The following is a 72,089-nucleotide window of genomic DNA, read 5'->3' as shown; positions in this document are numbered from 1 at the left end:
TCCACCTGACAGGATTGTTTCGTAGGCAAAATAAGAAGAGGAAGCACTATGTATGCTACCTGGAATTGTACAAAATAAAGGTGACATATAAATAAATAAACAAGAAATGAACTGAATCTGAACTTAGGTGATTGCACCCACTGAATCTAAAGGAGAAAGTTAGGGGCACTTTTGGCTTCATTGGTATTAATGGGTTTAATGTAGCTGATATAAATTGATACTGTTTATTTCTACAATTTATATCCAGATTTCCTTTTAGCCTGTGAATTTGCTACTTCACAAATGTGGAAATGTATCTTAAGTAAAAATTGCCATCTCCATGGAGAGTGCAGGAATTGTTATTCCTATTTTATGTGCTTTGAAATAACATAAAATGATGTAAAATTGAAGCATTGCTTGTTAGAAGTTGTTTGGTTTTTTGATAGAATGAATTGTTATAGGCTTCAGGTTTTCAGTCAAAAAAGAAACAGCAAATTGAGAAAGGAAAGCTGAAACTATTTTTTCTGTGACATGTAAGAAATAACAAGAACTGCGATAACCCAGAAAGTGACTTTTCTCCCCCTGTCTCTCTCTCTCTCAGCTTGCTTTACCTGCTTCACTGAGCCATTGATTAGCAGGTTCATGGCCTAGCCATGAAATCTGTGAGAGATTTATTAGAATACCTTCTGTCAGTGGAGTATTAAAAGCCAAAATGTATTATTATCTGCTTAATGGATTCTTCCCCTTGGCAATCAGGGATCAACTGGAATCCAATGACAGAAGCTTTAATGGAGAGTATTGGGGAAGGGGGAGTGTAATGTAAGAAAATGTAATTGATTCCGTGCTAGAGATAAAACAAGGCATTTTGCTTTCATTTGCTGTTGCCATATTGTCAGGAGAGAGGGTGGTATTGAAGATCTTGCTTGCCCTATCATTAAAAGAAGAGGGCAATATGTAATTACCTTTTAGAGGGCTTACAAAGGACTTATTGCTTCTTGTAAATGGTTTGCTACCTTTAGATAAAGAATCTTCCATCTCTCCAAGGAAATGCTTCTATATTTTAATTATAGCCATCCTTGAATTATTCAACAAATATGCATTGTAGTCATTACTGATACCAGAAATTGTTGCTCTTGTAATTAATGAAATTGGGTGAAAGCAAACAATCTTTTCTTATTATAAGGCCAAAATAATTTCTTGCCGATATATTTTGTCCCTTATATCTGGGGCTGGAGGTTTTAAAATATAAGACACCTTGTGTATTCATCTTATCCTACATTTTTTCTATTTTAAACTTTGGCTTGTTAAGTGGTTGTGTTACTAAGAAACAGGTTTAAAAAGCCATCAGCATCATCTCTTAAAAACTGGAATTGAATTTTTTTTTCCTTTCAAGAGCCAAAAGGCCTTTCCAGAGGAACTTAGTTTCATTTATGTTAAAGTAGTTTTGTCATGTCTGCATTTTCACAAAATACAAAGTGCAAGTAAACATTTGGAGTCTATAGCTGTGTTGGAACTCTTGCTGAGCCATTTCCAGAGTTCACTGTCATGAGTTCATTTTTTTTTTCCACAATGCACTTCAGTGGGCTGCCTTATAGCAAAACTCCCACATACTTTGTAGTAAATACTGTGAAGACGTTAGCATCAATTGTCTCTGTAATTGTTTGTGTGTGCATCTGCAAGTGTGTGACTGTGTGTGTATGTATTTAGTCTTCTGGTATACCCACTGAAATGAATATAACAGATCAAGAACAAATGAGAAAGAATATGCTTCCTGATTCAACATGAAAATTGACAGAATAATTAAAATTCAATTAATTGAAGATACAGCAGCAGAAACTGATTTGAATTACAATGAAGCATTCTTTATTTCTACACCAACATCTGAAAGCAATATCTGAGAAGTTTTATTCTGACAGGTCTGGACTGAGTTTTAGTTAAACAGAAATCTTCCAAATCAATAGAGACACTATGGTGAGATGTCTGGGAGACTAAACATACAATAACCTATACCACATGCCTTTGACATTATTGGCCACAGTTGTGGAGCAAAATGATAGCCAAGGTTGTCTTTTTTTCCTTGTTGGAACTAAATGCAGTTGTTGTTAGAAGAAGATGGTTGTGTCTTTTAAAATGGACACTAGATTCATCAGGGTCAGAAAAACCTTTGCAGTTTGTATCATAGGTGCAATGGCCAATTTTCTTAAGTTTTGCAGTGGGAAACTTCCCAGTGTTACTAATTGCATAGGATGGGTTGTTTCTCTGTAATTCTCTACAGAGTATTTGCTTTTTGGAATTGGGAAATAACAGCATTTGTGTGTGTATTGTCAAATGAAATACGTTAGAAGCCTGAAGAATAGACTTGGCATAGATGACCTGCATTGCACACGATAAGCTGTTTTGTCACATGGAGGTCCAGTGATCTATATCAATTCAATACCTTATCTATGGAACACTTCTACTGCACATCAGGGTACATCAAAGACTTTTCCCTAAACAAAGAATTTTGTGTTGAAATTGGAGTTTCTCTATGTGGCCATTATCCAGCAATATGCTTAAGAAGACTTATACTTTGGGGTTTTGCTTTAAAGGAGTTCTCCAGCTTTGAGGCGATCCTGGGTTTCTAAAAAAAAAATGCAAATGACTATTTTGCCTTCTCAAAATTCTGCTTTGTATTTGATCACCAGGGTAGCTATTCCACAATAGTCAAACTTCACCCTCTAGTGATAGCACTTATTTGAGCTATTCAAAATAAGACCTCAAAATTCCAGTTATTTTTACTGTCATAAAACACCACCACCATTAAGCCTTATTCAGCCTTTAATCAATACACTGTACCTGACGGTACTAGTACTGAGATAAAATTCTGTTACTTGACTGATTAGCTTCTATGTAGGATAAAGATTGGATCAGGATTTTTCTCCTGATCCTAGATTCTTTCAGAACAAAATATTGGAGGCAGATAGAACTCAGAGCATGCCCCACCTGCCTGATCTTGGAACTACACTTCTCAGAATTCAGAGAAGGATAGTTGGGCTTTAAGAAATTGAATATAGGAAATTAAGGGTTTTTAATTAAGGATTTGAGATATAGGAAAGCAGCTTCTAGTTCTATTGCAACTTTTTTTGGTTAAATATAAAAAATGATTTATCAGAAATATTGTACATGCAGAAGCACACAAACATAGGCATACACCTTACTTTTATCAATTTCTTATTGCCAGCTGTTTTCAGTCTTGAACTTTTCTAATAACACACTACCTCCACCACCATTCCCAGGACATCACCTTTGTGTTTGAAGTTCTTTCTTGAAAGGCTACCCACATTTTCCACCTGGTAGAAAATTGCTGTTCTCTGCATACCTTGTGACCTCTTACTTACAGAACATTGTGTTCACAAGATTACTCCAGGTTAGAAAATGAGAAGAAAGCATTTGGGCAGCAAAACATCTTTGCTTAAATGTGTCTCTTCTTGATGAACAAAAATGACATGGAGTCATGGAAGAAAAGAAAATGTAACCAGGCCCTGAAGCATGGTTGTCTTCAAGGGGACAGTAATGCACATATTGTACAGACTGAAAAAAAGAGAAAGGGGAATGATAGTGCTATAAACTTTCCCATTGATTTTAAGTGGGAGGTGAAAGTGATTTTGATTACACTTCTGAAAATACTAATTGTGAAACAGAAAAGCAATATCTATAAGAAACAAATACATCATTCAATCCTAGAGTGGGTGAAGCAGTGCCACAATCCTCCCCTTCCAAAAGATAGAGACATATTGTTCAGTAGGAGGGTTTTTTTTTCTTCTAAAATGAAAAACCTCAGGGACAAAATTAATAACATAACATGATTGAACCTTACATAGTGAGTGTTTTAGTACAAAAAATCAGCTTTGAAAGTAGTATGGAGGAATGTATGGAGGAGTGGCTTTAACCTTTTGTTTTGTTACTACCGTCCTAGTTGAAATAATCTCTTCAAGGGGTTCTTGTGTGTCCCTTTCCATCAAGGGCCAACTGCAATAAAGAGACCACAATCTCTACAAAAATACAGTTGGGACAAAAAAACCACAGCTCTCTGTTTTTCACTTCAGATCAATTTTTTAAATGTGACTTCTATAATTAAAAAAAAAACACCAAGCATCCCAGCCCTTGTGTAATACCATGATTATGGAATAAGGAATCATTAAACGTTCTGGAAGAGGTCAGTGATGAACCACTTCTATATTGTTGTCAATATAACTGAATGATTGTCTTTGTAGTCACAGAGAATCAAGCATGGACTCTACTCTTTATAACTGTATTGGGGACGAAGGAGGAGAATGAAAAGAAAAGGTCTTTTTTGTCAATTTCTTTAAGGAGTATCTCTGCCTGCAGTCATAAATGGGCTGTAAACTGCTACACTTGACCAAATTCAGACAGAAATTCAGAGAGTAAATCCAACTCCAATCAAATAAGACTGACATTTAGTTAATAGAGTAAATGGAGTAACAGATATAAAATAATACCTTGCTACTACTGGGACATAGGCAATACCTGTAATTCAGTAATTCAGACCATTACTATTGCATTTGACTGTATACCTGGACCCTAAGCTAACCAGGTATTTTCAAAATACCATCCCTGTAAATGGCACTGAATCCAAGATCTTGACCTGTCCACCAAAATATGACAACATGCCCATTTCCATTATGCAAGCTTCCGCTTTCTTCCAAAGAAATGCTGAAATATTTTAAAAATAAATTAGTGCAAGGTTTTGTGGAAACCACAAAGAAAAAGTTGATAGATAGATAGATAGATAGATAGATAGATAGATAGATAGATAGATAGATAGATAGATAGATAGGGGTGGGAGGGAGATATATAAGATGATAAAATAAGTTGTAAAGACTGACATACATGTAAGAAATTGATACCTGATGGTTCCTTATAATCCATCCTCTAATTACTCTCCCATCCTGTCCCCAACTGTTACAAAATTACTGGCCCATGTTGCTATCTCTCTGGCAAGAGAAAATTTAAGTCTGAATTGCTAGGCATGGTAGTTCTTCCTCTGAGTATTGAAAGTATTCAGTTTCTAATTCTTTGCCATGTCAAGAAAATTGAACCTGGTGTGATAACAAAGGAATGCAGTCAGTTTTGGAAATGCTTCAGGCCTTTCAACCCATGAATTGCAATTGAGTGTGCACTGATAAAATAATATCATAGAATAATTTTACAGACCAAAGCAAATTAGGGTATTGTGAAATTTGTACCAAGAAATAAGACAGGTAAATATCTTAAGCATACTCTGTCTCAGATCTCCAAATCTTTCTCTCTTTGTATATATATAAGATTGAGTAGAAAAAAATAAATTCTATAGGTAAAGATAAGAATGGAAGAAACAGAAAAGGAACGGGGGAAATGGAGAAGGACTAACCCTAGAAACAGCAGATTTTCTAGGAGCTCTTTGTCTATGGAAAAAACAATTGTGTTATACAGCTACATATGCAATACTATTAGCAGGGTTTTGTAACAGGTGGAAACTGATACTGTAGCTCAACTTTGTGAGGTAGTTCAGATGAGAAGCACATCCAGGAGTACTATCTTTATCTTAATTGTAAGAATGCATTAACAGAACCTTGCAAGTACAGTTCTCCCGTTAACTTTAAATCCATGAAATTAGGGAGGATCCCTTCTGAGATGCCATCCATTCCTTCTGTGGGCTCATCTGCCTCCTGGCTGTTTCTCCTGCCTCCCAAGGTCATTTCCACATAACATAACAATCCGGTAATTCTGATGTGTCCATGAGCACAGTGTTGTCATGTCATTTGTACAGGCAATTGTCTCAGCTCTCTGTAGTTCTTTTCACTGTTCCTTCAGTTTGAACTGAAGGAACCAATCCATGAATGGATTGAAGAAACAGTTCTACTTAGTTGAAGATCCTTAGCATTTGTCAACAGATGTAACCAAACTTCTTTAAGATAGTCCCTCAAAATGATTCAAACTTGATGTTAGATTTTTCCAAGGCCTTTTAGCATATAGAGAGGGCATCTACAGAAAAAATAATTTAATGGTGGATAGGACCACATGGTTTGAGGTCTTGTACAATTGAGCACATGGTGTGTGTGTGTGTGTTGGGCAATTCCTATTATGGCTTAATGGCTTTGTCCTGGTTTGGATCTTGAGTGAGAGCTAATCCTATCACCCTGAAGGCCTTTTGTCTTGTAGATAGGATGGCCCAGTCTTTCTGGGAATATTAACAAATAGGGGCTATTAACAAATCTTTCTGGGGGCTGCTTTCCAAGAGCATGTTTCTCCTTTTCTCATCCAAGGAGGTATAATATTCTGCCTTTCTATTGTAGGAAATATTTCCTACAATATTTCATTCTTCCACAAGAGGGGTGGATGCTAACTTTCTACAATGGTTTTTCTTATACAAAATTACGTTTCATTGCATGCCATTTTTTTTCATTATTAACCTAGTGCTGTGTTTCTCAACCTTGACCATTTTAAGATGGTTGGATCTCAACTCCCAGAATCCCCAAGGCAGCACCCTGGCTAAGAAATTCTAGAACTTGAAGTTCACTAGTTTTAAAGCTAAGACTGAGAAACACTGGTTTACTGTTTATCTTCTTAGATTGTGGTGATTTAGAAGATAGCATCTCCCTTCTCATTATTATTTCATTTTAAATAGCTCTGAATTCAATTCTTACAGGATGATGTGAAATAATATTTTTTTATGATACCTATAAAATGCTTCACTCTCTGTTTAAGTGTTTCCTATTATGTGTGGATCCAGACCTTGCTGTATATTGCAGATGGATTTTAAGACCTCTCAAGATAACAGAAACATGTATGCCAGGTCTGAGTTTGAAAAGGCCGAAATTTAAATAATCAAGAATTTTATAGAACTCAAATGCATTTGAATGACTTCTTAGCCTATAATACAAACCATTGAATTTCTCATAACTTTATTATTGACGTAGGAGCAGCCATCATCACTAAATAAAAACTTTCCTCATTTCTTAGCTGATGAACTGTTTAGTTTTATATTTCTAAATGTAAAACAGAGCAGCAAAATATTGCACTCAACTTAATGAAAAATAAATGGCAACAAATTTATGGTGAAATACCTTGGATGTTACATTGGTGAAATATAGTATTTTATGGATGAGCTGTTTCTAAATTATTTTTATAGTAAATGATCTTGCCTTTTGCCTATTTGTTGGACCCACAGGGGTTATTATTTCCAGTAACGGAAGTGAACCTTAGCAAAAGAAAGCTGTTAGTATAAGGTTTATTGGATCTAGTGAAATAAATATTTCAAGAGAAGGATATGAATTAGGAAATCAGAGATAAAGTTCTGCATGATGTACAAGTATGCTGGTGAAAGGGGATTTGCATTGCTGCTGTCCCTAACTTTCAGCTCCACCTTATGTTTTCAAATTACTCAGGAACATGCTTCAGAAGCAAAGTTTAAATGTATTATAAACAATTGTATACATGGACGAGACTAGACCACAATCTGAAGTCTGTATAGTAAATATAATGGAAGTTGAAAGTCAACATTTTGGGAAGAAATCTGGTTATGTTAAGCTTCGCTAGGTATAGACTGGGCTCATAAAGTGAAAATGTCCTAGGTGAATGAATGTAAACCCATATTTGAAACTATAAATGCCAAAAACCTGTAGAAATGATTAAACATAAATATTATATTATGTTAATTTATGAATATTTCAAAGGAATTCTAGATAACAGGTTGGTGCTGAAGTTTTTGGTAGCACAACAAGGAATGTGTAAAAATTGGACTTATGGTTTTAGACCTCAAAGTAAATGGAACTCTGAAAAAGAGAACAAATGCAGTAGCCTCAGTTGTTTGAAAGCAAATAACTAAAAGAGTCCAACATTTCTGAATGAAGCAATTATAATTCTGCAGCTAATTTTAAGATGAATTATGGCAAAAAGCTACTATTTAATATATTATTTAAAACAAATCAGTCATGCCGGATTTTTTAAAAAAATCTATATTACCTACCACATTCAGCCTATATCTTTTCTTCCAGATCTGTGAAATATATTATATCTTTCCAGAAAACAGACTCAGCAAGTTTCTCACTAACGTCTCTAATAGACCATTACCAACCATTCATATCATTTCCTTAGCAGAATATTGGATCTGTCAATGCAGAAAATTGCAGATAAGTGATCTCACATGCTTAACAGTGTCCTTGGTTTGGGAATCATGGTTCTGATCCTGATGTGCAGACAAGAAAGGCAAAATAAATCCTGACATTTGGGGCTTCTCAGAGCAATCTGCTTTAGAGACACAAAAGAAGACTACATTCAAGGTATATGCCGATTCATCTCTTAATAACTCTTTAGAAGAGATGGAAAGGAATTATTTTGCTCTTCCATAATGAAATCAAGTCTATATCACTAACTGTACCATTTTTAAGTGGTAAGCTAGATGTATTGGCAGGAGAGTTATAACTTGACCTCTAAGGCACTTGAAAGGCATTGCAGAAAAAGAGTAAAATTCAGATTAGGCTCATGATGCTGGAGATAAGCGTTTAAATCCTACCTAGGATCTATTCCCATGTCATAGAATCAGAATGAGAGGTTGTAAATCATTTTGGAGATCAGCTCATTCAACTTCTGCCCAATGAATGAAGATACTTTATCAAATGCCTTACTGAAGTCCAAATAAATTATATTAAAAGTAAATTATGTTATGGCCCACTCATTTTATCACTTTTCCCCCCAAAGAATACAGTAAGATTAGTCTGGCCTGATCTGTTTTTGACAAACCATGTTGACTTTTGGTTTTTACTTTGTTTGCTTCTAAGTGTTCGCTGATTCGTTCCTTGATTATCTTTTCCAGAATCTTCCCTGGTATTGAGGTCAGGCTGATAGGTCTGTATAAGTATAAGTATAATCTTTATTGTCATTGTACTTAAATACAACAAAATTGGTTTTAACCTCACTGATGCAAAATTATAACAGAAATGAAAAAAGAAAGAAAAAGAAAAAAACTAGTGTGTGCATGGAGTGATTGTGGTTGTATTTAAAAGTCTCACAGCCTAAGGATAGAAACTATCTTTAAACCTGTTTGTTCATCTGGCGATGTCATCCAGTGGTGTCAGAGGGCAACCATTGGTTTCTTGTGCCGAATTGATCACTCTCTGTAGTGCCTTCCTGTCCGCAGCTGTTAAACCAGAATACCATACTGTAATACAATATGTGAAGACACTTTCTATGGTGGACCGATAGAAAGAGGTCATCAGCCGTTGTTCCATCTGATTTTTTTGCAGGACTCTAAGGCAATGAAGTCTCTGTTGGGCCTTTCCAATCACCAAAGACATGTTGTTTTTCCAGGTGAGATCTTGACTAATAAGCACTCCCAGGAATTTAAAAGAGGAAACCCTCTCCACACAGCCCCCCCTCGATATACTGTGGGGCAGGTTCCTCTCTATGCTTCCGGAAATCTAGCACCATCTCCTTTGTCTTACTAGTATTTAGATGTAAGTTGTTTCTTGAGCACCATGTGAATACCTTCTGGACTTCTTCCCTGTATGCTGATTCGTCCCCTCCAGTTATGAGACCCAGCACTGTTGTGTCATCTGCAAACTTTATTATGATGTTGGATGGATCAGAGGCTATGCAGTCATATGTATACAGCGAGTACAGGTATGAGCTGAGCACACAGCCCTGAGGGGAGCCTATGATGAGCTTCAGCGTGGAAGATGTAAAGGACCCAACCCTTACTGTTTGTGGACGATCCGTCATAAAAAGCATTCTGACATAATTCCCAGATTTCTCAAGGTGGCTCTGTGCAATATGTAGAGCAGTGGTGATGGCATCTCCTGTTGATCTGTTGCTTCTATAAGCAAACTGATGTTGATCAAAAACTGTAGGTTCCTGGATCTAATTTTTACTTTTTTGGAAGATGGGAACTACCCATATTTTTTGGAGTATAATGCGCACCTTTTTTCCTCAAAAAAGGGGCTGAAAATCTGTATGCGTCTTATACATCGAATACAGCGTTTTTTGCCTCCTGAAGCCCCGCCCCTTCACCAAAATTGCCACGCATACCCTTATGGAGGCTTTCAGAGAGCTCCTGGAGGCTGGGGAGGGCAGAAATGAGAAAACAATGGGCCTTTTTGCCTCCCCAGCCCCCTGCAGCAATCTATAAGCCTCCATAAGGCTATGCATGCAATTTGTTTGACAAAAAACAGGCCAGTTTTTGTGAAAAACAAGCCGGTTTTTCCTCATTTTTGACCCCCCCCCCAGGAGCATTCTGCAAGCTCCCCAAGACTATTCATGCCTTTTGGGGGGGAAAATGGGCCCGTTTTTGTGAAAAACAGGCCGGTTTTGGGAGGTTTGCAGAGTACAAAAACTTATTTTTTCCTTTCGGAAATCTCTTTAGTTAGAGCAGGGGTAGTCAACCTTTTTATACCTACTGCCCACTTTTGTATCTCTGTTAGTAGTAAAATTTTCTAACCACCCACCGGTTCCACAGTAATGGTGATTTATAAAGTAGGGAAGTAACTTTATTTTATAAAATTTATAAAACAGAGTTACAGCAAACCCCTACCGCCCACCATGAAAGCTGGAATGCCCACTAGTGGGCGGTAGGGACCAGGTTGACTACCACTGAGTTAGAGTGATTGATGAGAATTAGATTGATCAAGTGCTATGCCAGCAGAAACAAAGTCTTAAGGTGCTGCAGATTGTCAGTGATTTCCTTCTCCAGCACATGGATAAATACACCTGGAAACATCTACCTACCTACCTACCTACTGTATTTCTCTCTCTATCCCTCTACCTACCTACCTACCTACCTACCTACCTACCTACTCTCTCCCTACCTATCTACTGTATTTCTCTCTCTCTCTTTCTATTTCTCTCTCTCTATCCCTCTACCTACCTCTCTCTCTCTCTCCTTACCTACCTACTCTATCCCTCTACCTACACACACAATCTCTCTCTCCTTAATTACCTACTGTATTTCTCTCCCTCACTATCCCTCTATCTACCTACCTAGTACCTACCTCCTCTCCCTCCCTTCCTCCATATCTACTGTATTTCTCTCTCTCTCTCTTTCTATTTTCTCTCTCTATCCCTCTATTTACCTACCTTCTGTATTGCTCTATATCTCTATCTCTATTTCTTTCTCTCTCTCTCTCTCTCTCCCTTTATCTACCTACCTACACACTCACTCACTCTCCCTACCTACCTACTGTATTTCTCTCTCTCTCTATATATATATATCCACCTACCTACCTACCTACCTACCCTCTCTCCCTCTCTCCCTACCATCTATTGTATTTCTCTCTCTCTCTCTCCCCCTCCCCCTCCCTCTACCTACCTACCTACACATACACTCTTTTTAAAAGAGTGGAAGAGTGTGTGCTGTGCACAGGCTGTGAGTTTTCAAAACATCTGAGTGAATTCAGGAAGAGGGAGGAGGCAGAGGGTCTGGAAGAGTGTGTGCTGTGCACAGGCTGTGAGTTAATAATAATAATAATAATAATAATAATAATAATAATAATAATAATAATAACAACAACAACAACAACAACAACAACAACAACAATAATACTTTATTTATGGTCACAGACCAAAACATGATACTACAAAAGAGACATAGGAGAATTGATTATAGTATCATAGCAATCAGTCACCAAAAGCTTAACTAAGGGAGGTTATAGTGTTCTCCTCTAATGGTTACAGCTCTTAAGAAAAAATTGGAAACCTGAGAGGTGATGTATGAGGAGACATCTCCAAGGCAATATACAAACAAATTACAGTCATTAGGTCTAGAAGGGACGATTTCAAGAAGAGACAGTAACTTAGATTTGTCTGCATTATACATGGGGCAAAATAGAAGGACGTGCTCCGCTGTTTCAACCTCGGCTCTGTCACAAGGGCATAGCCGCTCGTTAATCGGGAGCGTCTTAAAACGACCATCCAAAAGTGCTGAGGGCAAGACATTAAGAGCGAGCTAGGGAAAAAGCTCTTCTATACTTGGGAATGGTTAGAGTATAAAAATAGGAAGCCATCCTCAATCCATAATTATTAAGTTGGTTGAGAGTCGGGGGGGGGGAGCAAGTTTTGTTGGCTCTGGCTTGTAGATATTGTAAATCAATGTCCACAAGCCGTTGGACTATCTTAAATTGGACGTCCTTGAGGTCGTAGTTTCCCAAGGCATCCTCCGTAAAACCTAGCAGATGAAGTTTCTTCAGCAGCTCTTTCTCCCAGCAAGAAATATGGGAGTCCACGAATGCCAGGGAGAGGTAGCTGCCAGGAACTGCCAGAAAAAGCACCCGAAACCACCATTTGAAGGTGTTAATCTAGGCCATACATTCCACCAATCGAATGCCCAGTTCCAGGTACATCAGGGCAAAACCAACACAAGGGGGAAGGCTGTGAGTTTTAAAAACGTGTGAGTGAATCCAGGAAGAGGGAAGAGACAGAGGGGCTGGAAGTGTGTGTTCCTATAGTATCTTCCAGCCCCTCTGCTTCTTCCACTTCCTGAATTCACTGAGATGTTTTTTTAAAACCCACAGCCTGTGCACATGCACACACTCTTCCAACAGGCCCTCTGCCTCTTCCCTCTTCCCCAACATCCTCTCCCCCACCCCAGCCACTCACCAGTTCTTTCTTCTTCTGGTTCTTCTTCTGAGAACTTTTTGGCAGCATGGTGAGGATGGGCGGATACAGTACAGGGCCTCCTGACCATCCTGTATGGCCGTATCGGTCCCACCCCTGCCTTCTTGCCACTTTCTCTCAGCAATGGACCAATTGTTTCCTTGACTTTTTTTGTTTTTAACATGTTGGAAGAAGCTTTTTTTGTTATTTTTTTTTTACTTTTGTCGCAAGCCTTTATTATGAGCTTTAGCTTTCCTCACTTCATTTTTACAGGCTCAAGCTATTTGTTGATATTCTGCCTTAGTTATTTGCCCCTCTTTCCACTTTTTATACATGACCTTTTTATCTTTCAGTTTGTAAGAGAGTTCTTTATGTAGCCATGCTTCAACCAGACTTCAAACAGTAAATGGAGTATTGTTAACTGTAACTGGGCATTCTTGTAATAAGAGAAATATAAAATAACATGTCCTAGTCTTTCAAGAACTCCTTCACCAAGGAGCAAAATCTATTGGATGTAATTCCTCAAATGTTCCCTTGAGAACAGCTGTTGGGGAGGCATTAAATCTAGCCAGAAATTTCAGAGTTTAGAAATATTATTTGGCATGTGTATCAAGTCATCTTGAAAAAAGGTGAATGATTTGGCCAAGAGCACATCTGTGCATACGGCAGCCAGGTCTAATTGTGCTTCCAAATATTTGGCACATAGTTTAAGGGCTGCCTTGTTTATATCAGGATTGTATAAAGTGAGAAACCACAGCATTTCATTTTCTACGGCAGTGTCCTACCTTACAATGAAATAATATCTTCACTTAAAATTACAGGTGATAAGATATGGGGAGAGTAATCTTAATAAATAAGAGAAGATGCATATCCAGTTATGGGTTTCTCTTTTGGATACATCAATATCATGGTGTAAAATGAAATTAGGAATGTATCCTGAACTTTAAAAATTTGGATTGCACTGCTCTAAACTGGTAAAGAAGCTGTGCAGTAAAGGTTGTATCAGTGCTGTAAGTAAGAATAGTTTTAGTGTGGCAGATACAAATAATGCACTTCTAGTGTACTAAAAGTCCCACAGGTTTGCTTGTTCTTTAACCAAACTATTTTTTTTTAAAATTGGACCAGTGTAAGAGTTTATTATATAAACATCTAGGATGCAGTTTGCTTGTGCTTAGGAAGTAAAGAAGATGCTAGGGCTAAACCTTACTTCTTTGGATATAATGCCTTACTATCTATGAATGTAAGTGTGACAGTTAGAATGGGGTTTCACCAATCCAGATTATGTGGAATAATTTCAACTGTGATAACATTGTCACCTGGATCTTTGTCAAGCTTAGTTGTTTTACAAGATCGATGATATCTAATCCTGTTACAGGGGCCACTGTGGTATCAGACTTTCATTAAGCTCTAGGTCAAGCTCAGTTGAATCCTGTTGTGAGTATAATACCCTAAAATGATTCTTCCACGCCAAAGGTGGCATTAAACAAGGAAGACATGAAGCTGGCGGGGTGTGGGGGTGGTATTTATCTGTTGCCAAAACAAAAATTCTTGAAGTGAGAGGCCAAAATTAATAGTTGCTATGAATTTCTGAGTGTCTGCCTCTTCTTAGACTGGAAAAATGTTTATACATTTTTTCAGAGGGGGCAGAACTTGGGTCATCTAGAGAACGTTTACTTATTATCTTAAAACAGCAGACTAATTCCATCTAGCATCCTAGCATTTGCAATCAAACCAAAGTTGGGCAAGCAACTTAATATTTGTACTTCTACATTTATTTGGCTGGAATAATAGTGACTGGAGAAATTGAAACAATTTACTACAGTGTGCCATATTAGTGATTCCAGATGTCCTTCTGAAAATTCATATCAGATCAGGGAACCTCTGCTTTCACAGTAAGTATCCGTATGTTTTGAAAAAGCTAAATCATCAATTCACACTATGCACAAAGGTTGACTAGATTGGAAACTGAATCTTCAATCCTATCTCATGATAGATGAGGAATCTCCTTTGCATCAGAAGATGGAGATTATGGGAAGTTGTGTGATCCTCATGTTTTATCATCAATACTTTTAAACTTTCTTACTCTGTACAGATAGTCCTTGGCTTACAACATTTACTTTAGTGACCATTCAAAGTCAGCACTGAAAAAAGTCACTTCTGACTGTTTTCAAACTTTCGTCGTATTGCAGCATCTCATGGTCACATTATCAAAATCCAGATGCTTGGCAACTGACTCATACTTATGATGGTTGCAGTGTCCCAAGGGTCATATGATCACCATTGTGACCTTTGCAAAAGGATGGATAAATGGAAATAGCATTGCACTAAATAAAGGAAAAGATCAACAAAACTAGAGAAATATTAACCTTAGTTGGAAGGTTTCTCTCGCTCTTTTCTTTGTTTCCAATTTGGGTTCTTGTTGGCTGTATTTGCCAATATATACAGTATTTTTCAGACTATAAGATGTTCTGGACTATCAGGCGCATCTAGCTTTTGGGAAAGAATAAGAAAAACAAATCTGTCTTTGCCTCCCAGCAATTTGCCTCCTTGCAGCAAACAGCCTAGTCAGCTTCAGAACAGCCTGATTTAGCATGAGAAGCTGATTGGTGGGTGGATTTGTCTCCCAGAATACCGCCTATCAGCTGTTCCAGGCTGTGGGGATCACCACTGGCCATCACCACCCATGCCGCCTCTGCGTTTTCCAATTTTAGCCTCTGCTCATCCTGTTTTTTGGCCTCTGCACATCCAATTTTTAGCCCCTTCCAGGTGCAGGAATAGGTGGTGGTAATGGTCCCTGCCACCTGGAACAGGCTGAAAATAAGGCCCTCGGAGGCTGAAAATGGGGCATTTGATGCTGAAAACAGGACACATGGAGGCAGAATATGGGTGCATGGAGGCAGCGATAGGTGGCAGCCGTGATAGATGTTGATAGTGGTGATGGGCAGTGGTGATCCCCACAGCCTGGAACAGCTGAGAGACTGATCCAGCCACTAATCAGCTGCTCATGCTAAATCAGACTGCTGACCAGATTGTTTGCTGTTTGCTGCAAGGAGGCAAATTGCTGGGAGGCAGAGATTGAAGGGGGCTGGCAGATGGGTGGGGCTTCAGCAATATTTGCTGTATAAGATGCACAGACATTTCCACCCACTTTTTTGGGGGAGGGAAGTGGGTCTTATACACTGAAAAACATGCTAATTTTAATTTGAAAATATAGGGGAAATGCACAGGAGATATGGTACTGGAACACAAGTATGTACCCTGTTTCCCTGAAAATAAGACCTCCCCGGATAATAATCCCAGTCGGGCTTCTGAGCACATGTGCCAAAATAACCCCTCTCCCGAAAATAAGCCCTCCCTTAAAATATTTAAACACATTTATAGCCAGTCCTCACCATTTCCTGGGGGGGACATGCCCCCCCCATGCACTTGCCATCCATGCAGAATGGCCTCGTGGAGGCCGCTCCTGCAAACTCTAGCTACCACGCTTAGTGGCGGCCACAAAAACAGCAGCACAACCAGCTAGGGCTGGCAAGAGTGTTCTAGAAACAGGGACAGAACGTCTGACTCTCCAGATCAGCTGATCCACTGGCCAAAGTTAAGGGGCCTCCTGCACCTCAAAAACAATAAGACCTCCCCGAAAATAAGGCCAAGTGCTTATTTTGGGGGTCAAAAGAAAATAAGACCCTGTCTTATTTTTGGGGAAACACGATAATCACAGCAAATCAAACCAAATCTTTATTATGGTCATAGACCAGCATAAGAACTGTGGGATATAAACAATATTTGTGTGACAAATTCATATTTTCTATGTGTTTGCATTGCCTTTATGACATCACTGCAGTTTTCAATAGACTTTCCTAGATGGATGATCAAATCCTTTCAGATGTGGTTTATTTATTTATTTATAACATTCATGACCTACACTTTTCTTCAACTGGAATGGTTTCCAGTGAAACTTATTGATCAATTACAAAGTAAATGCTCCCCTGGGTTTATGTCTAAAGACCCAACACCCAAGGAGAAACTATTCTGTGAGAAAAGGAAAGCAAATCCACTCAGTATCCCATTGTTTCAAATTATAGGTATGTATTCCTTCTTCCACCAGATATTCAGTTTAGTGGAAGAATTATTGATGGCAAAGTCTAATGCAAGAGAACTTAGGGTGACTCTGCTTTCCCTCTTTCCTTTGCAAAATTCTGATGAAATAGTGCTGTAGGGTAAGATTCAAGCATAAAAGATCTTTCATAGCAGGTGTTTAAAGTTACAAGCTGAGTTTCAATTGATTCTTGGTCACATGGACACTTAAGACACAGCAAATCCTGATTAGAGCTGGTGCATGATTGCACTCAGCATGCCTCTAAGCTCAAAGATAGACTCACACAGCCTCTGAAATGCAACATAGGCTGAACCATTTTTAACAAGAGCTCACACTAATAGATCTGAGAATCAAGTCTAAGCCCCTTACTTCAACAAATTGCAATTAGGTTTCTATCAAGTTTATACATCTAAATCATGATATCAGTGGGAGTGAACCAGATTTTTATTTTATTTTTTCAAAGACACCCAGGGTTTTTTTTCCCTAGAAGAAAAAGGAATAAATGAAACTTCTGCAAACTCAGAAGTGCTATTTACAACAAGTGATCAGACAGCTTAATCATTTTCTGTGCTTATGTTAAAAACTAGTTTGAACCTACAGAGGTACCTTGGTACTCAACTGCTTCAAAACTTATTGAATTTAGTATTTGATGCATTTTGACATGAAAATGTCATCCCAAACTCGTCATTTGTTTAGTATTTAATACATTATGATAGGAAGAGGAAGACAGCTGCAGGAAATGGACAGGAAGTCAACCATGCTAGGAAGATTGCTGCAAAAGGAAGTGGGGAATGACTACAGAGCAGAGGTGGATTCCTGCCAGTTCGCACCTCTTTGGGCATACCGGTTCCAGAAATTTGCCGTATTTTTGCATACCCATTCCACGGAGGCATGGCCAGACCCCCATACCATATGATCCCCTGCCCTGCAGCCCATTTGCAAGGCATTTCTCAAAGAGAAGGAAGTGGGGGCAGGGCTTTTTCAGAGGACCTGAGGCAAGAGCAGAGTTGAAGTTCTCTCTGAAGCAGCTGGAAAAGGTATATGTGGGTCAGAGGGAGGGGAGGAATTCAAACTTCATCCTCCTGCTGTGCAGGGCTTTGGAGGGAAGGACCCTGGCTTGCTTGTGCTCTCCCTCCCCAAGTGTAGTTTGATTGCAGGCAGAGCCATGTTGCCATTTCAAACCTGTAATCAGTGAAGCTGGGCTGGATTTTTACATTGTGGATCCTAGGGGGATTCCGGGCCTGGGGGAAAGTGTATGTGCTACAGCATGGCTCTTTGCCTGGCTTCCTGCCTCCTCCTGTGGTCTCCTCAGTGCTCACTTGTGCTCACCCTCCCCAAGTATAGTTTGATTACAGGTGGAGCCACGTTGCCTTTTCAAACCTGTAATCAGTGGATCATTCCGGGGCTGGAGGAAATTGTGTGCTACAGCATGGCTCTTTGCCTGGCTTCCTGCCTCCTCTTGTGGTCTCCTCAGTGCTCGCTCGTGCTCTCCCTCCCCAAGTGTAGTGACTTCCTCCCCAGGCCCCCATCCATTTCTCCCTACCACACACACACAGCTGGATAAAATTATATAAAAATCCAGCCCAGCTTCACTGATTAAAAGTTTGAAAAGGCAATGGGCTCCACCTGCAATCAAACTACAATCAAACAGTTCCCACCCAGACAACAGGCTGCATTTGCAATGGGGGAGGTGTTTGGGGAAGGCAGCGGGGGAATGGGGGGGATGGCAGAGGAGCTGCTTTCAAGCCATTGGAAAATATATCCAATCCAAATTTTGTGTGCGTGTATGTGTGTTTGTGTGTTTGAGAAAGAGTGAGTGAGAGAGGGAAGGGGGTAGGAGAGATAGTCCAATCCAACTTCTGTGTGTGTGTGTGTGTTCGAGAGGGGGGGAGGGAGGGAGAGAGGGAGGAAGGAGGGAAAGGGAAAAGAAAAAGAAAGAAGGAAACTTCTTTCGCAAAGGAGAAAAACAAATGCTGTCACTTTAAATCGGAACTGAGCATGCCTGCTGTGGAATTCTGGGAATTGAAGTCCACAAGTCTTAATAATTTTAAATTGAAAAGGTACAGGAAAGAACAAATTGGTTATATGGTTATATGTTATATGGTTTTATGTTTTTGAAGTTTTGGGGTTTGTGCAATATGAGCATTGTGTTTCTAAAAGGGGCTTTTTCCAGGTCACCAGAGACTTTGCGGGTGTCTCTGGGACCACAAGATCTCCCCCTTCCTTTCACCATCTCTTCGGGGTGGTTTAAGTCCGGAATGGACCATCCAGATGATCCGAATTCGACGGCTATCTGGAGAAGCCGGAAAAGTCGCCTTATCACCGCAACGTGAAGCTCCACCTTTTCCCGTACTTTTTGTATTTTTGATCCCTGGAAGGAAACAACTTCTGTTAGGTGAATATCAACCTAGCAGTGCAATTTCCTTTCTCTACATCTGGCAAAGACTTTGGCTTTCCCCAAATCAATGTTGGATATATAAAACATTGAGCAATATAATAATTATAGATTCATGCCATAATCAGCCTGTCTTCCAATAAATATACCCAGTGCTTATTGGGGTCTTTAAGCTGCAGATAGGCTTAGATAAGATTATAGGAAGTGAAAATATTCACTTTCAGGAACACTCTGACCTCTATGGAATCTTAACTCTAGATATTTGCTGGCTATGTTATTAGCAATACCAAAAGCACTTATATACCACTTCGCAACCCTCTCTAAGTGGTTTTTACAGATTGCCCCCAACAATCTCTTGGTTTTCTCTGTATTTTATTTTCTGGATTCAATTAAACACCACTGTTGATTTTATATAACATAAGAAATCATTGGCCTCCCCTGAATGTACATCTTATTTTGGCAAATAATAGTGTAAAACAACCAAACTATTTTTGAAAATAAATTCAGGGAAACCATAAATAGGTCATTCATCAAGTCACACAATTGCAGCAAATAACTTTCTAGTCCAGTGGTGGGCAACCTTTTTTTTCAACTGAGCCAAATCTCGCCAAAACCACGACTGAAATTTACTTTGAGAGCCACATTTTTAAAACCGAAAATACATAGGATGGTACACTGTTTTTAGTTTCAATAAGTTTTTATTGAGAATATTCTGCATGCAAGTATCCACATAGGTCGGGAGGATACAAATAACACAACTAATAAAACAAAAACTTTAGAACGATATTATTTATCGATAACGTTAAATTCCATAAAATTTGCCTTACAATGTAGAGAAAATTACATCCTGACATTGACTGACAAAGTCACAACCACTAATGTGAACATTGGCCTTGCATTTCCTTGGATAGTTTGAGTAAGTCAGGTTTGTATGTTGTTGTTTTTAATTTCATCTCTCTCCCACTTTCTTTCTTTTTTTCTTTTTCTTTTTCTCTCTCTCTCTGGCTCTTTGTCTCTCTCTCCCTCCCTCCCCCATCTCTGTCACTCTGTGTGTGTGTGTGTCTGTCTGTCACTCACTCTGTGTGTGTGTGTGTCTGTCTCTGTCTCTCCCTCTGTCTCTCTCCCCTCCCTTCCTTTCTCTCTGTCACTCTGTGTATGTGGGTGTGTCTGTCTCTCACTCATTCACTTAATCACTCACTCTGTGTGTGTCTCTCTGTCTGTCTATCTTTCTCTCCCTCCCTCCCCCTCTGTCTCTCTCTGTCTGTGTGTGTGTGTGTGTCTGTCAGTCTCTCTCTGATTCCCTCCCTCACTCCCTCTCTCTGTTCCTCTCTCTGTCTGTCTTTCTCACTCACACACACACACACACACACTGTGGTCACCTTGTTGAGTGTTCCAATCACATTTGAAACACTCAACAACTGCCCTGCATTTATGGTATTTTGCAGCATTCTGCAGTCATAGGACCAAAATTGGTTGTCACTCGCCCGGGCTTTTGCAGAAGCTTCCCACCGAAGCCCGAGAGGAGGGAGGGGAGCGGGCACCCGGCACACAGAAGAGCCGCATTAAAGGGTGTAAAGAGCCGCATGTGGCTCCCGAGCCGCGGGTTGCCCACCACTGTTCTAGTCAATGATTGAATCAATAAGATACATAAATGGAAGCATTTAAATGAAAATCAAACATATTGAAATGTCAAGACTGACTGACACATGTCCACACTAACAGATTAGATGATTGCCAGAAATAATCATAACAATTCTCATGATCACAGCAATTATCTTGAACCTCTTAAATCATTACAGTGGGATTTTTTTTACAGGCAACAGTATGGGATTTGGCTGCCTAACACAGCTGAATTGGGCAAACATAATGGGTTGTTGGACAGCCTCCAAAATTGCCTGTGATAGTTTCCTGTTAGAAACGTAAGCATCTCTTGGGCTTTTTCCTGTTTCCTCCAGTATGATTTGGTGCTGAATATAATCATTTTATTCACTTTCATTATTTGGTAATGGATAGCTATGATTTTTGAACGTAGGAAGCAAAAGTCTCTCAGCTTCAAGAAGCTATTGTTTGTTTCAGGAATCAGGATTTTCAAGATGAAAAATATAGCCTATTTCTTCAATTTTCATCTGGAGGAAAACTGGGTTTTTATTTTAAAGCCTTTCTAGACCCCATAAACCTTGCTCTTTTTCTTCACCTGAAGCCAGCATGTTCCTAGTTTTATATTGTCCAGCATACATTCACTCCTTCTGTCAACATGCAATGCATTTCCTACTGGTAACTTATAGCCAAGTGCAATGAGAGTTAAACACAGACTAAAAAGAAAAGCCAGAAACCACCCATATTCTACTTATGCTTCCTTCTGCTTTAATTCCCTTTCTTCCACCAGTAATCAGCCAATAGTTTAATGTGAAAGGCTTATGTTGGCTGCTTAAGCTATAGAAATTTGTTCAGTTTAAATGGCTTATATTATACCCATGAAGAGAAAATTACCATTAGTCTGAGTTTCATTACAGGATTAAATATAGATATGTTTTTTAGTTTTTTGAATCTCCATTTAATTTCTAAATTTTAACAAATTTAGTTGTTCCCTTAAGAGGAGTTTTTCATGTTGAAGGAATAAGTGAATCCACCAGAAACATTTTAAAAAGCTGTATCTAATTTTATACCATGCAAGTTATTATTATTATTTTATTCATTAAACATGAAACTCAGTCAACTGAACATTTAAAAATGTGTCACAAATACCATTGGCTGGAACTAATGCTTGATATGGGTTGCTACCAGCATCCTAGGTATCAAGCAAGTACCTTCTTAAGATGTATGATGTTCTGAGTAGCACAGTTTTTTTGTAATTCCACTGGTGTTATTGCAGGAAGCTGCAATTTCTTTATATGTTTTGCAAAATTCTTAGATGTGGTACCAAGTGCCCCGATGACAATGGGTATCACTGTCACGTGCTTCATCCATAGCCGTGTAGTTTCAATGGTCAGGTTGTGATATTTCGTGATTTTTTCCAGTTCTTTTTCTTTGACTCTGGCATCTCCTGGTTCAGCGATATCAATACATTATGCTTTGGCCCTCTACAACCATGATATCTGGAATGTTGTGTTCCATCTGTATTCGAAAGTCCCACAAGATCTTTACCTTCTCATTTTTGGTAACTTTTTCCACTTTGTGCTCCCATGATTTTTTGGATACAGGTATGTCATATTTTTTACATAATGACCAGTGAATTAATTTAGCAGCTCAGTTATGTCTAGATTTGTAATCAGTTTGTGCAATTTTACTGCATTCACATATTAAATGTGAAACAGTTTCAACTTTGTCATTGCAAAGTCAGCAGTTTGGATTGTCAGTGGATTTTTGTAACTTCGCTTTCATGACATTAGTTTGTAGTGCTTGTTATTGAGCAGCCAAAATTATGATGATTATGATGATGATGATGATGATTATTACATTGTCACTTGATCCTCAACAACTCTGAAAGGCTCAACAATAAAAGAAATTACAATAAAAAACAATTAAACATAAAGAAATAAGTTAAAAAATGGAAAGGGTGATGAAGCGAGAGGACTCACTCTATTTTGCACAGGTCTTCTAACTAACATTAGAGTGGAGGCCATCCTATCAGATCTTGGAAAGAATCTTGTTTCAGAGAGTAGCTGCTACTACAGAGTAGAGATGCTTCTAGGTCCCAAAATTGTTTAATTGAAAGAGCACACCAACCGTGCAGGATGGAATCTATCAGGTAGAACTTATGCGACACAGCTGGTCCCTCAAGTAACCAGATCCTATGTAATCCTATAGTTATAATTATATGTTTACTATTCACATGTTTATCTTATGTAGTCTAATTGATACTTTAATAAGTTATATAATTTATTTCCTTTTTATAATTTATAAAATTTACTCTCCTAACCTGAAGTTTTAGAATAACATATTTTCCAAATAAAAACTATTATAACAGAAAATTGATACAATAGTGTAAGAATGACTTCTTTTTTAGTTCATAAAAAATAATATAGGACAAAAGTTGCCCAAGTGTTCTTCATACAGGTGATCTTAAAATGAAATTGTTACATACTGACAGACAATATGGTAGTTTCTACCAAGGTCTTCTGATCTGGCAGGAAAATACTCAAAGGTGATTGGTTTAGACATCTGACAGCTCCCTATAAAAGGGCTGCTGCCAGACAGAGTCTTTGCTGGATTGTACATAGTTTTCACTTAATAAAGAGCTGTTGTTACTGCAAGCCTGAGTCTGCCTCCTCCATTCACCTAATCTAACACTGGCAATGAAGGTGGGATTGGAAGGCAACTAGACACCAAAAGATTAACAATCCAGCCAGAGCTAACCACAGAATCAAGCGACCATCTTTAGGTGGAAAATTCAAAATTGCTCCGCTGAACAAAGATGACTATGCACACCCTACCAGCTCCTTACGACCCAGTAACCAAGCACTGGGACTCATATATGATGAAGTTTGAATGTTGCCTCAAAGCTAATGACCTTCTCAGTCTCTCTGAGAATTGCAAGAGAGCTATGTTCCTGAGCTACTGTGGGCAGAGGTATTTGACACAGCCAAGGACCTATTCGAGCCAACGCCGGTACAGACAGTTGCTTGGTTGGTGCTTCAAGATACATTGAGGACGCACTATGCTCCCAAAGCATTAAAATATGTGCTGAGGCACAAATTCAACCTCCGTAGTCAAAAGGAAGGTGAAACAATCAACCAATATGTTGCCACGCTTCGAAAAGATTGCAAGTTTCGCGACTTAGATAAACTGTTGTTGGACAGAATTATTTGTGACATTCGAGACATCGGCCTGCAAAGAAGACTGCTGGTGAAAACCAATCTCACACTGCAAATAGCATTAGACGAGGCCAGAGCAACAGAGTCCTCGACCAAATTGACAGAAACTCTGCAAAGGCAGAACAGCCTCAAGAGCATGCACAGAACAGCCGAGGTGCATCGCGAAACTGCAGAGCCAGACCTCTCTGACAGTGAGAATGAGGTTTGCAGCATGCGCACTGAGAAGCAGAGAATGGCACGAGAATTTGAATCCCGTTTCCCGCTTTGCGCCGGCTGTTGGGGCAACCATCAGCAATCTGCCTGCCATTTCTGGGATGCAATCTGCCAACACTGTGGTCGCAAGGGGCACATCGCAAGAGTCTGCAGGAGTGAGTTTTCAGCCTCAACACCACTGAAACCACCAGATGTGCAAACTGCCAAACCAAGTCAACCCTGGCGATAGCCATGGAAGCCGCAGCAGAGAGTGGAGAAAGCAATGCCAATGACACATTCCAGACAACCATCGTACAAGCAAGCTGCCTGTGGAACAAAAAGCTGCATCTCGCCATCCTCCTTGAAGGATCTCCATGCAGCATGGAGATCGATACCAGCTCATCACTGACCATCATGTCCTGGGCCATTCTTAGAAAGGCCATGCCAAATGCCAGGAAGCACAAACTGAGAGTTCCAAATCTGTGCCTCAATGACTACCAGGAAACCGAATCCCCGTTTTGGGGCAGGGCACCTTCCAGGTGCAGTTTAAAATTTTTGATGGCTTTCTTCCTGTAACAGTGGTCAGAGGAGCCCTGCAGAGCCTCCTAGGCTTAGACTGCTTTGAATCCGTGGACTTGGGGGTGCCCGGCATCAATGCTGTTTGTGATGACAGTACAAGGAACTGCTGAGAGAGTTCGAGGACATCTTTGGCACTGGTCTAGGCAAGTATGGGGGGGACCCCAATCACCTTCAATTTGGACCCCAATGTTGCCCCCATTAGATTAAAGCCCCAGAGGATTCCTTTTGCCCTTCGCCCAAAAATTGACCTTGAATTGGACAAGCTAATTAGCCAAGGGATTCTGGAGCCGGTTAATCACTCATTCTGGGAGACCCCTATAGTGACCCCGATCAAGCCTGATGGGTCTGCCCGCATCTGCGTGAACTATAAGTGCACCATCAATAAAGTCCTACAACAGAGCACTTATCCAGTGCCCATTGTCCAGCATTTACTTCTCTCCCTTTGGCCAGGAAAAGTATTTGCTAAATTAGATATGGTGCATGCATACCAGCAATTGCCTGTAGATGTCGCCACAGCAGAGGCTCAGACCATTGTGATGCATAGTGGTGCCTTTAAATGCACCTGGCTACAATTCAGAGTTAGTATCGACCCTGGACTGTTCCAAAGCATCATGGAATGGCTTTTGCAGGGGATATCATGAGTTATCCACTATTTCAACAATGTCTTGGCATCGGCTGCAAATAAGGAGCAACTTTTTAAAACAGTACAAACTGTTTTGGCCAGAATTTGAGAAAAAGGTCCCCGCTTGAAAAAAGAAAAAAGCCAAACTAAGGTACCAAGGATTGAATTCCTGGGATATTTAATTGATGGTTCCAGAATTAATCCAACAAATAAAAAAATTAAAGCAATCCAGGACACCCCCCACATCTTGCAATCAGATCAAGCTGCAGACCAGGCTCTTGGCTGGGGACCGACCAACTCCTGCATCGCTGTCACCATGAATGACACGCTGGACTATTTTTCTTGTGGCCTACAGTTACCACCTTGTTCACAGGCTGGGGAAAACTCTGGGACATGCTGATGCTCTGAGCAGATGCCCACTTCCTGACCTTTTGGAAGATCCAACCCCAGACACCCTGGTTTTGCTCATTGACTGTTTGGAGGCTGGCCAGTGTCATCAAGCAAGGTCGCTTGCTACTCTGTGAGAGACAAGACTATCTTTCAAATTTTGAACTGGGTGTGGAGGGGGTGGCTCAAGGGGCCGGTTGGGTCTGAGTTTTAAGTATTTGTCAACAAAAAAGATGAATTATCTGTATTGAGGGGTTGTCTTCTATGGGGGGACCAGGTCGTTGTTCCACCCAAACTGTGAATTGCAGTATTAGAGGCCTTGCACGTAGGGCATCTGGGAATTGTCCAGATGAAATATTTGGCAAGGAGTTACGTGTGGTGGCCTAACATGGGCGGGGAGATAGAAGAGTGGATGGCTACTTGCACACCATGCTAGGAGTCCAGACCAGCTCCCCAGAAGTGCTTGTTAAAGAATAGGAAAGGCCTCAGTCACCCTGGTTGAGGGTTCACATTGACTTTGCTGGCCTGGTTCATGGCCAGGTTTTTATGGTAGTTGTGGATGCCTGCTCAAAGTGGATAGAGAGAGTCCTCATGACCGCCACCATGACAGAGATGATCATCAAGTCACTAGGGATACTTCTCCAGTCACAGCCTGCCTGATGTCCTAGTCTTGGATAATGGGCCCCAATTCACGGCCATGCAATTTGAGACTTATTTAGCTACTCAGGGAATCAGACATGCCCTGGTCATCCCTTCCACCGGCCAGTAATGGACAGGTTGAGAGAATGGTGTGATATGCAAAAGAATCCCTATCCAGGATGGGGCCAGAAGATTGGCAAACATGGGTAGACCAATTTCTCCTTTACCAGCCCCACTGAGCTTCTGATAGGTTGCTGGCTAAGATCGCCCTTAGACTGGTTGCACCCAAATTACTGCCGAATCACCTCCCAATTCAACCGGCAAAGTTAGACATTTTAGCATAGGTGATCGAGCCCACAACTACACTGGGGGTGGGTTCTCTGGGTTCCTGCCACGGTTACATGAATCACCAGACCTTGCTCATATCAATTGGAGTTCAAGGACAGTAGAATTTGGAGGCGGCATATTGACCAACTCCAAGGCCGCCTCTTCCAACCCAGTCTTAGATGACCAGAGGTAACTCCTGCATGAGTTAGCCAAAGCCCTACCCAAAGGGAGCACAAATTCACTCCTTCCACAGACAACTCAAGCCTAAAGGTACCAGGTTACTTATCTAGTACGGTTGCAGGGCCGCAGCGAATTCCAAGCGAACTGGCTCTAGAAACTCCATCTGCACCCTGTGGAAAGTTCCAGGAGCTAGCACCAGATGAAGCCAGAGAGGCAACAGGTCCATCCAACCTGACTGAAGTTCCAGTACCAATTGAACTGCGCAGGTCAGAAAGAATTACTAGAAAACCTGCCTACCTGCGTGAGTATGTAACCAGCCGGATCAGCCCATCTAAGAGGGGAGGGGTGTTACATACTGACAGACAGTATTGGTAGTTTCCACCAAGGTCCTCTGATCCGGCAGGAAAATACTCAAAGGTGATTGGTTAAGACGTCTGACAGCTCCTATAAAAAGGCTGCTGCCAGACAGAGTCTTTGCTGGATTGTACATAGTTTTCACTTAATAAAGAGCTGTTGTTACTGCAAGCCTGAGTCTGCCTCTTCCATTCATCTGATCTAACAGAAATGACCTAGATTTCACCCACTAGGTAGATCAGACCAAGAAATCATCACCAGAGGAAGAATTAAAAACTACTTTTTTGAGTTGAGTATAACGAAATCTTGCAAGTCTAATTGAGTTGCATCTTTACCTTCATATAGTTTGTAATTTAGGTTACATAAAGCTGATCAACCTCTGAATGTTATGTGGATGTTCAGAACTTAAAAACTGTTTTATCCCTTGTCACCTTGGTAACGGAGATTGCATATCTCTATTAAGGTTTTTTTCCTTAATGGAAGAGAAGAGGAGAGGAGAAAGAAGAATGAGCATTTTTCAGGGAAAATATTTTTAAAGAAACATATTTTGAGGCTTTTTCTGCAGTACAAGCACAGCACTTGAAGTATATGCACAATTATATCATGGCTTAGCAGTGTCTGTAAGAAGACCCAATTACATAAAAATGATGCATACATCATGCTATAGTGCTACATAATTATGTCATAATATCTGACACAAATCTGTAACTCCTGTCATTGTCCTTTCATCCTACTCCAGACAACTCCAATTGTCATATTGTCCATTATCATAGATAATAATGCAACTGGTGAGGCATTCTGCTTCACTCTAGCTTTTTATTTACTTATTACTATAGTGCCTGTTCATTTTTGGGCTTCAACATCTAAGCATCAATTGCTATTAATTGGCTTTAGTCTATTATTGTACCTATATCTCCATTTCTTCCCTTGGGTTCTCCAGTTTTGTTACATAATCAGGCCTTAATATCCTGAGTTACACTACCCAAGGTCACTTGTGATATAGTGTATCCTCCCCTAATGTCAAGATAAACTTTACCCATCAGATAATTGACATAATTAAAAAACGAATTGCTTCTTTGAGAACCTATCATAACTAACATCCAATAGTACAAATGGCACCCAATAAAATGATAGTCATTCAGATGTGATAGGGACATGCTTACTCTAAAGCTATATTTGATCCTCTTCTTCACCCGCAGTTAGGACGAAATAATTAGCTGCTAATGGATTAGGCAACTTCATTGTTGTACTGTGGATTCAAACATAACAGAAACTGAAATGTCCACAATACGTTGTCCCATTCTGCTATCAGTTGCCCCTTGGCAATCAGCTTATCAAATTTTCTAACGTATGTGACAGCTGTTTTTAACAAAGATAGTGACTAAGCCTATAAATGACAATCATTTATAGAATTCTATAATTTAGAAATGAACTGAAAAAAATAACTTCCATCTCATTGAATCAGTCGAATATTCTGCTCATGAGGTTGTTTTTTTTACACAAAATAAAATCATTGCAGATGGAAGGCATTTTAGAGCCTAAAATCCAGCTTTGAATTCATTCACACTAAATACAGTAATGAGAAAGGCCCAAGAAAATTGAAGATCTACAAAAATGAAATTGGAAGGTTTCATAAAGACTGCAGGATAATTGTAAATCAGCCTGACAATTTATATAAAGGTCCTCAGTGCATTTCATTCTTCCCAGCAATAAATGTAGGAATAAAGATAAGACAAAATATTATGAAAGTGGAGATAAAATTACACAGTTGGAAGCATCCTTTTCCAATTCTATTTGAAAATGCGGCACTTCTTAAGAAACTTCAAATTACTAATATAATGTCAAATGTCTATCAGAAGCCTACCATCCTGTTCATTTCCCTCCACGTTAATTCTTTATTTTTTTAAAGTGACTTAATTGGCCTACACTACTTTTCTGCCAGTTTTCTTATGCTGTTGCAGAGTCCATTCCTTTGCTGCACAGCCCTTTCCTATTCTGGATTCAATATAGGCCTTTGGTTGATTGGGGGTAAACAATGGTTAACTTATCTTCTTTTTTTCATCAATTAAAGATAAACGGTGAAAGACAAATTCTGAGAATGTGACTTGGAGGGCAAAAAAGGGAGAGCAGAAAGGGAACATGGGGGAATAAGGGATGTAGGAGTAAGGAGGAAATGATAGAAAAAGTAATAGAACATTGTGTTGCAACAGAAAGCCATCAACCTCTTCAAACAAAAGAACAATCAGACAACATGTAAAGAATATGTATAAATAAATAGCAATGAAGTTGATTCTGTGACATTTACAAATTTACATGGATAATGTGAATACTGCTGGCATTACACATATATTTCCTGTTATAGTACTGTTATAATGTACAATACTTCCATGCCCAGAACTTATGCAAATTGTTGAAGCATGAACTAAACAAAGAAATAAAAGAATATAATGTATGTATATATGTATGTTTTGGATGTGTGAAAATAAAAGAGAACGAATACAATAGATTTTGAACGAAGGCTGTCCAATCTTGTGAAGTGGATTTGATCAACACATGTAGGAAAGTTAAAATACAGGTTGGTTCATGGTTGAAATGTCAGAGAGTAATATATTTATTTATACCCACTGGATAGTCTGAGTGGGTATAAAAGTATTGTAAGAGTGTAATTTGTTCTGAGGAATTAATTTTTGTTGATAGCAAAAATGTCAAAGATGGATAGAACAATACTTCTGCTCACTTTGCAATATGGAAGTGATTGGTGGATATATCAAGGAAAATCTAAACGTAAATTGAATGCAAACAAGTTACTTAAGAAACAAGATGATACAGAATCAACAATGAATGAGGGCTGAATGAATGAGAATTGAATTACCAATATAAAAGATGTACAATGAATAGTTGGTTATATAGAGAAAATGAGTTTCAAATAGCTAATAGCAAACATATTAAATAAGAATGAGCACAAAGGGAGATTGTGAAAGATGCAATTGGATGGAGTTGATAAGATTCAAAAAGGAAGAAGGAGAAGAAAGAGAAAGAGAAGGAGAAGAAGGAGGAGGAAGAGAAGAAAGTGGAGGACGAGAAAGTCAGCAAAGGAAGAGAAAGTCAGAGTAAAAACAATCTATGAGTCAGTGTATGGGATTGGTGGAAACATGGACAATTCAGAAGTGCTATATGGAACTGCCATTGGTAAGTAAAGGTAAAGGTTCCCCTCACACATCTATGCTAGTTGTTCCTGACTCTAGGGGGCAGTGCTTATCTCTGTGTCAAAGGCGAAGAGCCAGCGCTGTCCGAAGACATCTCCATGGTCATGTGGCTGGCATGATTTAATGCAGAAGGTGCACGGAATGCTGCTGGGAATACTTTCCCACCAAAGGTGGTTCCTATTTTTCTACTTGCATTTTTACATGCTTTCAAACTGCGAGGTTGGCAGAAGGTGGGACAAGTAACAGGAGCAGTGCTACGGATTCGAACCGCTGAACTGCTGACCTTTCTGATCGACAAGCTCAGCGTCTTAGCCTCCACATCCTTTATTGCCATAAACTAAAATTAATTGGTATAAACTAAAATTAACTATCTTTTCATTTTATTATTCATTCTATTAACTTTCTTGGTTATTGTTTTTAACTCCTGTTCTACACCTTTTCCATTTTTTGTTTAGTTGCATGAAATAATTTGCTTTGAAAATATTTTTTAAGAGGAGACTATATTTTGGATAAAGTTATCAAGAGCAGAGGAATGTATTATTCCTAATTGTGAGTTGGCTAAGGATGGTAGGTAAGAAAGTTCTGTCTCTAAATGGCTCTATCTTGGCCTACAACTCCTTTGATTTCTTATTCTTATTCTAGAAAACTTTAAAAGCGAGGCAGATTAGTGTGTGGTTTGCAAACCTATTTTGTATCTTCAGCAATATGGAGAATCCCTTTGAAATTTTGCACTCCATACCAGTGGTGAGTTTCTGCCAGTTCACACTGGCTCTGGAGAATTGGATGGTGAAAGTTACCGATCTGGTGAGAGGAGGTTTGACAGGTGGACCCGGAAGTAACTTCTGGAATGTCTGCCCCGGCCATATCGTTCACTTGCTCGCTCCCCCCCATCCGCCCGTCCGCACTATCCTAGCCCAATTCGGTGTCAAGTCCAATACCTGGGAGAGGGGATGATGAAATGAGAAGCATGGAGAGGTCCAGCGGCACAATCCTCCAGACAGCAGCTCAGGAGTTTTCTTCTGGATTCCCCTCTGTCCTCCGATCTCCCAAAGTACTTTCCCCAACGTGTGATAGCTATCTACTGGATTTCCCTCTGTCTTACCTCCTCAGATCTCCCAAGGTTCTTTCCCTAGTATGCGATAGCTTTCTACTGGATTCCCCTCTGTCTTGCCGCCTCTGACTTCCCAAGGTTCTTTCCGAAGTGTGGATAGCTTTCTACTGGATTCCCCTCTGTCTTGCCGCCTCTGACTTCCCAAGGTTCTTTCCGAAGTGTGGATAGCTTTCTACTGGATTCCCCTCTGTCTTGCCGCCTCTGACTTCCCAAGGTTCTTTCCGAAGTGTGGATAGCTTTCTACTGGATTCCCCTCTGTCTTGCCGCCTCTGACTTCCCAAGGTTCTTTCCGAAGTGTGGATAGCTTTCTACTGGATTCCCCTCTGTCTTGCCGCCTCTGACTTCCCAAGGTTCTTTCCGAAGTGTGGATAGCTTTCTACTGGATTCCCCTCTGTCTTGCCGCCTCTGACTTCCCAAGGTTCTTTCCGAAGTGTGGATAGCTTTCTACTGGATTCCCCTCTGTCTTGCCGCCTCTGACTTCCCAAGGTTCTTTCCAAAGTGTGGATAGCTTTCTACTGGATTCCCCTCTGTCTTGCCTCCTCCAATCTCCCAGGGTTCTTTCCCCAGAATATGATAGCTTTCTACTGGATTCCTCTCTATCCTGCCTTCTCTGGTGTCCCTAATTTTGGCTCTTAATCCTCCAGTTGTCTATTTTTGGGAGGTTTTCCCCTCTCTCCCCCCACCTTCATAGGAGTCCCAAAGTTTTCTGCCACATGGCTTGGGTGTGTGTGGTCATGTGACTGAGTGTGCATGAGTGATGTCAAGTTGACCATACCTGCCCGGTCACATGACTTCCAAGCCACGCCCACAAAATAGGCCACACCCACAGAATAGGTTCTAAAAAAATTTGAAAACCACCACTGGTCCATACTAACTATTGTAGGAAGCTCAACCTCAGTAATGTATTATAGGGTGAATGTAATGCATATTTCCTATGAAAGCATAAATTAACATCTCAGTAAGAATTGTTTTTATAGTCATGCTGTTTCCATTCCAAACAGCCTCTCTCAGAAACTGAAAATATAGTTGGGCTCCCCCCCCCCCCACTTTATATTACTAAATAAAACTTATCTTAGTGCATGGTGCATACATTATATTTTTCATCCATACCTAACAAGCTTTTGTGATTGTTGTGACAGAATGGCCCACCAAAGCAAATTTGTCACTTTACATTTTCACCTACTGCATGTATATCATTGGCTCTCCCTCCTTTTATTCCCTCACTTAAATGTCAGCTTACCAGGGTAATTCTTGCTGTTATTATTAGTTCGTAACAAAGCCATTCTGAAATGTCAGCTGTAATGAAAAAGGTATGAAAACAGAAAAAGACAGTTATTTGCAGATTTCACAACATCATAGCATTCTGGCACATCATTCACACTAAAAAGATCCCGATTAAGAATGGGACAACTTATTGGAGATCATAGATTCAGATCAAGATTTGATCCATATCCATAAATTAGTATTTATTTTCTTTATTATATTTACATTTCACACAGCCTTCTGGATTTAGTCCCACTTTATAAAGCCTTAGTAAGACCCAGTGGTGGGTTTCAAAAATTTTTGGAACCTACTCTGTGGGTGTGGCCTCCTTTGTGGGAGTGGCTTGCCAGCCATGTGACCTGGTGGGAGTGGCTTGCCGACCATGTGACCGGGTGGAAGTGGCTTGCCGACTATGTGACCGGATGGGAGTGGTTTTCCGGCCATGTGACTGGGTGGGAGTGGCCAAGATGATGTCACTGAATTCTTTGCTCCAATGCATGAACTACAATAAGATTAAAATAAGTACAAAAACAATAAAAGAGCTACTTACAGAAGGAAGATGACTGTTCTGGCCAGTCTTCAATATCACGGACTCCAATGAATGGGCTGCACAAAGAAGAGACACAGAAATGAACTCTTTCATTGCATGCACTGCATTGGGATGAAACCAGCACACAAAATAATAGAAAAGGAAAATTACTCTCCTTTTTTGCTTCTTCTGCACCACCACCTCACCACCTTGCTCCAACAACCTGCACAAAGGAGAGACACAGAAAGCAAGACTTTAATTGCATGCACTGCATTGGGATGAAACAAGCACACAAAATAATAGAAAAGGAAAATTACTTTCCTTTTTTTGCCTTCTGCACCACCATCTCATCACCTTGCTCCAACAACCTGCACAAAGGAGAGACACAGAAAGCAAGACTTTAATTGCTTGCACTTCACTATCTCAAGGATGAACACAGCACAGACCACACCACACCCAGCAATAAAGACAGCTACTTACAGAGGAAGGATTCCTGGCTTGCCGGTCTTCTGCACACCACCTTATCTATTTACTTTGCTCAAAAAACTTGCAAAAAAGACAGACACAGAAAGCAAGACTTTAATTGCTTGCACTACTATATTAAGGATGAAACAAGCACATAAAGCAATAAAACAGCTACTTACATAGGAAATATGACTGTCCTAGCGGTCATACTCTGTTGCCTCTTCATCCTGTTAAATAATACTAACTGCAGAAGAACTAAAACAATATTGGACTCAATTGTGGTTGTAAGCTGAGGACTACACTACAGGTAACAGAAGGGACCTCTGTTTTCACCCAACAATGTACAGTCTTTTCAGGAAGGATGTCCCCCAACAAAAGGAAAGATATAGTCTTTCATCCAAGAAGATAGTTCAAGAATGAATGTCATATTCCCAGAGCAATACAGATTTCCTTTTTCTGAAATTTAGTTCTCAGTTCCAAAAACAGGAATATATGAATTAGGTTCAGTACTTAGGTCAGTCCAAGTAGCTATTCAGAAGTTAGTGGTTAGAAGCAATGGTAAAACAAGATATGGAATTAAAACCAGAAATATTTTGTTGGCTATTTGAAAGGGAGTACAATATATATTTAATTTTACACATGTTAGCAGCTGCTGGAATTGTGTTTGCACAGCAGTGGAGAAACAGAGATATGAAAATAAATAAATATTACAATGTGCAGGAATAAATAAATTGACAATTAAAATCAAGAAGGCTTTGAATACTTTTTCACGTGGGATTTGTTTTAGCAATTGCTAACTAACGGAAACAGAAATGAGAAAACACCAATTATGTAAGGAAAGGTCCCTAAAATGTATAAGGAAATATTACTAGATCATTATTAATGCGTAGATAACTGTGGGACATTACACACCCACACAAATTATGACAGTGCCAGAAAAACACCAAAAAATAAGAATCCCCCCCCCCCCCAAAAGACTGCAAATGAAATCAGTTTTTTTCTTCCTAACCCTAAGGACAGGAAAGACAAAGCCACTGGAATAAAAACCATCAAGGCATTGTGGGAAATTATAAAGGACAGTGCCAGGAAGCTCACAGAACCAGCAACCACCTCAGAATTACCTAAACAACCAGGGTGAAACACATTAAATGTGGCAAAGCTGCCTTGCACCAACCTGGCCTGCCCATAGAAAAGCAGCCACTTTGAGAAACATAAACATGGTCTGAACACTTTTAAGCAACATATTGCATCACAAAGAAAACATTTGCAAAAAGGAATAACATTTCTTGTAGTAAATATATTTTATAAACAATTAAAAAATAAAAATTCCCCAAAAATAATTTAAAAAAGGTATTCTATAAATAAAAAAAATCCTTAAAAACCATTGTTAAGTATTCCACCAGCAATAATTTATACTGTAACTATTTTAAAGTATTGTACCAGCCATAGTACACTGTAATCATTATTCCACCAGCAATAATTTATACTGTAACCATTTCAAACTATTCCACACACAATAATTTAAAATGAAACCATTAAAAATATTCCATACACAATAAATTACAATAAAACAATTTAAAACAATTCTATGCACAATACATTTTAAAGTATTGAGTATAGAATATTTTAAAATGGTTTATTTTAATTTATTTTGGATATAATCTTTTTTTAAATAGTCTAAGACAATTTAAAAAAAGAATCCACACACAATAAATTGAAGTAAACCATTTAAAAATATTCTATACTCAATACTTTTAAGTAAAATTATTTTTAAAAATTCTATGCACAATAAGTAAAATATTATTTTAAAATACATAAAAAAAATAAAAATAAAAAAACCCGGGCCACTTACCAGCAGGCAGAATCAGCAGCACTCCGATGCGATGGATGGATGCAATAGGCAGCAGACAGGCAGAGAGGCAGCAGGACAGGTAAGACTGTCACTAAGCAGGTTGCCTGGCAGGCTTAGCCAGCCAGGCGAGGCTGGAGAGGCGGGACGGGGGGCTTGCCTCCCGCCGCCCCCGCCAGCCCGCCACTTAAGCGAGGGAAGGTCCGAAGGCCTTCCTGCGCGGAAGCTTGCCTCCCGCCACCCGAGCCGCCCGCGCCGCCCGCACTGCCCGCACCGCCCGCACCGCCCGCACCGCCCGCACCGCCCGCACCGCCCGCACCGCCCGCACCGCCCGCGCCAACCTGCTGCTTCAGTGAGGGAAGGCCCGAAGGCCTTCCCTCGGGGAAGCTTGCCTCCTGCCGCCCCCACCACCCCCGCCAGCCTGCGGCTTCAGCGAGGGAAGGCCCGAAGTCCTTCCCTCGCGGAAGCTTGCCTCCCACCGCCCGCGCTGCTTCCGCCAGCCCGCGGCTTCAGCGAGGGAAGGCCCAAAGGCCTTCCATCACAGAAGCTAGCCTCGCGCCGCCCCCCTCGTGCTTAGTTGCTTACCTGAGGGAAGCAGCAAGCTCCTGGAAGGCAAAGGGAAGGGAGTTTTGAAATGGAGGACCCGCTTTTAAACGTGTCACCTCCAGCCCGCTCACTGATTGGCTGGACTGCAGCCAATCAGTGAGCAGCGGGCTGGGCTAGCCTAGTTTAGTGTGGATGGGCAGGGGAGCGAGCGAGCTGCATCGGGACTGCAAGGATGATCGAGCGACAGGGCCGGTGCCAGTTCCCAGAAGTTACTTCTGGGTCTGGTTACTTCTGGGTCCATTCATGATCCGGTTTGCCTGAACCAGTCCGAACCGGCAGAAACCCACCACTGGTAAGACCACACTTAGACATACTATTACTGCATCCAGTTTGATCATCATACAGTATTGTAAAAAAGATGTAGAGACTCTGGAAAGAGTGCAGAAAAGAGCAATAAGGATAATTAAAAGGCTGGAGCCTAAAACATATGAAGAATGGTTGGTATTTTGTTTGCTTGGGATGTTTGAAGGGCTTTAGTTGAGTTGTGTGCTACATTTGTGTGGTACATTGATTCCATGTATTTTTATAGTCTATTTGTGATTTCTGAGATATTCTTTTTAGGGTTTTGTTGGTTGTGTTGTATTGGGTTGAGTGGGCAAGGACTTTTTGAAAAAGTTGTGTAGGTATCCATTTTGTTGGAATGTGCTCTAAAGATGCTCCATTTCCTTTTCCTGCTGTTCTGGGTTGCTGCAATGTGTTTGGTGTCATTTTAATAAAGTCCTTACATGACTTCTCTTGTGGGAGGTTGGGTTGTTGCTTTGGTAGTAGAGCACCTGTTAGTATGGGTGTTTTTTTTCAGTAGACTGCATTTCTAGTTTTCCATTGTGGTCTCTGCTCATCAGGATGTCCAGAAAGGGTAGCAAGTTGTTGTGTTCTTCTTTTCTAGTAAACTAGATTCCTTTAAAAATAATATTGATGGTTCTGTGGGTGTTCTCTAATTGGTCTTTTTTATTATGGTGAAGGTAACATCTACATATCTGATCCATATTTTTGGTTGTGTTTGTGGAACTGTTATGGCTTCTAGATGTCCTGAAAGTGGTGATCCGATAGGTGTCACTTTAATTTGTTGGTAAGTTTGGCCATCAAATTGCAAAAATTTAAGCAGAGATTTATGAGAACCATACCCTTGGGTGCTTTGATCTTCGTTAAGATCAAAATTAAGTCAAGTGTACTATGAAGCAATGCAGTCATGGATTCTTTGGCTAATTCTGGATCGATAGATGTGAACAGGGCTGTGACATCAAATGAGACCATGATTTTGTCCTCATCTGTAGTCATATCCCTGATTGTTTGAAGATACTGTAGTGGAGAGTTAATGGAGTGTTGGCTTCCTCTTGTGAATTATTTGTTATTTGTTAGTTAGTTAGTTAGTTAGTTAGTTAGTTAGTTAGTTAGTTAGTTTTTGTTAATTCTTTTGCAATGTTGCATGTAGAGGTCTCTGGTAGAAATGCAATTGGACAGAGGGGTATGCCAGGTTTGTGTGTCGATACAAATGTGGAAGGATGAAGCCACTGCTTCTAATTTGCATCATTCCTCTTTGGTAATTTGGCATTTCTTAGTGAAGGTTCTCTTGATCAGGTTTTCTAGTTTTTGTATTCTGTTGGTGTTCATAGGGATATAGGTTTGTTTGTCCTTCAGTATTTTTTTTCTTTTTGTAGGTGTTGTGCTCTGTCCATAATCACTGTGATTTTGCCTTTGTCTGCAGATAGGATGATGATCTAGTCCTTTTTTAGGTTTCTAAGGGCTGCTCTATTTTTGGATGTAAATTGAAACATCTGCAAGAAAACAAGCAAGCTCAAAGAGCACTAAGATCCCCTCACTATATCTTTTGTTTGGTTAGTGCATTTATTTCAAAGAAGGAACTACCCAAGGACCCTAATATGAAAATTGTTTCAGATAAGGAAAGGTATTAGATTAAAATAGAAAGGACCAGATCTGAAATGTAGTTCTAACAATTTCTGAAGCTATTATTTCCTTTGGAAAATAAATCAATATTTAGAACTATAAGCCCTTTGTTGTTTAATGACTTTAGAAATGACCTATTATTCTGGATAAATTATGCCATTACTAATTACTAGTATGCCAAGAAAATAAAGATAATTAAATCTTTAGGTTTTAAATATACTGAACTGTTCTCAAAACGTACCCTAAGGAGCATTTCTTATAACTACTAGAACTGTATTATGAAATTTGCAGGAGAAGTCATTTGGTTACTGGGACCATTTCTTATTAATGATTCCACAGAGCTATCTTTGAAAGACAAATCTGAATTATACTGCCTGTTTGTGTATTAGTGCAATAAGGAAATAGCCGTGGAGTTAATGTATGAAATTAGAATTATGTTAATTTTTGGACTTTGGACAGTAAAATGTTTGAATTCTTATCCAATATATGCAAGAGCTTAAAAATAAAAGTCATTACTAAAAAATGACTTTCTATTTTTGATTATTAAACATTAAAGTATGACTTTGGAATTCCATATTGTTAAGATATATATGAATTGCTCAGAAAATGTGACATCTATATTCCCATCATTTACATCAAACATACTGTATTTGTGTCCCTGAGCAGATGGAAGCTATGTCAGAGTAGCTATATTCAGATTAACATGTGAGACCAAACTGATTAGTTTTAATCAGCATGAACCAATAAACCGAAGCTTCTGTGACTTCTTCAAACTCACATGGATGCTGAATATTTATGCTAAAAATAAGCAAGACACTTTTGGATGGATGGATGAAGTTATTGTGAAACTGCTAGAGAATCAAAAATAAAAACAGGTCTTAAGCATGATTGTTACTAGTGAGAAGCTTGAATCATATTGTGGGTTGTACCTATATCTGTCCTGCACTGTATGAAATCTCTCACCAATTCTCACCTTGAATTTGAGCATTTCCAAAAGTTATTTTGCTTCTTTTTTTCCTATCTACTTGTTACTATTGTATGCCCATACATATTACATTATCTTATAGGTGATTAGGTTAACTTAGATTTTTTTAGCAATGTATTATTCAAGAGGCATAATAAGCATTGTACCTAGAGACTAATTTAAACTTAAGGAACTTAGTAAAAATGAGCTTTAAAATTTTTGTGATAGGAAGTAAAGATCTCATCTTGAAAGAGAATGGTCCTGGCAGTATCAATCTTGTTTTTATTAAATGAATGTAAGTTCTGTGCAGATAACACACCTTTGTTCCAGTTCCTCATAAAACATTATCTAAATTCATTTGTCTAATACAACATAGTTTATCCAAAATACAAATCATCATCTTATAATGTTCTTTGATAAAATATGTCACTTCAAACTATTAATTATTTTTAAAAGTTCAGGATTATTATGATGTACACATAGAAAATGATTTATCCATAAAAATACATCCACCAAAGAGCCTATGAAAAGGAAGTGCCAGGTCTGATAAGGGCGTTACTCCAGCTCTGCCTCTCTTATGTATAGTTGGCTAATCAAAACTTAATTCATATTTCTCTAGTTTGCCATAGCTGTTGATTTGCCAGTTGCACTCAGCCATAATAGTCCCATATTTTCCAACAGCAAACATGAACATGCAGTCATAGCAGCACAATGCTCGGTTGAAATTTTGGAACTGACTACCATTTAATTAGTGGATTTGAAGTCAAACATGGCTTGGTTACATTTTGACGTAATCATGTATTGGTTACGTTTTGATGCAATTTTTAAATATACATGTGTGTAGGTCTTTCTATCACAATCAACTATTTGTATAAGGTCAAAACAAAAATAAAACTACCAGCAACAAAATAACAGAAAGAAAGAAAAATCATAACAAATGCTACCTTCTTATATGAGGTAATCCAAGTGCATCTGCATTGGTCAATAATTTTAGGATTTATCTGTTGGAAATTTGTTTTATTATTGGACTTACACTCAAAATTTTCTCAATTGAAATCAAATTGTTATGCTTGCTATTTCATTTCAGTCTCCATGCTATTACAGTAAATGATGGGCACAAAACCACACAGTGAATTCTGTGATTAAAAGTGGGCATGAAATTTGGTATCATAGCCCTCCTAAATAGTAGCCCATCTTGGTCACCATAATGTAAAAAAAAAAAAAAACACTGGAAGTTTTAAAGAATATATTGGATAACCATTTGTCTGAAGTGGTGCTATGGGGTTTCTTGCCTTAAGCAGGGGATTGGACTAGAAGACCTCCAAGGTCTTCTTTTGAACTCTATTATTCTATTCTATTCTATTCTATTCGACCATGGTATCCTACTGCGCTGCCTGGAGGGGTTGGGGGTGAGGGGCACCGTTTTGCAGTGGTTCTCCTCCTACGTCTCCGACCGGACGCAATGCGTGTTGGCAGGGGAGCAGAGGTCGACCCTGAGGCCGCTTACTTGTGGGGTGCCACAGGGGTCGGTCCTCTCGCCTCTCCTGTTCAACACATATATGAAGCCGCTGGGTGAGATCATTCGTGGTTTTGGGGTTGAGTACCATCTGTACGCTGATGATACTCAGCTGTACATCTCCACCCTGAACCACCCCAACGAGGCCGTCGAAGTGATGTCCCGGTGCTTGGAAGCTGTACGGGTCTGGATGGGAAGCAACAGACTCAAACTCAACCCCTCCAAGACGGAGTGGCTGTGGCTGCCGGCGCCCCGGTTCAACCAGTGGGCTCCATCGCTGGCCATCGGGGGCGAGCAACTGGGCCCCGTGGAGCGGGCGCGCAATTTGGGCATCCTCCTGGATGCCCGGCTGTCGATGGATGACCATGTGGCAGCTGTGGTGAGGGGGGCATTCCACCAGGTTCGCCTGGTGCGTCAATTGCGTCCCCTATTGGACCGGGACGCCCTTCGCACAGTCACTCATGTGCTGGTGATGTCCCGTCTAGACTACTGCAACGCTCTCTACATGGGGCTCCCCTTGAGATGCACCCGAAGACTACAGCTGGTCCAGAATGCGGCCGCGCTGGCAATCACGGGGAGTACTAGGTACTCCCATATAACACCTCTCCTGCGCGAGCTGCACTGGCTACCTGTGGTTTTTCGGGTGCATTTCAAGGTGTTGATTACCATCTTTAAAGCGCTCCATGGCACAGGACCTAGTTACCTGTGGGATCGCATCCTACCCCATACATCCCTGCGACCAATTCGCTCTCACAGGGAGGGACTCCTCCGGGTGCCGTCCACTAAGCAATGCCAACGGGCGACGCCCAGGAGTAGGGCCTTCTCTGTGATGGGCCCAACCCTCTGGAATGACCTCCCCGTCGATATTAGAATCACCACTGACCTCCGCTCCTTCCGCAAGAAACTCAAGACCCACCTGTTCCAATTAGCTGGCCTGGCCCAACTATAGTTTTATTCTCCAATCCTCCTGGCAGTTATTTTAAATTTCAGGGGTAGATTTTAATGTTGTTTTTATTTTATTATTACTGTATAGATTTTTATGTATGTAATTCGTTTTTATGTATATGGTATTTTAACTTTTGACTGTACACCGCCCCGAGTCCCTTCGGGGAGAGGGAGCGGTTTATAAATTTAATAAATTGAAATTGAATTGAATTATTCTATTCTATTCTATTCTATTCTAGTCCTAGTCCTAGTCCTAGTCCTAGTCCTAGTCCTAGTCCTAGTCCTAGTCCTAGTCCTAGTCCTAGTCCTAGTCCTAGTCCTAGTCCTAGTCCTAGTCCTAGTCCTAGTCCTAGTCATTACATGTGCTCCTATTAACATAGTCAAAACCATACATGGATGTCCTAGCCTAAGAAAGGCTGATTTTTATTTTTATACTAATGTATATCAACATAATGGACTCAAGTATCAATTTCTCAAGGAGAAATTAGACTTGGTCTTGATCATGTCTCAAAGTCATTGAATATTTTATGCTTAAGTGAACATTGAAAACAAAATATAGATCATCTGTCATTTCCCCCCAAATCCCCTATATCAAATTGGTAGATTTTCCACACACTATTAGTTAACCATTGCAATCTATTCATGAAATAGGTTGATATTATCAATAATGAAACAAAACCAGGAGATTGATATAAAGACAATCTTTTATTATTGTGAAAATAAATAAATCAACAGATTGTAGAAATGCTAAAGAAAGGAAAACATATTTTAGCATATGAACCTTGCTTTTTCCAAGCTACTTTATCATGTCATTTCAGATTTGGTCATGTCACCTAAAACAATATTTATATGAAACATTAGAATAATGTAGAATAATGTATCGCCAGATAGGATTTTTCTTCAGGAGGAAATAAAAACCACTTACTATGTTTAGACAAAATACAGTGTTGCAATTATTTTTAGTGCCAATTTGGTGCAATGGTTAAGGCACTAGAAAACAGGAGACTGAGTTTTAACCCTGCCTTTAGCACAAAGTCAGATGAGTTAATTAGGAATAATCCCTCCCTCTCAGCTCTAAGAAGGAGCCAATGGAAAACCATTCCTAGAAACCTGCCTAGAAAAAAGCAGGGACAAGTGCAAGTAGCTGCCAGACTCAAAGGCACCAAAGCAACAAAGTCCATTTTTACAGGAGAAATCATTGCCATGTGGGACTTGATCATCCAAGGTAGAATGTGTACAGAGATTACTAGTTTATGAATATAGCATAAAATACAGCAATATAAAACACTTGGTAAATATTACCATCACCAATTTGTAATCACATAACAACAGCAACAAAATATTACATAAAATTGCAATATGTTTACCACAAAATGAGCAGCAAAACAGTGGATATTTTAATACCATTTGCAAAAAGGGACCTGTTGCACGTGTGTCTTAGGTTTGCTATCATGGTCCTAGACTAAAGAGATATCTTTATCTGGCACTGTAAGGTCCATACCAATAATGTCAGGAAAGCACATATGCGGAAGTCAATTACACAAAGACCTGTTTAGGATTAAAATAACATTCCTTGAAATTTAAACCCTTCATCTTCTGGAGTGGGCCTTAACTTGCATGACTTATCAAATAAGTCACAGTTGCACATTATGTACTAAGTCATGAAGCATGGTTTATAAAATGTAGTGGTTAGTTTTATGCTATATATCTAGCTAAACCAAACAAGTTTTTCTATGTGAACCCACACCAAATCTAAGGCTTTATATTCAAGTATAAAGATATTAGAAAAATCTATTCCTTTCTTGAACAATGGGGGAATTCAAATTTTGAAGAAGGAAGAATGAAATTGCCAAGTCATAATGAAGTTCAGAATCTAATAGAAGAGAGAATATGTAGCTCAGATTAAATTATGAAGTTTTTCGTGCTCTCTGAGCTTGGCTGTTTGCTTGCAGATGTTTCATTCCGATGGACAACTAATGTTACTTGGTCAGATAATTAAATATATGCAAGTATCATTTGAACCTTTCTGAAGCAGGGATTGGAGTTGCTGGATAGAAGGGGGGTGAGTCACAGAGACAAAGAGAGACTGAGGTGGGGCCCCTTAAACTCCATATCATTTGAACCTTCCTGAAGCAGGGATTGGAGTTGCTGGATAGAAGGGGGGTGAGTCACAGAGACAAAGAGAGACTGAGGTGGGGGCCCTTAAACTCCATATCATTTGAACCTTCCTGAAGCAGGGATTGGAGTTGCTGGATAGAAGGGGGGTGAGTCACAGAGACAAAGAGAGACTGAGGTGGGGGCCTTTAAACTCCATATCATTTGAACCTTCCTGAAGCAGGGATTGGAGTTGCTGGATAGAAGGGGGGGTGAATCACAGAGACAAAGAGAGACTGAGGTGGGGGCCCTTAAACTCCATATCATTTGAACCTTCCTGAAGCAGGGATTGGAGTTGCTGGATAGAAGGGGGGTGAGTCACAGAGACAAAGAGAGACTGAGGTGGGGGCCCTTAAACTCCATATCATTTGAACCTTCCTGAAGCAGGGATTGGAGCTTGCTGGATAGAAGGGGGGTGAGTCACAGAGACAAAGAGAGACTGAGGTGGGGGCCCTTAAACTCCATATCATTTGAACCTTCCTGAAGCAGGGATTGGAGTTGCTGGATAGAAGGTGGGTGAGTCACAGAGACAAAGAGAGACTGAGGTGGTGGCCCTTAAACTCCATATCATTTGAACCTTCCTGAAGCAGGGATTGGAGCTTGCTGGATAGAAGGGGGGTGAGTCACAGAGACAAAGACAGACTGAGGTTTGGGCCCGCGCGCCTAACGCCGTGCGAATCATATATCTATAAACCAAAATAGCAATAACACATTCTGGATTAGTGTGCTTGAGATTGTGATTTTATTTTATTTCAAAATGGCCGGCTTAGTTCAATGTAATAGCTGTCTTGCACCTGTCTTTCGCAGTACTCTTTTCAAATTTGGATACTGTCCCCTTTGTAAACAAATTACTAGTCTAGATAGACAGATTACCTATCTAGAATCTGTAATCTGTGCTCTCCAAGCAGAAACTAGATGTCTACTTCAGCCATTCCACTCTATGGAGATGCCATGCTATCAGCCCCCTCTGCCACAAAGATCTTGCAGGAGAAAAGCAGTCTGGACACCCATAGGATTTGGCAGGTTGAGAGCTGTGAACCATAAACACAAAGCTTTTGCTGTGACCCAGCAAAACAGATATAGTGCCCTTGCTGACCTTAATGGGGACACTAAAGAGATAGGTCAGGGTAGTTGCGATAATGATGACTCAAATAAGCAGGGGATCATGGTCCAAAACGAAGTACCTTCTTCAGAAATGCGAAATGGGGAACCAGGTATCACACATCAGTCACAGAAGAAGAGCAAGGTAAGCAAAAAGAGAAGCCACCTTCTGGTTGGTGATTCAATCGTAAGGGATGTAAATTTAGGAGAGGATATGGAGGTTTTAAAAGAGGTCAGGTGTCTGCCAGGTGCTACTGCCAGCAGAGACAAGAGGCGTATTCTTAAGATAGTCAAGAATGCAAGTAAGGACTGTGACGTTGATGCTATTATACATCTTGGCACAAATGATCTGTCCCAAAAAGATGTACTTTCTGTGCAGAATGATTTAAAGAACTTGGGTTATGAACTTAATAGTATAGGTTGTAGGCTTATCTTTTCAGAGGTTTTACCTGTATATAAGGAACAAAAAGGGAAGGGCCAGCGTGTAGCAGAGTTTAATGTTTGGCTAAAGGAGTGGTGTAAAAGGGAAGGCTTTGGTTTTATTAGTCATGATGCCTGTAGCTGGTCCAATGAAAAACTGTACAAAAGAGATGGGTTGTACCCATCCAAGAAAGGGACTGAGTTACTTGGCATTAAATTCACAGATTTTCTTGATAAACATTTAAACTGAAGAGCGGGGACAGAGAATTAATAGATACAGAACATTTCTGTCCCCAGCAAACTAAAATTCATAGGGTTATAAGTGCATGTAACATAGATGTGTGTGTGGGTAAGATGATCACTCCTGCTGTCAAGCAAAACCAAGCATTTAATAGTGATTGCCATACCATGTGCATGAATCACACAAGTGGCAAGAAAATAGGGGCAGTCAGTCATAACACAGGTTATGTAGACAGTAAACACAGGGTCAATTAAAATGGACTCAAATGTTTATACACCAATGCACAGAGTATGAGGAATAAACAGGGCAAATTAGAAATTCAAGTAAAAGAGGGCAGATACGATATTATTGCCATTACAGAAACTTGGTGGGATGAAACCGACAAATGGAACATACAGCTAGAAGGATTTAAATTATTTAAAAGAAATAGACCAAATAAAAGAGGAGGTGGAGTTGCACTATATATAAGAAATAACTACATCTCTACAGAAATAGAACACAACAATGATGAGAACTATCTTGAATGCATTTGGGTCAATATTAAAGGTTGTGGGGGAAATGACACTGCCATAGGTCTATACTACAGGCCACCCAACCAAGCAGAGGAAGTAGATGAACTTTTTGCTAGTCAAGCTAACTGAGGTATGTAGGAAGCACACCACGATAGTAATGGGAGATTTTAACTACCCTGACATCAACTGGGAAACAAACTCTGCACCAAGTGGAAGATCCAACAGGTTCTTAAGAAACCCAGCAGACAACTTTGTTTTCCAAAAAGTAGAGAAGGGAACAAGGGGATCAGCCATATTGGACTTAATCCTCTCTAACAGAGAGGAAATGATAGAAGGTGTTGAAGCCATAGGAACCCTGGGGGCAAGTGACCATGCAATATTGGAATTCAACATTATCCAAACACAAGTAGTAGAACAAAGCCAAACTAGAGTCTTGGACTTTAAGAAAGCTAATTTCAATAAACTTAGAGAGAGCTTGGGAAAAATTCCATGGATGAGAATCCTCAAGGGGAAAACAACTCAAGAAGCTTGGGAAATTTTGAAAAATGAGATTACAAAAGCCCACTCTAGCACAATACCAATGAAGAAGAAAAATATCAGCTCCCAAAAGAAATCAGCATGGCTGCATAAAGAACTATCTGACAAACTGAAAGACAAAAAAGGTAAGTATAAAAAATGGAAAGGGGGACATAACTAAGGCAGAATATCAGCAAATAGCCCGAGCCTGTAAAGATGAAGTGAGGAAAGCTAAGGCTCACAATGAAGAAAGGCTTGCCACAAAAGTAAAAATTAACAAAAAAAGCTTCTTCCAACATGTTAAAAACAAGAAAAAAGTTAAGGAAACAATTGGTCCATTGCTGGGAGAAAGTGGCAAGAAGGTGACAAGCAACAGGGAGAAAGCAGAACTATTTAACTCATGTTTTGAATCTGTCTTTACACAAAGGGATAAAACAGTCCAACCTGTCAAAAGCAGCACCACAAAAATCAGATTAGGAACACAAATTGAAATAGGGAAGAAAATTGTAAGTGAGCACCTGTCTACCCTAGATGAGTTCAAATCACCAGGACCGGATGGATTACACCCCAGGGTTCTGAAGGAACTAGCAGACGAGATCTCAGAACCACTGAATTATATCTTTCAGAGATCCTGGAACACCGGGGAACTACCAGAGGACTGGAAAAGAGCTGATGTGGTTCCCATCTTCAAAAAAGGGAAAAAAATAGATCCAGGAAACTACAGACCTATCAGCCTGACCTCAATACCAGGAAAGATTCTGGAAAAGATAATCAAGCAACGAATTTGCGAACACCTAGAAGCAAACAACGTAATAGCCAAAAGTCAACATGGATTTGTCAAAAACAGATCATGCCAGACTAATCTTATTGCATTCTTTGATAATGTGACAAAATTAGTGGACCAGAGGAATGTCGTTGATATAGTTTACTTGGACTTCAGTAAGGCTTTTGATAAGGTAGACCATAACCTACTACTAGATAAAGTAGAAGAATGTGGGTTAGACAGCATCACCACCAGATGGATTCGTAACTGGCTGACCAACCGCACTCAACGTGTAGTCCTCAATGGAACTGCATCTACATGGAGGGAAGTATGCAGTGGAGTACCCCAAGGCTCTGTTTTAGGCACAGTACTCTTCAACATCTTCATCAATGATTTGGATGAGGGAATAAATGGGGAACTCATCAAATTTGCAGATGACACCAAGCTGGCAGGAATAGCCAACACTCCAGAAGATAGGCTTAAGATACAGAAGGATCTTGACAAACTTGAACATTAGGCACTATCTAATAAAATGAAATTCAATGGTGAAAAGAGTAAGGTTCTACATTTAGGCAACAAAAACGAAATGTACAGATACAGTATAGGTGGTACCGTGCTCAATAGTAGTAACTGTGAGAGGGATCTTGGAGTTCTAGTGGACAACCATTTAAATATGAGCCAGCAATGTGCAGCAGCTGCCAAAAAAGCCAACACAGTTCTAGGCTGCATCAACAGAGGGATAGAATCAAGATCACGTGAAGTGTTAATACCACTTTATAATGCCTTGGTAAGGCCACACTTGGAATACTGCATTCAGCTTTGGTCGCCATGATGTAAAAAAGATGTGGAGACTCTAGAAAGAGTGCAGAGAAGAGCAACAAAGATGATTAGGGGACTGGAGACTAAAACATATGAAGAACGGTTGCAGGAACTAGGTATGTCTAGCTTAAGAGAAAGAAGGACTAGGGGACACATGATAGCAGTGTTCCAATATCTCAGGGGTTGCCACAAAGAAGAGGGAGTCAAGCTATTCTCCAAGGCACCTGAGGACAGAACAAGAAGCAATGGATGGAAACTAATCAAGGAGAGAAGCAACTTAGAACTGAGGAGAAACTTCCTGACAGTTAGAACAATTAATCACTGGAACAGCTTGCCTCCAGAAGTTGTGAATGCCCCAACACTGGAAGTCTTTAAGAAGATGTTGGATAGCCATTTGTCTGGAACGGTATAGGGTTTCCTGCCTAGGCAGGGGGTTGGACTAGAAGACCTCCAAGGTCCCTTCCAACTCTACTATTGTATTGTATTGTATCGTATCGTATTGTATTGTATTGTAAGCAATCAAATTCAGAGAGCACCAAGTATTCCAAAGTCCAGGATGTTTTTTTGCTGAACAAGTTCCTTGTTCAAATGTATAATCAACAATGGAGATTTTACTTGGATCTCTAGAAATATTAGGCTAATAACTAATCAACAAATTAATGTTAAGGGTAGAATTTAAAGACTTTAGCAGTTCACCCAAAACTGATTGAATGAATAATTTCTCACATTTTAACCTTCTAATTTTAATACCTGAAGTGGCAATTTGAAAGGTGATATACTGCATGTAATGTGCACATACTGAAAAGTTAGGTTTCCCAAATTGTTAACTTTATATTAATATATTTTGATCTTATTATCATCAGTTAATATTTCCATCCTGTACAGTAATGTATTTTTAAGTTTTGTAAGGTAGCTCAGTTGCCCTTTGATTTAATTTTTATACTATCTGCACTAGAAAAATATCAAATCCAATTATACAAAACCTATTCTCCAAAGCACCTGAAGGCAGGACAAGAAGCAATGGATGAAAACTAATCAAGGAGAGAAACAACCTAGAATTAAGGAAAACTTTTCTGACTGTTAGAACAATTAATCAGTGGAACAGCTTGCCTCCAGAAGTTGTGAATGCTCCAACACTGGAAGTTTTTAAGAAGAGATTGTACAACCATTTGTTTGAAATGATATAGGGTTTCCCTCTTGAACAGGGGGTTGGATTAGAAGACCTCCAATGTCCCCTCCAACTTTTATTCTGTTAAAAAGTCACATACAACAGGCACCATATAAACCCACCTGTTCCAACTAGCCGGTCTGGCCTGAATTACAGCTATTTTCTAATCCCTCTGCATAAAATTTTAAATTAAGTTTGACTCTGGGTATTTTAAATTGTTTTTAATTGCATTATGCTGTTCTTAACTAATTGATTATTTATTTATTATGTATTCTACAATGCTTTTATATCTCCTCCTTGTTATTGTTATTTATTTGTTGTGTAATGAATTGTACGCCGCCCCGAGTCCCTTGGGGGAGAGGGTGCGGCATATAAATTGGATTAATAAATAAATAAATAAATAAATAATAAATACCACACGCAGAATAGCCCAAAGTGTAGAGCTCCTTGAAGATGGGCTCCAGCATGAGTCTGAAAGCTTGGAAAATTAAACATCTGGTCCAGGTGACCGACCCAGATTGGATTCTGCAACATTATCCTAAGACATATATATTCACCTTCATTCATATAACAAAACTACGCTTTATTTTTATCCCGTATCATAATGATAACATTTTTGTCCCAGTTCTTCATAAAATTAATTCTTAATATAATAATTACATGAAAAAATAAGCATTATCTTATTTTTAAGTAAATTCTAGTTTTTTTGTTTTTTTGTTTTGCTTCTATCCGTTCATCCATCCTAACCAGAGGTGGTATTCAGCCAGTTCTGACAGGTTCTAGAGGACCAGGAACAGAAATTTTGGGTAGTTTGGAGAACCGGCAAATAGGCTGGCCCCACACCCACTGCCTCACAGCCTCCCAGCTGATCTTTTTTTGTTACCCTGAACCAGAGAACGGAGCTGGAAAGCAGGTTAGTGGGATGGGGAGGGAGTGGGGATTTTGTAGTAATCTTTCCCCAGGAGTGGGGAGGGAATGGGGATTTTGCAGTATCCTTCCCCTTCCACTCTCACAAAGCCACTCCCACAAAGCCCCACCCCGCCCACAGAACAGGTAGCAAAAATTGTTGAATTCCACCACAGATTAACCATTGTCTTCTCTTCTACATTTGTAAACCTTGATATGCACAATACTGTGTCCTATTTAGTATTTACTCACACCACAAAGTATGAGTTTCTGATTGCTGATCATCACCTTAGGAGAACAATATTTTCTTGATGCTCATCTTAAGACAGGAAAGAAGACCAGAGAAAATAGTCTTTATTTAGTCCATGTTTAATTGTTTGGTTCTTTTTGCAACCTATATTATTTTGTGTTAATGTCTTCAAATTCATAGTTCCAAACTGTAAATGGTATATGTATGTATATTTCTATCTTAATATCCATCTGACCATTATTATTGAAAAGGGTAGTCTGATTTTAGGTTTGCCAATTTTAAACCTATGTTTCATTTCAAATACCCTTTTCCTCTACATCTTTAAACTAAGAAGCCCATATAGGTTTTGAATGGCATGGAGCTCTCCATGTCATTCAAAACCTATATGGGCTTCTTAGTTTAAAGGATAAGTAGAGCCAAAGCAAAAAAGTAGCCAAACTGCGATTTTGGCTAGTTCTACACGTTTGATTAAATTACTTCCTATATACTTAATCATTTTCCCTTTAAAAAAAATAAAAATACAATTCTGTGGCAATTTTTAAAAGCCTTTGGAAACCACATGCAAAATTTTGGGGGCATATATACATACTCTTAAAGCATTAATTGTATAGTCCTTTATAAAAAAAAATATGTGCCTAGTTCAAGCTCTGTGAGAAGATCACTAACTAGCTCACTTGAGTTTTAAAATTCGCCAATAATACCAGATCCCTTAACAATGCAGCCAGTGTTCTATGCCAGAAGTGATTACCTGTGAATGAATGGCTGGGGAACAAGCCTTACTCATCAGCATTCAGTGCCACTGACACAACTTGAAGGAGAAATGGGGAGGGGAGACTCTCACTAAAAGAGAGAAGGTGAGCAGATAAAATGGGATCAGCGAGGCAGAAAATAAGGACACTGCAAAATTGCTTAGGGACAGAAAAATTCACAGGCCTTAAAAGTTGTACATTTGAGCAGCACCCCATGTCCTCCTTATGCTGCTTGTGTTTTTCTGCGAACTTATCACTGCAGCAATGAATCATTAAAAAGAGAGGCAAAGGTACCTACCATGTACAGAGTCTGTGGGTAACAAACACTTGCTTTGCAGCTAAAAGTGGAAAGAAGTTTCAATTTCCCAGGAATGGGAAATTGAAGAATCCTGACTCCAAATGAAAGGCACAGATTTGGCCATCCCAGTTGTTTCCAATTTTGTTTGTGACAGAACTGCTACAGGTAATAATGGTACAATGCTCATCCAACTGACAGATTAAGAGAAAAACTGTACTCAAGAGAGCAGACAGATCTGGGCAATGGTTAGTGATAACGCTGAATAGAAAACACAGTTGAAATGCAAGACTTCTGTCCTTGCTGTTGTACCTCAATTACCTGAGCACACTGCAACTACCTTATTACAGGCTTTTCTAAAGCTGGCAGAAACTGTGTTATCATGCTAATATTGAAAATTGAAAGAAAATACAGCAATTAACACTGATAACAGTCAAGAAACACTCTACCTGCAATCTTTAGCTAAAGGTACTTTGCACCTATCTCTTATAATTTTACCCAACCAACAGCAATAAAATGTAATTATAGATTTTCTGCTTTTAAGTAAATTGAAAATATCTGCATTTGAAAGATACTTTCTGATAATTCACCCTAAATTCACTCTGAGGGAGCAACATTTGTGCTGAACCCAATCTTTATATTATTTGAGGATGAAAGAAAAAGGAAAAAAATGTGTGTGTGTATGCAGTAGTAAATGATTAATAGGGGCAAATAAAATATCAATGGATTTTTAAAATTACCACATTGGTAAATGACTCCATACATTCATTTGGTGGAGCAAAAAGACATGAAAATGAAATGGTTCAGTTTTAATGACAGTAAAAGTGAGACCATATCTAAACTATTCCAATAATCTAGGTAGATTACCCAATGTTCTTCCAAATAAATATTGGAACTGTCTAACATTCTACAAAGTGTAATCAGAATTACATGACAGTCAAAGGTTAGCTCTGCTTTGTTTTTTGCCATCAGAATGCATGATATAGTGCAAACCCATTGTTTTACCATGCCAGAATAATAGCTTAGTTTTAGAACTCAATCTTAGAAATGTGATCCATTGCAAATAGTGAGAATGATTTTACCTGTATGTTCATTCTCCCTTGGAATCAGGTATATGTAGCATGATATTTAGCAGAAAGGAAAAACATGTAGTGATGCTGATTGACTACCATGTGTAGAATTACTTGTACTCCAATTAACTCTAACATTTTTTGCAAAACAATTTTTGCAAATCAAAAAAAGCAAAATACAGCTACATCAACTGCTTTAATCAAAGAAAGGAACACTTCAAACTTTGTTTCTACTTGGAAATGCTGCTGGATTTTGTGCTTGAGATTAGAAAGAAAAGAAACTTTGACTTGGGTTTTGCTGATTAGATAAGTTTGTTGTAACGGAAATGACTAGTACATACAAAACATGAAAACTAAAAAGTTGAAACTGTAATGCAGGCTGTCAAACTTGTGGCCCATGGGCCAGATGCATCATGTGCTGGCCACGCCCATGCCTGGTTTAGCAAAGGAGGAAAGTCACAATGTGTCATGTGATGCTGCTGTGATGATGCAAGTTTGACACCCCTGCTGAAATGTTACTATTTTATTCTACTGCATTTAAAATCAGTAATCAATGCTTTTCTTTCTTTTTCTTCCCTTCCCTTATTCTTATTTTCCTCTCCCCCTTTTCCTACAATTTTTCATTTTCTTATGTGTTTTATATTTTAATAAGCTTAATAAAATTATTAAAAGATAAAATATTATTTAAAAAGCAAAATAAAATACTATGTTACATAAAAGCAATATTTAACTGTTACCTACCTGGAACCTATCTTTGCATCTGTTTAGGATATTATTATTACTATGTCACTATTTCTAGCCAGCTTTTGGTATGTTTAAAAACTGCTCACAAATGTGGGTGAAAAAAAAATGTCAAAACGTTAGCAATAACCGCATGATAAAATCCTACCCCTTTTAAAACCTGTATTGCATAACACATAAAAATTGGGGAGCATTTTATTTGGGTGGTTGCAATCGCCAGCTTTCCTGCCTCTTCACCAGACATCCTTGGTTGCATCACTGGCTATATTTTATTGAGAAAACTGCAAAGCCATTGTATTTTATTTTTCCAAACTGATTAGGTCACCATCCCTAATAAACTGACTGTTCATCCTGTATTCCATAAGAAGTTTTGATACAATATTAGCTCCTAATGATGCAGCTGATAAAGATGATTAGAGGTATATACTGTGGAATGCTTGTTCAATTATTAGGAAGGCTCAGTTCTTACAGATTATTTAACTGATTAATCACTTCCATTTACAGCTCTAATGGAAACATGGTCAGGTATTAAAGAAATTGGAACTACACCACTTATATAGTATATCAATTAATAGAAGCCCCTCCTTATATGGGGGAATATTAGTTCCTACAGGCAACATAAAATCCTACCTCTTCTGAAAATTTCCATTTTCCTTAGTCACTTCTTTATTGCACCATACGATATATATATATATATATATATATATATATATATATATATATATATATATATATATATATATATATATATATATATATATATATATATATATATATATATATATATATATATATATATATATATATATATATATATATATATATAAATCTTTGGTTATAGAAATAAGAATTAAAATTGCTTAATTGCAGTTATCTACTATCTATAAGAATCAACAGTCAGCTTGTTGAGGGCTTAGCCCCATAGCTTTAGCGTGATCAAAGATAGATCCCCTGCAGATTTTCTTTCCCTTTTTAAAGAAAATATGTATATTAGTATTTATAACTGTCTATATCTGTGTAGAGCAGATCTATCCATTCCCAGGGCAAGAGGTTTGATTTAATCCGGAGTGAAGATGTGCTTCCTATATTTAATGATAACTTAACTCCAAGTTATAACTATATTAATTCTATTATTCAAGGCAAATCTCCTTCCATAATATTCCACAAGGCCACAGCATATGTAAGATGGCTATTAGATTGTTTACAAAAAGCACTTTAGCCCGTATACCTATTAATATGGTTTCAAAATTTCCAGAGCTACTGAGAACTGTCTATATTTCTGCCATTCAAAGAGTACTAGTGTCAGTATTCCAAATATCACCCAGAATTAAATCAGAGTTCAAGGCATAGCTTTCATCAAAGTTCCAATTTAATAAGAGAGACATGTTGGTATATCTGTGGAAACCCGAATCTGAAAGGTTCCTGGGTTTCCACCCAGTTGAAAGTTCAAAACCTTGCCCCCAAACCCACAAGTCCATCACATGGTCCAATCTTCCTCTGCCACGCTGGCATTTCCACCCATCTAGTTCCGGTCAGGTGCAGTGTTGCGGAGATAAAAGATGACCTTGGGCTTCTAGAAAGGAATGTTTTATCTTGACAACACATTCTATTCCTTACTATTCCCCCTCCCAATTACCTGATTAATGAAACAGCATAGAGAGAGTGTGGCAGGCCAAAGATCCTAAAAGGAATATGACTGCAGGCCTGACAACTAGATCTTTTATTTTCAGCTGCTGAAAAATTGACCCCTAAAAAATAATTCCCAAACTTGGTTAACATCTGATTTACACATAAACTGTATTGAGAAAACTATGAAAATATTCAAATATTAATAAGGCTCTGTATTTTTTTGTATTACTGTGTTAGAGCACAGTAATTATCAGGCAAAGAGCAGGCAAGAACAGGCAAACATTGTTATCAAAACTGCAAAGCCATTTTATTACAGTTTAAGGCTCTTTGAAGTTATGATTTGGAAAAGGTGCTTTATGATCTGGTCTGAACATCATATAATGTGCTCCCCCCACCAGCAGTCACATGACTGCATTGGAATACTTGGCAACTGACTTGCATTTGCAATAAGTTAAAGCATCCTGCAGAGTCACATGACCATATTTGTTAAGGTCTGACAGTTTTGGCGTATTGCTGGCAAAAAAAATGACCATTCAGGAAAGTGGATTCGTACTTATGGAAGCTGTGACTTGCTTAAAACATGATTTACTTAACAATAACTTTAAAAAATAGTTGAAAAATTGAGTTTGTCATATGGTGCCTCGACATGATTATAACAACTTACATTCCAATTTTCATCTTAAATGAAAAGTTGCAAGCTGTAGGTTTAGCTCTGAGCTTCATCATCATACACTGAAATATTTTAATCTTTTTCCTTGGTAATAGAAGAGGTATTAGCCAAAATAATTTCAGCTGTTGCATGTACAACAGTCCCTATCAAGCTTTTTCCTTCATCAGTCTTCATACCCCTTCTTCCAGTCTTTTTCCCTTCATTGGCAAAGTATTCATCAGTTTTCCTGATTCCGTCAAATATGTCTAAACTAGTTGTTTGCTGGAAAAAAATACTCCCAAATACTTGTATGTGTTCCAATAACTAGGTCTCTCGCTGCCCCCTCTTACTGAAAAGCTTTAACAGAGTATCTCTCTTTTGTTTCCCATCTGCAGTCATCAATCTCACTGATTCATTTCAGTTCAGTATCCATGGAAGAAATGGTTGAAGTAATATCTAGTTGGCATTGGCTTATATTACAGAGGAACTGCTTGTGACCAAGGTGAAAATCTATCTTCATTGCTGATTCTATTAAATTGTTTGCTACATTTGATGCATTATACATTCAAATATGGTAATTCTTGGTGTTGCTTGCATTAAATTTTAATACTATCAGATTTATTTCACCACACCTTTCTGTCATGTGGAATGGTTCTATTTTCCAGCCTTTGTCATCATCAATGCATATCACCTAGGATTCAAAATTCATTGTTTTTATTTACATTCTTCATTTGGGTTTCTTAATTTCTTATCAATTTATATTGACAATACTCAAATATATTCATTTGTCCTTGTTTTGGATGATAAAACATGGACATCCATATCCAAGTGCTACTATCTCAAATTCAACATGTAAAAGGCAGAGGTTATGTTCCTTGGTGATGATAAATTTAGAATTAAAATTTGATGAAAACTTTCGTTAAAGTTCTTTATTAGTATGTCCACCTATTCTTGTAATTGTAATTATTGTTCACAATGGTCCTTGGGTCTCAAACATTCAAACTATTAGGAATACTTCCCCAAATTACCCCAACTCCTACCTACATCATCTGTTAGCTGCTATTTGCAAAAGACATCAGTTCATTGAACCAGGCTAATCTAAGCTAAGATAAACTAAGCTAGTTAATTGGAAAATCTGCATGTTGCTCATGTCCCTGTGCGTTTGACCTGATTATCTAGCTGTAGCCAATTCTTGGTAATAACATTTCTAGAACATCATTGAAAGCCCTTTTCCACCAGTTCCAATCTTCTGGGGTCAGAATTATGTCTGAAGTTTTATCTATCAGAAAATATTTTAATGGGTTTTTATAAAGGTGATCTAAGTAATAATGTAATGCAGAAAATATACTGTTATTTTAAGTATTTTAAGATGGTTTTAAATGTTTTGGGTCATTCAGTTACTGAGGCTGTATTTTTCTTGTGATCCTAAGTTATAATGTTTAATGTTGCATTTATTATGCTATTCTATAGTTAGTTATATATGCAGGAAATAAATTATTAGTAGTACAGAATTCCTGACAAATGGTCATCCAGATTGTGTTTAAACAACTTCAGTGAAAGAGATTTCACTATGTCCACGGGAAGTCAGTTCTACAAAAAACAGCTTCTTCCATGAGGATATTTTTCCTATGCTGCAACAAAATATACTTCTTTAAAATTTAAATTTGCTATTTTTTCCCTTTCTTTGGAAACAATTTTGCATCATTTTCTACATGTCATTCATTGACACCTGAAGACAGATATCATATCTTGCATCTGTGTTCTTTTCTCCAAATTTACAATCCTTATAGTTTCTTCTGTAGCTTCACTTACTTGTAGGCCAGTGGTAGGTTTCAATTTCTTTTACTAATGGTTCTATGGGTGTGGCTTATTTTGTGGGTGTGGCTTATTTTGTGGGTGTGGCTTATTTTGTGGAAATAAAATTTTGTGGCTTGGAAGTCATGTGACTGGGTAAGAGTGGCTTGGCGGTCATGTGACTGGGTGAGTGTGGCCAATTTAGCCATCCATTTTGCCAATTTAGCAGTCCAATAAACAATACACAGCAGTCCCCTTTTCTATTCTTTTTAATACTGCATAATGTTTTGGCTCTAGGTTGCTGGAGCAGAGGGTTGGACTAGGTGACCTCTGAGGTCCCTTCCAGCCCTGGATTGATGTGCTGTTTCAAAGCATCCTCTGAAGCTGCGTCTAGTGCCAGGTCTGTGGTCCTTCTTTCCTCTCCTTTTTCTCTCCCTCTCTCCCTCCCTCCTTCTATCCATCCCTCCATCCATCTCTCCATCCATATCTTGTTCACCTTTCCTTCCCTCTTTCTCCCTTCTCTCTTTCTCTCTCCCTTCCTGTCTGCCTCCCTCCCTCCCTTCCTGTGAAGAACCCCAGAAGGTCTTTGGTAGGAGGAAGAAAAGCCAGACGTTTTGAAACTGAGAACATGCCCATTGATTATCTGGCATTCTTAGAGCTCCACTATTGATTAGCTTAACCTGAGCCTAAGGTTAGCAGCTAGCAGAGGTCTTCAAACTTGACAACTTTTAGACTTGTGGACTTCAACCCCAGAATTCTCCAGCCAGCAGAGCTGAATTCTGGGAGTTGAAGTCCACAAGTCTAAAAGTTGTCAAGCTTAAAGTTGTTAAGTTTGCAGACCTCTATTCCATGCACTTGGGGATCCCCAAACGGTGAGGATTTATTTATTTATTTCTCCAGTTTTTGCTCCCAGGGGCCTGCAGGGAGGCTTGCTAGGTACCCCCTACTCCCTATTTTGGGCCTAGCAGACCTGCCTGAAGCCTCCTGGGAACCAAAATTGGCATGCCCCCCCTCCCCATTGTACTATTAACAGAAAATTTATTTTTAATAAACAAAACTCTTTGCAGCGCTGAGATAAAGATTATCATTGGCTGATAGCTGTATTTCAGAAAGCTGTAATTAAAATTCTTTCTGATAATGACTTATTCCACCTTTGCCTGTTATTCTCCCTATGTGAATAAGGCTCCACACCTCCTGGCAGCTGCAGTAAAATTTGTCAGACCTCACAGTTTGATGGTGCCAATCAGTGTTTTGCATAATTCACACGATTCAATTAGGGGAGTGTGGATCCTTTGAATTTGCTTTAGTCTATTGCTTCCTTCAGCAATACAGTTTTCCTATCTTTTCTAAGGATATAAACAAATCCATAGAAATATTTGTCAGGGCAGAGGGGAGTGGACATGGATTGCACTCCCCCCACCTCAAATTTTTAAGGTTCCAAGGATCTCTCCCAAATTTGTTTAACCTTTTAAATGCCTACCAAAGCTTCATTTCTAGAAGAGATTTTTCCTTTCACCAGCATTTCCTTGAATGATTGTATCACTATCCAGTGTTATGTCTTTATTAAGACATTTGTAGGAAGTACCAGAGAACATAAAACTCTCTATAAATGTGCCTTTGCAAGAAAATTAAAAGAAGCGCTAGAAAATATATGAGATGCAAATTATGAGTATGTTCAAACCTTCGGCCTATTAGCTGATATTGTTATGATTGTAGAAAGAAGAATGTGTTGATTGTGCTTGTGTTTATTCTGCCATGGACACCCCTAGGAGTCCCCAAAGTCTACTGCTAAATACATTCTTAATATATGTGAACTTATTTTCATATCCCAAGTTTATAACTGAAAAAGGGACCCCCACAGAGCACTAGTTCTCAATTTTGACAATGCTAAAATGTGCTGGTTTCAATTCCAGAATTCCCCAGTCAACCATGCCCATGATAATTGTAATATATTTTCTGGTTAGGATCACAGAAATATCCTGATCTACAGATTATCTAGCAAAACCCAGTCCAAGGAATGTATTTTGAAAGTGTTGGTTATTGTTAGAAATAATCCAATGGTTTGACTATTTATTCATTCGCTATAAGGCAAGTTCATGTGTACGCTAAAAATGACTGAGTGCTGCAGTAGTTAATAATTTCATTATCCATAAAGAACAGTAAGTTGTCCTGTTTGCAGTACAAACATTTGATTTATGTGTTTCTAGATTTTGCTGTACTTGGAAGACTTGACTGAATTAATTTTTGTTTGCACTATCTTAAAATTTATGAAGTGAATGACTGATCCTCACAAGAACCTTAAAAATGCAAAGATACGATGGAAATTAAAAACACTTAAATGAAGGATTTATATGCCTTTTATTAATCCCCAGAAATGCATGTTAATTTACCTAAATCCTGGCAGAAAACAAACTGTAAGCAATGTCACTTTAGTCTGTCACTTTAATACAAATTAGTAAAGGAATAATCTTTTCAATATAAATTGACCCAAATCTGTAATCAAGTAGTTATTCAGTTCTTATTTCTTAATTATTTTAAGAGATAGCTGCATGTGTCAAGATGGCAACAGCTAGAGATATGTGACGCTGTATCATTTACAGGAGGAAAAATATAGGTTTATTTGAAGAAGTCCACCCTGGGTTCTTCTTGAAACCTCTCCCTTATTATAAATTGAAGTTTTCACTATTCTGAGATCATCAAAACAATCCAATTCTTTCCTAGGATCCTGCATCTTTCCTGCATCTAGGAAAGAAAGATCTCTTGTCTTACTGAAATATTAGATTTTTCAATAAGATGAGAGATATTTCTTTCCTAGATGCAGTACAAATATGCCCTGGAACATCATTTTCATGTCATGCTATCACGATGCTGCCTTCATCTCATCTCAGTCCACAAGTAAGATAAGCTTGTTGTCCTTAGCTAGACTGGTGTTAAAGTAGTTCTCCAACTCAGTCCAAGGGCAGCCTCAAGACTTTACCTTGGGTGAAAGACAGGTGACTGCAATGACTTAAAATAGAGGTAGACTAGACACAAGCAACAAGGACATCAAATTTTATGCCTGTATAATTTCTGCCAATTCAGGGATAAGCAGAGAACACCACAGCTCAGGAATAGGAAAAAAAAAATGCTATGTGGCTTTAACTCAGCTTCATGAATCAGATTGAAGAAATGAAATCAAGGATTTGCTTTCAAATAATACATTTAAGGTTTTTCTGCTACAAATGGATAATGGGAGCAAAAGAATATAGAATGGGGATTTGGACCAGTGAAGATAGGTAGTATATTGGTTTGCTCCATATGAAAGAACAGAAAACTAAACCAGAAATTAAATTCACCCAGCTCCCAAGCGAAATGTATAATTTAACAGTACTGCTTTATTTATATCACTCTAAATAAGTTGAGGAGAAATAAATTTTCCTAAAAACTTATTATCATAGTCCTTCTTTTTATAATATAATACAAGATACTTGAGAAGCAAATGACATCTGTCTGTCTGTCATCTAGCTATCTATCATCTATCTAGCTACCTAGCTATCCATTCACCTATCAATCATCTATCATCCCTAGCTATCTATCATGAGTCAAATTTATATACTACCCATCTCATCTGAGTGACTCTGGGATGTTTACAAGCATTTACTAATATATTACTTTCTAAATCACTTGATTCATTGATTGATTCATAGACAACAACCTGAAAAGTTATCAAAACTCTTCCTTGCTCTGGTTTTTGTGAACAACAGCTGAACAAGCCAAGAGAGCAAAGCCACTTGCCTTACCACTATCCGCTGATGCTTTTGGTTTGTGAAAGTCCTGGTTCTGTTCCATTTTAATTTTTTACCTAATGGAAAACCATAAAGAAATTAGATGAAAGGACTCAGAGTTCTGTCTACCTGTCAGTCAGCAGGTTAACTCTTCCCAAAGATAACCAAAGATGACCACATTTGTTATGGAAGGAGATGCTGGCAAAAAGATTAACATTGGTCAGAGGAGGTTTGAGGGAAAAAATGCAGAATAAAATCCTTTAATACATCACATAGTAAAAATAGTTGAACAGCAACTAATTCTTGACTTAGTGATAACTAGATATTAATGCTTCAATGACATGCTAACTACTCACTATGTTAGTTGTGTATGTATATATACATATACATATACAGTACATATACAAATACACTCACATAGATTTATTGGAGACTTCAGAGATCTCTGCAAAATAACAAAATGCAGTGTAATTTCGTTTTTCTGGAACTCTAAGAATTTCCAGGCAATTTAGCTGACTGCTGCACATTATGTAGTGTTGTGACTACAATCTCCAACTTTCATAATTGGGAATATGGAAGTATGGCCAATAGCAGGTAGAAGACACCAAGTTATCAAATGCTGCAGTACTGATAAAATCCATGCCAAAAGAGGTGATAGTAACTTAAAAAAAGTTTGTACAACAAGCAACAACTCCCACCTGCCTTCTCAAATAAATAGTATGCATAAAACTAGCTGCTGCTTCTCCATGGACAATTAGTTCACATGTGTTTTCAGGTACAATAGTTTGCTAATAATGAGATGTAATAGATTGTAGAATGATTCCAAAAGGAAAGTACAGCTAATTGTCTCATATAAAATTACACTAAGCAATTCAGTAGAAAATAGGCAATGGGGGAGAGGGGGGATATATATAATTGAATTACAGGAAAATGGTACCTGTTTCCAAATTGGAAAGAATAGCTATCCTTGTGTATCATTAATTAGATATTCAGCAAAGTGAGATAATCGGTGACCGATCAATATGTGTTAGGAAAGTGTTTTAGAAAAGTCAAATGGTGGCCTTAGCTTTCTAGTCAAAAACATTCTTCATGTTCCTTTGATAGAAGGCTGCATTTATATCAGGAGCTGCAGTCCAAAGAGAAGCTGGGGCCAAGACAAATCTAAATGTGATTTGATTAAATTAATTAACTTGTTATAAAAGTTAAGATTACTTTTCATGTATTTATTGTCATTTTTGTCCCAAAACCTTAAAAACTTTGTTTTGATGGTAATTTGAAGACAAGCTTTTGATAGGGATCTTGCCTAGGTTTTCATACCTTGTGATGCAATGTTCCATTCAAATTCCACAAAGGAGGAACTTGAGTCTGGCTTTTTCTTATCAACTTTCTTATCAATTTAGGAAGCTTGGTTTCAGAGGAAGAAAAGTGGGTAGGTTGTGTAGGTACTGCATGTTCCCATCATCTGTTGAAGTTATTAGGAAAACTGTGTTTGTAAATTACTACCCCCTAATTGAATCAGGTTTTTAAAGGACACTTATGCTTTGAAGACTTTGCAGCTTACTGGTAAAAAAAATAGTGCTGACCTGGTTAGGTTGCAACATTATCTCAGAAATTGCATTTATCTTCCAGATGTAAGATTACTGAATTACAGAATGTCTTTCTGTGGGAGTGTTAATCTTGACATATACAAACTTAGAGTGGCGGAAGAAACAGAAAATGTGCCATTGTATAAGAAACTGCAATTTACCACTAGAGACTTGAACCAAATGACCTGTTATTTCAGTTCTCTTTTCTGCAAGCATGTTGTTCTTTGATTCCTGGTGTAAGGTTTAAACTGCAGACAGTCATGACCTTGCTAATATATATTCATAGTTGTCTGCACACACAGTTATTGTGAGGGTTTTATAAAATTAGAGAACCTATTAAAGTCAATGACTGCTGCTGCTTTTTTTAAAAAAGGAATAAATGTACAGCTATTTCTTTCATGCATCACTGCTATTTAAAGATTATATTTTTGATAGAATAAGTTAAATGAAGTTATAAGTTATTTGTCTACAGTAGAAGACAGAGATCTTTGTGTATATATATGTGTGTGCGTGTGCGCTCTCTCTCTCTCCGGTAACTATATTTTGTTGTTATTTCTAAAAGTATGCAAAAAAAAATCACAATTTATCAGAGACCAAATTAAAATCTGTCTGATTTAACTCTGTGTTGAATATGAATTTGTAAATTTTAATTGGCTCCAACTGGCTTTTAGAGATAGCAAGAGTTCTGGGAGTTTTAATAATTGTAAATTAAATCTGATCTAATATGAGTTGACAGATTGGCATTTTCAATTATTCAGTCAAGAGCTTAGAAAAAATAACATCTGTACCTAAAAGATGACTAGTCCAAATCAAAACTTTATTATGGTCAAAGACGACCATAGAGAGTGATTAAAAATTCAGTTACCCCACTCCTAATCTAACACCATAACTGCTATATAAAACTGGCTTTCAAATATTTTTATAAGTCTCTAAGCTACATCTTTCATTTTAGAACCACAGAGCTCTGTCTACACACACACACACCCCAACACACACACAACAAGACACGGCACTGTGCTTTATTTTTTTAAATCAGAATTGGAAAGTTGCTTCAAGTCTATGGAGATTCTCAGTCATCCAGTTCATGGTTGTCCCAAAAGAGCTTTTTCAAAAGACAACTGGACTTTCTTTGCTTTTGCTTGAAGATGTTTTGCTTCTCATTCAAGAAGCTTCTTCAGAAATGCAAGCAAAAACAAAAAAAGCTGTCTTTTGAAAAAAGCACCTTTAGAATAATCCAGATACTTCATTTCAAATAAATAGATGCAATAACATTTAAGCATCAACATCATTTCCAGTTTGGAGATTTTGAAAAGGAATTTGCTTTCATGTCTTTATTTTTTGGGGGACAATCCATATAAAAGCAACATACACAATCAAATAACTATTATGTATACTTTACCAACTCTTATTAACATTATTTTATTGTGATACACATATACACAGAATAGTAATTATAATATTAATATAATTATGCAATCATATAATTCTACTTACTGTGACATTTTCTCAGAACAGTGCCCAAAATAAGAATCCTGGTAGACAAAAGAATATCACTCACTATTTTTGTTTTAGAACAAGAAATTTAGCTTATATTTTGCTTGCTTGGTCAGCTGATGTCAGAAGCAGCCATACTAAAAATGTAGTAGTAGGTACAGGCTAGACTTGGCTTTCAAGGCACTCCTGATTTTTTATTGTGGTAGATATACTCCAAACGTTTCTTTATTAGCTCTTGATATAGTGATAGAAAAACTTACAGCACAGTGAATTATGCATTTTGCTAAATCTTTCCATTCTTCAAATTCAAGTTGCTAGAAAATGTTTTACAGTGTGGAAAAGTACAAAATAAGTGTCCATTAATCATGACCTGGGATAGAGACAAAGCCAATAACGTGGGGGCATGGTTAAAACAATGATTTACAGGCTGCCCCATTGACATTGCAGATAACTAATGATACAATACAATACAATAGCTGAGTTGGAAGGGACCTTGGAGGTCTTCTAGTTCAACCCCCTGCCTAGGCAGAAAACCCTATACCGTTCCAGACAAATGGCTATCCAACATCTTCTTAAAGACTTCCAGTGTTGGGGCATTCACAACTTCTGGAGGCAAGCTGTTCCACTGATTAATTGTTCTGTCAGGAAATTTCTCCTCAGTTCTAAGTTGCTTCTCTCCTTGATTAGTTTCCACCCATTGCTTCTTGTTCTGCCTTCAGGTGCCTTGGATAATAGTTTGATTCCCTCTTCTTTGTGGCAACCCTTGAGATATTGGAACACTGCTATCATGTCACCCCTAGTCCTTTTCATTAAACTAGACATACCCAATTCCTGCAACCGTTCTTCATATGTTTTAGTCTCCAGTCCCCTAATCATCTTTGTTGCTCTTCTCTGCACTCTTTCTAGAGTCTCCACATCTTTTCTACATCGTGGTGACCAAAACTGAATGTGGCCTTACCAAGGCATTATAAAGTGGTATTAATACTTCACTTGATCTTGATTCTATCCCTCTGTTTATGTAGTTTAGAACTGTGTTGGCTTTTTTTGGCAGCTGCTGCACACTGCTGGCTCATATTTAAATGGTTGTCCACTAGGACTCCAAGATCCCTTTCGCAGTTTCTACTATTGAGCAAGGTACCACCTATACTGTACCTGTGTATTTTGTTTTTCTTGCCTAAATGTAGAACCTTACTCTTTTCACCATTGAATTTCATTTTATTAGATAGTGCCCAATGTTCAAGTTTGTCAAGCTCCTTCTGTATCTTAAGCCCTTCTGGAGTGTTGGCTATTCCTGCCAGCTTGGTGTCATCTGCAAATTTGATGAGTTCCCCATTTATTGCCTCATCCAAATCATTGATGAAGATGTTGAAGAGTACTGGGCCTAAAACAGAGCCTTGGGGTACTCCACTGCATACTTCCCTCCCTGTAGATGCAGTTCTATTGAGGATTACATGTTGAGTGTGGTTGGTCAGCCAGTTAAGAATCCATCTGGTAGTGATGCTGTCTAACCCACATTCTTCTACTTTATCTAGTAGTAGGTTATGGTCTACCATATCAAATGCCTTACTGAAGTCCAAGTAAACTATATCAATGGCATTCCTCTGGTCCATTAATTTTGTCACTTTGTCAAATAATGTAATAAGATTAGTCTGGTATGATCTATTTTTGACAAACCCATGTTGGCTTTTGACTATTACTTTTTTTACTTCTAGGTGTTTGCTAATTTGTTGCTTGATTATCTTTTCCAGAATCTTTCCTGATATTGAGGTCAAATTGATAGGTCTGTAGTTTCCTGGATCTATTTTTTCCCCTTTTTTGAAGATGGGAACCGCATCAGCTCTTTTCCAGTCCTCTGGCAGTTCCCTGGTGCCCAGGATCTCTAAAAGACATAGTTCAGTGGTTCTGAGATCTCGTCTGCCAGTTCTTTCAGAACCCCGGGGTGTAATCCATCCAGTCCTGGTGATTTGAACTACTCTAGGGTAGACAGGTGCTCACTTATCATGTTCTTCCCTATTTCAACTTGTGTTCCTAATCTGATTTTTGTGGGGCTGTTTTTGATAGGTTGGACTGTTTTATCCCTTTGTGTAAAGACAGATACAAAAAATGAGTTACATAGTTCTGCTTTCTCCCTGTTGCTTGTCCCCTTGCCACTTTCTCCCAGCAATGGACCAATTGTTTCCTTAATTTTTTTCTTGTTTTTAACATATTGGAAGAAGCTTTTTTTGTTATTTTTTACTTTTGTGGCGAGACTTTCTTCATTGTGAGCCTTAGCTTTCCTCACTTCATCTTTACAGGCTCGGGCTATTTGCTGATATTCTGCCTTAGTTATGTCCCATTTTCCATTTTTTATACTTATCTTTTTTTTTTTTTTTTCCAAAAAGTTTTATTGGTTTTTTTAAAAACATTTATGTGGAAAAGGGGTAGGTGGAATTACAAATTTTGGCAGTTGCAAATGTGGCAGACGCCCCCTCCCTCCAAACTCCTAGATTACATCAAAATATCAAATCTTACTACATAATCATAAAAAGTCAGCATCTTAATTCTAGAAAAAATAATTTTCAATCAATTTATATAATTATAATATATAGTCTAGTTATAAATTCATATTTACTTTCGGTCTGTTTATAACATTGTGATTTCCTTATTTATTTTTGTGATCTGAGTTTTCTTGGTGTTGCCCCTTCACCCCCCGCTGGCAGAGCTCCGGCCCCTCCCGTGTCCTGTATGACCGTTGTAGTATCTTCTGTTTTTTCTAGGTTGGCTTTGTTTTTTTCCATAAAGGCCTGTGCCTCTATGGGTGTATTAATTCTGATTCTTGTCTCCTCCCAGAATATTAGCATACCTTCAGGCATCAACCATCTAAACCACACCCCCTTCTGGTATAATTTATTCGCCAATTGCAAATAATTTTTCCTTTTTTCCCTAATTTTTTTGGGAATCTGCTTTAGAATGGTTACCTCCCTGTCACAGTATGTCAATGTTTGCCCCCTTTGCACACCCAGAATTTCATCTCTTGTGGTTTTCCTAAGAAATTTAATGTGAACCTCCCTGGGTACATTATGTGTTCTGGCATATGCTGAATTCACTCTATAAGCTAGGTCTATCTCCCAATCCATCTGCTGTTTATCTTTGTGTATGTATTCAGCTAAAATATTAGTCATAATGTCCCTTATGTTTTCCCCATCTGCTTCTATTACATTTTGAAATCTAAGATAAAAGGACATTCTCTCAAACTCTATTTTCATTTGTTGGATGTCAAGTTCTTTGTTCCCCTTCTGTAAAGCCTCTACCCCCCCCCTCGCCTCCGCCACCCCACCCTCCACAAGGTCCAGTCTCTGTGAGTTCTTAAAAATTTGGGCTTGGTTCTGTTTAATTTCATCTTTCATTTCCCTTAACTGTTTCTTAATTTCCTCCTGGCCCTGTAGAATTTGTTGAAGCATTTGTTGAAAGTCTATCTCTGTAGTCTTGGGTTGCATCAGTTCTGTTATCTTTGACTGTGTAGCTGGGCTAGACGTTGCAGACGTTGGGGCAGAAGTAGCAAATCCAGGCTTTCCAGGAGGTGGTCTTTTTGGAGGCATGGTTTTTAAAGCAAGGAAGTCTGTCAAAGTAGAGACTGGGCAGCTGGAGAAGTAGAGCAGGCAGGCGAATCCAGAAGGCAGAGGATCCAAACAGATGGGGATTTCTTTAGTCAGTCTAGCAGTAGATGAAAATTTTTTCCCCAAAGAGTTCAAAGAAGAACAATCCACAAAAGATTCCTCTGGGTGGCTCGGAGGCAAAGACCGGAAGCCTGAATTTTAGAGGTGGAGTCAGGTTTCACAGTTCATGAAGACAACGGAAGTGTGCCATCTTGCCCTGCCAGCTTTGGGCTCAGAGGCATAATAAAGTTTTAAAAATTCAAAAAGTTCTCAGTTCACCCATAGATTCTGGAGCTAAGTCCAATGAAAGTCACTTTTATGAGGGTGAGGCATCATTAGTTGGCTCTCCCTCCTCCTCCTTCCCCTGAGGGCGAAAGCAAAATCTTCTCAAGCCGCTTGTCCAAGGGAGGGGGGGAAATCCCCCTCCCTCTAGCCGCACCTCTGGCAAAAGTCCGAAAGTTTAACTTTTTTTCTTAAAAAGATGCTGAAGGGTCCATAAATTTAAGATAGAGGGAATGGAGAAGGGCAGCCTCTCACCACATTGCCGCTGCTTCGTTCAATAGCGCGTTCTCCGATCGGCATGGGGCGAGGCGCGCGCACACGGGCGCCCTCCGATACTGCTCCCCGGTGCCTAGAACGAAGCGGAGGAGCCCCCGCCAGCCGCCGCCGACGCCAGGACCCTCCGCGAGCCGTTCCCTCGGCAGGACACCTCTCCGGGGCGTCCTGTGCCCCCCCAGAAGCGGGGGAAGCCCACCGGGAGAGCGGGAGCAGGCAAAGGCTTGCCTGTCGCCGTAGCCGCCGGAACCGGAAGTCCCGCCGGAACCGGAAGTCTATACTTATCTTTTTTGTCTTTCAATTTGTCAGAGAATTCTTTGTGCAGCCATGCTGGTTTCTTTTTGGAGCTGTTATTTTTCTTCTTCATTGGTATTGTGTAAGATCTCATTTTTTTAAAATTTCCCAAGGTTATTGAGTTGTTTTCTCCTTGAGGATTCTCATCCATGGAATTCTTCCCAAACTCTCTCTAAGTGTATTGAAATTAGCTCTATTAAAGTCCAAGACTCTAGTTTTGACTTTGTTCTACTACTTGTGTTTGCATAATGTTGAATTCCAATATTGCATGGTCACTTGCTCCCAGGGTTCCTGTGGCTTCAACACCTTCTATCATTTTCTCTCTGTTAGTGAGAATTAAGTCCAATATGGCTGATCCCCTTGTTCCCTTCTCTACTTTTTGGGAAACAAAGTTGTCTGCTAGGTTTGTTAGGAACCTGTTGGATCTTCCACTTGGTGCAGAGTTTGTTTCCCAGTTGATGTCAGGGTAGTTAAAATCCCCCATTACTATTGTGGTGTGCTTCCTACATACCTTAGTTAGCTGACTAGCAAAAAGTTCATCTACTTCCTCTGCTTGGTTGGGTGGCCTGTAGTATAGACCTATGGCAATGTCATTCCCCCCCCCTTTAATATTCACCCAAATGCATTCAAGATTCAAGTTCTCATCATTGTTGTGCTCTATTTCTTTAGAGATGTTATTTCTTATATATAGTGCAACTCCACATCCGCTTTTATTTGGTCTATTTCTTTTAAATAATTTAAATCCTTCTAGCTGTATGTTCCATTTGTCGGTTTCATCCCACCAAATTTCTGTAATGGCAACAATATTGTATCTGCCCTCATTTACTTGAATTTCTAATTCACCCTGTTTATTCCTCATACTCTGTGCATTGGTGTATAGTCATTTGAGACCATTTTGATTGACCCTGTGTTTACTGTCTACATAACCTGTGTTATGCCTGACTGCCTCTATTTTTTTGCCACTTGTATGATTCATGCACATGGTATGGCACTCACTATTAAATGCTTGGTTTGCTTGACAGCAGGAGTGATAATCTTACCCGCACAAACATCTATGTTATATAGACTGATAACCCTATGAATTTTAGATTGCTTGGGACAGAAATGTTCTGTATCAATTAATTCTTTGTCTCCGCTGTTCAGTTTAAATGTTTATCCAGAAAACCTGTGAATTTAATGCCAAGTAACTCAGTCCCTTTCTTGGATGGGTACAAACCATCTCTTTTGTACAGTTTTTCATTGGACTAGCTGCAGACATCATGACGAATAAAACCAAAGCCTTCCCTTTTACACCACTCCTTTAGCCACACATTAAACTCTGCTACACGCTGGCCCTTCCCTTTTTGTTCCTTATATACTGGTAAAACCTCTGAAAAGATATAGCCTACAACCTATACTACTAAGTTCATACCCCAAACTCTGGAAATCATTCTGCACAGAAAGTCTCATGAGAAAGTCTCAGAAAGTCTAATGAGAGTCTCTTTGTCTTCCCAATTTGTAAGTAAGCACTGGGAGAATTCAGTTTATGTTCAGTCCATTTCAGAAGACATTGAGTTTAATTTATGAATACTTCAAGCCTTGTTCAAGACAAAAGTCAGGATTTGCTATTACATATCTAATTGCTCTACTTTTTTGAAACCATTATCTAAAGTTTTTTTTCAAAATATTTCTGATGAAGGAGAGCCTGTCACCTCCTATGTTAATAGAAAATATTCTACTGTTTATTACATATCATTGGCAACAAATGTGTAGCCAAAATCTGCTTCCTACAGTTCCATTAATTGCTTCTAATCTTCCATGTTAAAGTGTCAATTGAAAGAAATGATGCAAAGTAAATTATCTGGTTAGTAGCTAGTTCCTAAAGAAAGAATCTGAATCCTACTGCCCAAACTGTTAATTGTATTTTCAAATTTGAATTAAAGTCTTGTTGCATTGCAACACAACTCACTAACATCCTAAAATAACAATTCTAAAGAGTTCTGAGAGAGAGAGAAGAACCAATTCTCTCTATTCTTTTTTGGGCAGACTTCATATAGAATATAGCCCATTCAATTCTATGTATGGCAGTTATAAAGGACAATGGTAAATTAGAGCAGTATTTTGGCTTGGATCAATTATAGTATAGACTTCAGAGGTATTCCAGAAGATTGTGCAATAAATAATTAGTTTGAATAACAACACATAGCTTTTGCTTAAACATTAGAAAAAATGTACTAATAGTAAGAACAGTTGCAGTACACCTCCTTATAACAGAAATAATAATTTCAGAGAGCGAGCTGAAGTTGCGATGATACATCGCAACATGAAAAAGAAACATTAATATTGCAAATGATTATGTTTAAAATTCAAAAAAATATTAGTAATAACAGAAAAAAATGAACTGAGAATGGATGACACAGAACAAAGAACAACAAAAAGAGATGGAAAAATTGAGAATATTTATCAAAATAAGAAAGTTGAAGACAGAGTTCCAAAAATTGAAGGAAAAAAGAAACAAAGAGATAAGAAAATTGTGGATACTGACAGCATACTGAGCATTGTTGGAAACAGTAAGAGTGGACTATGGAAAGGGGAGATAGGTGGACTGGAACTCTATCTCAGACCTCAAAGTACAGAAGAAGAAAAAAGAGAGAATTTGATGGAAGTAAGGAGAAAAATCTTGACTGAAACATCGGTGATAACCAAAGGTAAGTTGATGAAAGGAACAGATGGAGGGTTTCGAGTCTCATAAGACATACAATGATCAACAAGTTGTGAAAAGAAGTCCATAAAAGACCTACTAAGAAAACAACCAGAATATTAATTCCACAAATGGCACGAGATATAAAACTGCACTACTACTGGAAAGATACAGGTTGATGCAGTGAAAGTTTATAATAAAAATTAAGTCAAACTTAGTTAAATTTAGAGTATTATATATAGTCATATAAATAAGTAATAATGATAACAATACATATATTGATCCTAGTTTGAGGATATGAAATTTTATACAAAACTGCAAATGAGGTCTATGAGAGGAGACGCAAAAGTATTTGTTATTAAATATAATCAATTCTTATTTAGAATATGTTAGAAAGTTGAAATGTGATTGAATGGAATGCTATTATATAGTTTTACCTCAAATTTAGGATATTTCATACAAAAGGATGTAAAAGCAATTTATAGTCAAATGAATGTTTAATAATTATAATATTTTTGTATAATATACTGGATGATACGAGAATTTGTTTGAAATGAGTTGATAATTTGTGATCTTACATACATTTGAAAGTGAGGACTATGGAAGTGATGCACAAAAACTTTACAACCAAACGACATGCTGTACGTGATTGAAGAGGGTTCTATGTGTTATTTGTTGTCTGTCTTTGTGTGATCAAAAAAGGAAAATATTCTTTTCTTTTTTCTTTTTTTTAAACAAGGAAGGATATATAAAGATT

Source organism: Natrix helvetica (assembly GCF_964273705.1).
Source record: "Natrix helvetica genome assembly, chromosome: Z".
In the NCBI taxonomy this organism is placed as follows: domain Eukaryota; kingdom Metazoa; phylum Chordata; class Lepidosauria; order Squamata; family Natricidae; genus Natrix; species Natrix helvetica.
Note: the sequence above shows the minus strand (reverse complement) of the source record.